The sequence below is a fragment of the Mya arenaria genome, chromosome 8 (assembly GCF_026914265.1).
Source record: "Mya arenaria isolate MELC-2E11 chromosome 8, ASM2691426v1".
Taxonomy (NCBI): domain Eukaryota; kingdom Metazoa; phylum Mollusca; class Bivalvia; order Myida; family Myidae; genus Mya; species Mya arenaria.
This window is the reverse complement of record NC_069129.1, coordinates 49,817,984-49,878,931: the sequence shown is the minus strand read 5'-3', so window position 1 is coordinate 49,878,931 and position 60,948 is coordinate 49,817,984. Positions and strand designations below refer to the sequence as shown.

Below are 60,948 nucleotides of genomic sequence, written 5' to 3'. Positions count from 1 at the left end.
TAATTATTATTGTTTTTATTATAATTATTATTATTATTATTATTATTATTATTATTATTATTATTATTATTATTATTATTTTTATTATTATTATTATAATCAGCAGCAACAGCAGCAGCAGCGGCAGTAGTAGTAGTAGTAGTAGTAGTAGTAGTAGTAGCAGTAGCAGTAGCAGTAGAAGTACGCTTCCATGTGGTAAATTGAGTTAAGATTAAGATTTGACTTAATGTATTAACGTGATATAGGTCAATTACTACAAGAATAAAATACAGTACTTTTGGCCTCTGTACTGCCATGAAAATAACATGTGTTTCAGTGTTCAATAGTAAACAATAATTTCCTACGAAGTACGATTTCTTTTTTCATCAAAACAGAACACCGATCGGGATGACAGTGTGAGAACGAACTATTTTTATAAGTTTATTAACACAACAACGATTAATTACAGACAATGATATTAAACAAGTTATAACAATACAATTGTACATGGAATAATACAAAAACAGGGGCGTAGCTTGGCAAAATAGGTCCGATAGGTAAGCTCGGGGATACTCACTTCGAAGATTAATTTCTAAATTAGTGCAATTTGGGAGCATTCCAAGATGAAAAACAAAAGGCGCAGTTAGATCCATTTTATATGCACATTACACAAACTTGAATATAAATGCAATGATTAAAATAAAATCAAGCAATACAATCAGCACATAGTTTAAATAAACACTAGACTTGCGTTTGTTATAAGAACGTCATATTATACAACTTTTAGTTTTTATTGAATTTTGGGGTTATTTAAATTTTGTCATTTTTCAAAAAAGTTGTAGGCCCAGGCCTATTAGGCCTTGACATGTTGTCATGCCACTGATGTATAACTTTTCAAATCAACGCAGGTTATCTTCATTTTTTTTTAAAGATATATAGCATTTGATCGGGGTAAAAGAGTGAAAAATCAATATTTCCTTGATTTTTTAAACAATGTCAATAATCGGATTAATCACAGATATGCTTTAGTGATATAAACTTGTCATAACTATGTACTCGTAATACTAAATAGAAAAACAAGTAAGGATGCTTCATCGGTGTATGAAATCATTCCGTCGTAAATTGAACTTATGTTAGGTCCATATCTCCTTATTTTGTCACGTATTGTTAAAAAGTGTGTGAATTGAATTCCAGCGAGTAACACTAAAAAACTACATTATGAACATGGAAAAATCAAGGTTTTGTCAGCTTTGATATCATATACAGGTTAACGACTTTTAAAGTTAAACATATAGCTTTGACAGTAATGGCATACATAAACAGTAGTAAAGTTCATAACATATGCGAGTATAAAAGCTGCACTCTCACAGATATACCATTTTTACCAAAAAAAATTATTTCTGATATAAAATTGCTGACATAATTCAGATCATAGATTTTCATATTTCCGTTCGAAAATTAATGTTTTATGGCTTAAACTGTTACTAACGGTTTAAAAAAATGCATAAAACATCAATGTTTGAACTTAAATATAGTAATCTGCGATCTATTTTTTTTGTCAGCAGTCTTATATAACTGATTTCTATGGATTTTCGCAAAAATTGGCTCGTTCAAAGACAAAAAAATAAAAAGGTTGTCAAATCATTCAACCTTAGAGAGTGCAGCTTTAAATTCAGCGAGTTTAGCGAATCACTAACATTAACAATACAGCATTTGCATTACATGCACGCATTCTTTTCTAACTTAATCAGTGTGTTTATACCACGAGATAAATTGCGTCATAAATGCTACGTCGGAAGGCAATATTTTGATTTGAAAAAATACTTTAAACAAAGATAACTTTACGATTTCTTCACCATTTTAAATGCAACTTAGCGCAGTCTACGCTGCTTACGGGGCCCTGTCTTGATGAAACTAATCACCTTATCAAATTTCGGTAATGAAACAAATGTGGGGCTCTTTAAGCGGCATAGACTGCCCTTTGTTTCATTTAAAATGGAGTTGTTAAAGAAAAGTTATCTTTGATTTAAGTCTTCATCTTAAGCAAAATGTTGCCTTCCGACGTAGCATATATACGACGTAATTTATCACCTGGTATACACATACTGTTAATTAGTAAGTAGATGTGATAGTTGGGAGCCCTTGTATAAAGTTTCAATGCAACACACCTAGTAGTTGGTGAGATATTGACTAATATGCACGCTTGCATGCAAAACCTTAACCAGAATTTTTAAGTCAATTAAAGAAGGGCAATTATTGCATTATATGCAAAATAGAGATATCTTTTTTGATTAATTGCGTAGGGTTGACAGATTTAAACACATGTCTAAAGTTTAAATGCAATATATTTGCAGATATATTGATCTAAATGTGGTAACATGCAAAGCCTGAACATGAATTTTAGAAAAGCCGATTAATAAAGGGCCATTTTATTTTGACTTTTATGCAAAATAGAGTTATCTTACTTGATTAATTAAGAAGGTTGGTTGGATAAAGAATGAATATAATACATCATGTAGTGAGCATGTAGTTGCAGAGATATTAGTTTGTGTGTGCTAACAAACAAAACCGTATCCAAAAATTATAAGTTGATTTATTTAGGTCTTATTTTGCATAATTCTACAGATAGAGTTATGCCACTTGATTCATTAAGTAGGTTGGATAACTGGGAACACTTATATCAAGTTCCAATGCAATACATGATATGAACTAAATGCGCTTACATGCAAAACCTTCACCAATGTGTGACGCCGACGGTGAAACCGACGGCGACGCTAGGGTTAGTAGTTTAGCTCTCATTATTCTTCGAACAATCGAGCTTAACATGTAAAAACATTTTATGTTCTATCTGCACAATTATCTTTTCACGGTTAAGACCATGAAAAATGAGCAGATGAGCATGACACAGCTAGGTATTTGTTGATGAGCGGCGGCCACTTCCAGGCAGTCCCGGGTGTCCACCGGAAGATTGTGCGCTGCTCTCGTATCCCGGATGTACTGTTTCACGAGTTTCTCCATGATGGAGAGGGGCATGGCGCCATTCTTGAGAATCACGCTGTGGAACTTCTTGATATCTAAGTGACCACCTAAAATAAAAATGGTCGTATGTATTGATGGTATGTATAACTAAGCTATATATTTTGATAGAGGAAATGGTAAAAAAAATATATTGACGCCTGGTGAGTGTACCTGTATGATGTTAGTCTCATTTAAAAATGAGTTGCTATGTGATTCTTGTATCGGAAATAAATAAAACTATTATAGTTAAAGTTATTGAGGTTTTCTATTCAAAGGTATTGATAACAACTTGTCCCAGGGTAAGAATGTACGTCACGCGCACTTGCTGAAATGATTCCACGCGGTTCATGAAAACGTCAACAAACCATGAGAACTACCTGGTTTGGTGACATTTTTATAAACCGCATAATTTCATTTCAGAAAGTGCGTGTGACGTACGTTTTTACCATTTCTGTCACTACAAATGCAGGACTTCATTCGGAACTCTTCGGTCATTTTTATCGAAAACAACCTCGGATGTATGCCGGTACATCAGTAGAAGTAGTCCGTGATTTAAAAAAAATAATAAATCATGAATTAAATGCAGTGTTTTAACTTGTATTTATTGATCTGAGTTTAAAGTGATTGCCAGTGAAGTGTATTATTGCAAACGTAATTAAAATATCCAAGAGTAAAGTAATTAAGTTTAATTGCTAGAATAAATTACTACGCGATCTACGTGCAGCGGACTTAAACATACCGATTTCTGAGTATGTAAGCCGTCCATATATATCCGAGGTTGTTTTCGATAAAATGACCGGGGAGGTCCGAATGGCAAGACTTGGGAAGTAAGATGTTCTATTACTTACATGTCTCGTTAGTGGCGTTCAGCCTCAGCTCAAGGATCTTGAGCTTGCCTATCATGTACGAGGTCGCCTGACCGGGCCACGTGCTGTACCGGTCTACTTCCCTCTCCAGGGTCTCGCGCGAGCCAGTTGTGTACTTCAACATGTAATTTACCGCCTGCTCCTTATTCCAACTGCAAAATAATTAAAGATTGTAATGTAACTTAAAAAACGCTCTCGGGAAAGTACGTCATTTCTTGACCTAGCGTTTTCATTTACAGTTGACTCTTTCCCTGGTCCTGTATTATTCATCGGTATTTCGAATAGCGTGAATATGATATATTAATACAAATGTTACTATATATAGTAACACATTTGTACAGGGATTTCGCGATTATTTGCATGACTCAGCGATTTTCAGTTTTGCGGCCCGGGCCGATTATCGATTATCATTTTGCGGCCTGTAGAACGTTCGCACGTGAATTCAATTTTCGCCTTAAAATGAATTTTAGCGACTGTGAAATAATGTCTTGACTAAATAATCAAAATTTATTGATCTGCTTGAACATATTTATTGTTAAAATCTTAAAGGGAGGCAAACGCGAACGCAGTTTAGGAAGATATGCTAGTGTTTGATAACCAGTGTTTTCATTCTGCGTTGACATTCAAAAAAACAAAACAAAGGGAGCGGCAAAATTGAATTTACTTGAAAAACAGCAACGAGGTATTGGTTTATCTAAGTACAAACAGTCGTTCTACTTGCAAGGTGTTCATGTTTATTGAATTGAATTCAGTTATTCAGACCATGAACAGAGATGTCAGTGATTCGTACAGAAAAATTCGGATAGACGTTGTGGACTGTTCAAAGTGATCAATTGAAATTGGAATGGGAACATAAAAGTGATAACAAAATGCTGTTTGCCTGTTTGGCTCCCTCACAAAAACGAAATAAAAGTAAATTTAATTTGAGAGTGAGTTAACTCATCGTTGTCAAGCGAGAGCAAAATAAGCACAATTGGATAGTCGGTAAACTTTAAATAGCAAAATGTAGACTTACAAATAAGAAAATAAGAAAAACATACATATGTTTTAAAGAGGTTAATACACGGCGTAGCCGGGCCGTTGAGTCACTCGGGCCAATTAACACTCAACGGCCCGGCTACGCCGTGTATTAACCTCTAAATAATAGCGACTCACCACCAAAATACTAAAACAGTCTTCGAGGAGGGACTGTACACGTGAATAATCGCCATGGTTACCAGGGGTATCTATTCACGGAATCATCCATTAATAATAATAAATAGTCCAGCTGTTGAGTACTGACCCCATGTTATGGATGCCTGTATCCACCACCAGCCGTGCCGCTCTTAATATCTCTAGACTCAACTGTCCAAGCCTGAAACAATACGAAAGGAAGACACAATTTCCGGCGTAAATCGTTAATGGTGTTTATCAAAAGTAGGTCACTAGATCAAATATTTCAGAAACCAATACCGCACTGTAAAGACCACATTTTCCACCGTAAACTTCTGAAACTTGGATAAGTTTCTTCCAAGAAAATGATATATACCGTCATTAAATGTTTTTTTTTAAAGTTGAAATCGTTCGATATCTGATCAAAAACATTATACTGGTATTTAAGTTAAGTTGCTCTATTGCTCGTACTTTTCTTTGTCGTTGTGGTACATGCCAAGTTTTTCACCGAGGTCTTCCGAGTAAAAACCCCACCCCTGTAATATAAGGCAGTATATGTTAAATAACAAACTCAGTGGCGGGAGGACATAAGTAGCTCTACTCAGTGTTATATTCTGTCAGTGAGCTAAGGCCTCAAACCTAACAAGTCTAATACGCCCACTGGTTCAGACGCCGGCGGCGTCTTAAAACAAACGTAGTTCCATCACCTATGATATGAAAGAAGTAAGAAAAAATCGTTTGCTACCGACTTGACATTTTATTTGATGATTATATATTTAAGTTAAAAAAGATGTTGCCACAAAACGGCTTTATTTCCAGTACTTGTTTTCAATAAATACATGAATATTGTCCCTAGTCACTGAAATCACTATCATTATTTGCACAACAAAAGCAACCAACCTCCATGTAAGCTGTGTAGAAGGGGAAGTGTAGTGGGACGGCGAAGTACTTGGTGAAGTCTGTAGCGCGGCGGAATATGGGAATGGACGGCGACGTTAGGGCATACGCGTCCTGCAAATGGTGTCCGGGATCCGTCTCGTGCGACAGCAGCGCCGGGATTTCCATCTTCAATCTGGTTTAAATTATTCATCGGTAATTGATTTTTAGCTTAAGATTTTAAATCATTTAAAAATAAAAAAATAAATATACATGCCATTCGATAATCGAATCGAATCGGACCAAGCATTTCGATTTACTATCGGACAATAATCGAAAGTTCATAGTATCAGTAAGCAATACATTCTTTATACATAGTATCATCATGATCATTTAAATGATTAAACCTGGAATCATTAAGTGTGATTTGCAACAGTAAGTAAATTTCCATAAACTTTTCTGTCTTTAATAACTTAACGAAAAAACATAGCAACACAACACATTCTTAGTAATTGCACATCAATTGCAAAATGATGCACATCGCATCAAGTAAGTTATCTTAGCATGTTGACCATGTAAGAACATATTAAATATTTGTGAACCAGCTTAACATTCAATTAACTGTTATATTTCATTAGAAAATCTTAATTGCATGAACTGTTCACAAATAAGTAAACTAGTTAATTACAAACGATACAAAAAAAGGTTTTAAAAACAGAATGCATCGAGCCGGGATCACCGGTATTTGCAGATGAGGCCGGACCCACTACATCATAGAAACAGGTTATTGAAGAAGGTTTTATCAAATATATAAACAAATAAAAACATCTTGTAATTTTGGGAGAGTTTGTAATTTTTAAGCAAAAGTATTTACATTCACCGCATTTGTGAATAAGAGAATAACAACCTCGGATGTATATGGATGGTTTACATACTCAGAAATCGGTATGTATTAGTCCGCTGCAAGTAGACCATGTAGTAATTTAATTTAGCAGTCTTTATGACTTAAATCTTGGGAATCTTAATTATGTTTGCAATAATTTACTTCACTGGGCAATCAATTTTAACTTGGATCAATAAATACAAGCTAAAACGCTGCATTTAATTAATGATATGATTGAAAAAATTACGAACTACTTCAACTGATGTACCGGCATACATCCGAGATTGTTTTCGAGAAAAATGACCGAGGAGTTCCGAATGTGGCATTAGTGTGATTGTATATGATCTAATTACCGAATAAAAATAAACAGTTGTGAAAACTGTTAAACTAAATTTATCCAATAATAATGCATGTACAAAGCACGGGAAATGTTGCCTTTTCCCGAAAAGCTTTTCTGAGCACCGTATTTCGCAATTCTATATTTCATCATTTCACGTACACTTTTTGGTTGACGTTGGCGTAAAAGACGCCTGGCCTTGACCCATCGGGGGCTCCGTTCTTGTAAATACCGAGGGGTCCATTATACGTCATTTTCTCTATCCTGAAATAAAATATCTCGGGCCATTATGAGTCACTCGGGCCAATTATCACTCAACGGCCCGGCTACGCCGTGTATTAACCTCTAACTAATATACCAAACAATAATGTCAACAAGAGCATGTTATCCGTCAGTAAAAGATTTGAGCTTTTAACCCTTCATAAACGAATATTATATAACAATATTTAATTGTGGGTGAGAGTGGTCTAGTGATATAAGTGTTCATGTCTCATCTTTAAGGCCGTGGATTCGATCCCCAACAGAGTGAGAGTGGTGTAGTGTTATAAGTTTTCAAGTCTCATCTTAGAGGCCGTGGATTCGATCCCCAACAGGGTGAGAGTGGTCTAGTGATAAAGGTGTTCAAGTCTCATCTTAGAGGTCGTGGATTCGACCCCCAACAGGGTGAGAGTGGTCTAGTGATAAAGGTGTTCGAGTCTCATCTTAGATGTCGTGGATTAGACCCCCAACATGGTGAGAGTGGTCTAGTGATAAAGGTGTTCGAGTCTCATCTTAGAGGCCGTGGATTCGACCCCAACAGGGTGAGAGTGGTCTAGTGATAAAGGTGTTCATGTCTCATCTTAGAGGCCGTGGATTCGACCCCCAACAGGGTGAGAGTGGTCTAGTGATAAAGGTGTTCGAGGCTCATCTTAGAGCTCGTGGATTCGACCCCCAACAGGGTGAGAGTGGTGTAGTGATATAGGTGTTCATGTCTCATCTTAGAGGTCGTGGATTCGACCCCCAACAGGGTGAGAGTGGTCTAGTGATATAGGTGGTGTTCATGTCTCATCTTAGAGGTCGTGGATTCGTACCCCAACGGGGTGAGAGTGGTCAAGTGATATAGGTGTTCATGTCTCATCTGAGAGGTCGTGGATTCGACCCCCAACAGGGTGAGAGTGGTCTTGTGATAAAGGTGTTCGAGTCTCATCTTAGAGGCCGTGGATTCGATCCCCACCAGGGTGAGAGTGGTCTAGTGGTATAGGTGTTCATATCTCATCTTAGAGGCCGTGGATTCGATCCCCACCAGGGTGTGAGTGGTCTAGTGATAAAGGTGTTCGTTCAAGTCTCATCTTAGAGGCCGTGGATTCGATCCCCACCAGGGTGAGAGTGGTCTAGTGATATAAGTGTTCGATTCTCATCCTAGAGGTCGCGGGTTCGATCCTCACCGGGATGAGAGTGGTCTAGTGATAAAGGTGTTTGATCTCATCCCAGAGGTCGTGGATTCGATCCGAACTAGGGTGAAAGTGGTCAATAGGTGTTATAGGTGTTATGGTGTTCGACTCTCACCCTAGAGGTTGTGGGCTCGATCCCAACCAGAAGAACGAGATTGCTTACGTGTGAGATTTGGTTCCCCGTTTACAGTGTATTCGCTACGGTATAACAGAGAAATACACACCAATTTGCTTTCGTGAGTGACGGTTAGCCTTAACTGAACGCAAGAAACAATGTTTGATTCGCAGTGACGGATCCCAGGGATGTTCAGAGGGTCGTTAGTTCAACATTTATCTTTAATCCTGAGTAACGACTTAATAACACTGAACATAAGAAGAGCGTACATCTGTATTCGATGGATTTGCTTACTTCTGACATCCTTTTAAGACAAGATACATCACTCGACAATTATCAAAGGCAAATTGGCCTTGCTGCGTCTTGTTTGTGGAAGCGAGTGTACCAAATTTCATTTGAATGTCTTTGACAGTTTTTGAGTTAGAAGGTTAAAGTTTTTGCACAACGACAAGTTGATACTAGTAGGAGACAACGGTTTTACCAGTTTAGGAGACAAAATGACGAGTGTTTACCAGCTTAGGAGGCAAAATGACGAGTGTTTACCAGTTTAGGAGACAAAAATGACGAGTGTTTTACCAGTTGCAACAATGTTACATCTAAATAGTTGAGTGTTTCGTTAATATATAAACCATATTAATTTTGGTATTATTCGCTGCTATGCACGACAGTAATGTCAAACAAGCAAGAACACAAGAACATCTGACCAATGACCCCAAATGTGACCATGACCTTTGATCCACGGTTAAGGGTCTCGAACGCCGGTCATCTTCAACCGCGGTACATATGTTCGAAACAGAATACGGGGATATTTGACAAATTACCTTTGATTGTAACGTTGCCATTTGGCCTACATAGATGTTGAACATTTTGTGTCTAGTTTTTTTAAACTTCTCCGTTGAATGGCCAAGTTACAGCCCGGGCAAGATTAGATACAAGGAATACCGATGACCTTATGAGTGCGACCTTGACCTATATAAACGCGACAAAACGTCTGTTTATGTTAAACATTTGTGCCAAGTTAGTTTAAAGTATCCAACTATCAAAGTCACAGCCCGAACGGGCAGACTACAAGGAGTTTTGACCGAAGACCTTACAAAACAGTTTCAAAGTAATACCAATCACTTAACAGCTGTCGTCACACTTGAGTTAGAATCGGTATAATCGGAACACCAACCTTGTACCCTTAAATTAGGAGAGTGGTCTAATAGACCAAGAGGTCATGGATTTTAAACAAAACAGGTAACCAGTATCCTGGCCCCTATATACATCCACCAGGGCTGGTTTCTACCAAGAACACTGACTAAAAAACGGTACCCATCACTTCATAGCTGTATTTACAACTAAAACACACTTCATATGTGTGATGTTGGGTGGTATGTCCTCGAATAAATTGTGCAGCACAGGATCCACTCTCTCCTTCTTTATGTCCTTGAACATCTGCAGTGCCCGATCCTGTAATGGAAGCCGCTCAATCGGAACACGTTTAGGCTATTCTTAGAATATAACCCATAATCCAGTGTGCGTATACCACGTGATAGATTACGGCATATATGCTACGTCGGAAGGCCACAATTTGCTTAAAATAAAGACTTTAATAAAAGATAACTTTTCGTTTACTCCACCATTTAAAATAAAACAAAGGGCAGTATATGCCCCTTAAATAGCCCCGCCTTCGTTTTATTACCGAAGTTTGATAAGGTGATTAGTTTCATCAAACAAACCTGTTTACAAAATGTTTTGACAGTGCTCAACCAGACGGCCGTATTGTGAAAGGGTTTGTCGAAGTGTTTTAAGAAACTAAACTCTCAATCAAACTCTGGTAAAAGACCGAAGGTGGGGCTCCGTAAGCGGCGTAGACTGCGCTATGTTTCATTTAAAATGGTGAAGAAATAGTGAAGGTATCCTTGTTTGTTTAAAGTCTTCATTAGAAGCAAAATATTGCCTTCCGACGTAGCATTTATGACGCAATTTATCACGTGATATACACACACTGATTATCCACTAATGGGCAAAAACAGACATTGCCGTGCTATGCCGTGTCATGCTGTGTATACAGCCAGATACAGTTCACTCACAGTAATTTGATGAGAATGAACTCCTGCTTTGGTGAAATTACTGCAGTTTAACAATGTCAGAAAATCTCGAAATGCATAAATATTTAGTCATTTCAAGATTTTCTGACATTATTAAACTGCAGTAAATCATAGTTATTTTATGCTAGATAGTATGTAGGAGTGCCGCCTTTGATAAATCTGAAGAAATTTTTTATATATCTTAGGTTAAATGTCACTAAATTGTGTACGGGTCAAATGTGACCAAAGCAGTTCTTTTCCATCAAATCACTGTGGGTTCGCTTATAGAAAGCGCCCATCCATATTTTAAACCAACATCTCCGATAAATTTAAAGTGAATTATAAATGTAATATGAAGTGTAAAAACATATTTTGCTGCTTCTTAAGGTATACGTGTATCTCTTACTCCTCAACACAACTACTAAAACGGGGACTTTTGACCCGGATAGTAGATCGTAAAATATTTGAAAAACAGTCATACACAAATCGTAACAACTCGGCCCTTTCCGGCAAGATTCGGGATAGATACTTATGATGGATAATGGTCAAGGTGTTCCGATTGAGTCATTCACGTGTGCGGGCATACGTGGACGGATCCAGAACAATGATAACAGTCTGAGTTCAGACTCATGTGGCAAAACCTCAAATCCTCGTTTCATTTTAATGCATCAGTCAATTGTAACCACGCCCCCCAGGTCCGGGGTATAGCCGGGGAAATGGGCCGTGGTTTTACCTTTCAGGTGACCCCGCGGTGCCGGGCGAATGGTTATGTCTTCGCTTTAAATATAGCGGGGAATTGGCCTTACCTAGGGTCCCTGGGGTGCGGAGGCATTTGGCGGGGATTAAACCATCTGTTTTAGCCGGGGTTGGCTGGAACGAAAGTCAAATTCCCCGCTATTCCCCGGACCTGGGGGGGGGGGGGGCGGCGGCGTGGTTACAATTGACTGGTGCATAACTTCACATCTTGTTTAGTATTGTAGATAAACTTGGCTGAATTTTATTACTATTTGATTTTTTTTCTATTATTTGCATGTATTTTAAAATTTGTGAAACGAATAGAATAAAGATGATTTTTTTGTTATAACATATAAGTGCTTTCCTTAGTCTGAGTTTATACTTTAAACACTATTATTCAGACATGAGTTTGGTTGAAATTATGTTTAGGTAAAAACCAAACTTACCGGGTCCCGTTCGTAGTTGGAGTCATCTGCCTTGATTTGTGCGAAGTATTCCTGCACCGTCCCATTAAAGCCAGCTTTTCTGGTTATCTGTAAAAGTCCAAATACAAAACATTTTTACAACAAACAACAACGAGTATCATGCGCTATAAATTATAGGCTTGTTGAATTTCTTCACTTACAACTGCACTCTCACAGATTTACCGTTTTGACAACTTTTTTTTCTTTTTTTTCGTCTTGAAATGAGCATAGTTATCTGAAAACCAGCGATTTAAGACTGCAGACAAAAGATCAGACTGCAGATTTTCATACTAACGTTCGAAAAATAATGATTTATGGCTAAAAATGTTACTAACGCTTATAAGAAAAAAAGCATAAAACATCATTTTTTTAACATAAATGTGAACACCTGTGATCTGGTTTTTTTTGTCAGCAGTCTTTCATCACTGGTTTCCTTGCATTTTCGCAAAAATTGGCTCGTTCCAAGACAAAAAAAATAATAAGTTGTCAAAACGTGCAGCTTTCAAAAAGTTTCACGTACAAATGAGATTTAATACCTTAATCACTGAGGTAAATGGCTGTCTTTAGTTGGAACTATTGAGGAAAGAAAATGTTTTGAAAAAATAATCAACGGTGCCATTCTGTATTACCTTCACATTAAAAGTTTCTTTTAGCAGTTAGAAGATATTGTATAATTCAAACCACTACCTACATTCTCCATTTCCATGTATGTGATATTGACCCGCTCAAGACCAAGGTCGTGTATCTCCTGAGGCGTTATGTCGGTGGAGAGCTGCCACTTGAGGCACGCCCGGTAGTACTCTTTACCCCTGGGAAGGCCTAGCACACCCAGGGTGGTTCGCACGTTCGGGATGTACGTCTGGGTATGGAGAAAACAAAACTATTGTATTTGGGGGACGGACTAGTGCCCTTTGTTAGTACTTTGTCAGTGTGTGAAAGTAATTGACCAGATTATATGTATGCAAAAAAGACTAAATAGATAAGCTACGTTTTCTTTTCCTTTCGAGTTTAGGTACCAGCATGTCAAAGCTTATATGGAATTTAACTACATGTAACTCATAAAACTTCATGCCTTATACACACAATATTTGCCATTATTTTGTGAAAAGAGTCAGAGCCCTAAGAATTTATTTTCAGAATAGCGACAAAATACCTCAAAGAGTATATTAAAAAAAGACAAGAAAAGCAAAAAAAAAACCACTATAAGATTGTATAAATTTAGGAGAAAAATACTGCCTTAATCATCTATGTACTAGCTTTTGTTGTTAAGTGCTGATTTTTTTTATTGCCACAGGATGTTTTTTCTCCCATACCAGGTACTTATTTTCTGTATGTTTATGTCCAGTGTTAACTATGAACTAAATATGATATCATGGTATTCAACTATGCTTCTGAGTAAACACTTATTAAGATACTTACACTACTTATAAAATCTTTAAGTGTCCGGACTTGACCAAGAAGATAACCGATATTCTGTTCGGCTTTTGCCCGGATCATGGCTCGCCTGAAGGAAAACAATCAAAACAGGAAAATAAAACGTCAGTGCATTTATTTTCGTCCAGAACAATCAGTAACTCAAAAGGTAATTGTATTAAGGACTTTTCAATTCCTAATGTTCCATATCATTATATAAATATTTAAGATGCAATGAGTAGAAAAAGGCTGTGTAAGGGGCTCATCGTGACGTCACACTGTTATCTATCAATGGGTCATGTATCTTTTTTCCGGTTGTTTTCAAGGTCAACTTTTGACAACATGATAGAAAAAAAAGACGATGAAAAATATAACAGTATGAAAAAATAACAATAAATAATATGTATATATAATTTAAGATACGATTTTTGCAGGATGTTAGCTGTCGGGAATGCCACCGTAGTTTGAATGTATTGCATGTATTTCAAAAAGTGAGCTTTTGAAAAAAATGTATATATAACATGAGTATCATTTCATCTATATATACATGTATATTAATCGAAAGGAATGAAATTATACATGTACTTTGAACTTGTAAAAACGAGTTTTTAATAACATTTTATGCATGTATGTTATCATTAATTATGGAGTTATAGTTATAAATAGCGACACCTACACTGTTGAACTGGGTTCCTTCTCGTCCAGTTTACTACGGAACGGCTCGTACATAGGGAAGCCGGTTATGTTCCCTTCAAACACCAACATTTTATCCAGGTCGGCCGGTACACTCGACTAGTTTACATGAAATAGATATGTATCAGACAAGGTTTAAACATTTGCATTTTTAAAATATGTAAGGGAATATGGTGAAAAGTTGACCAGCATAATCTTCTCCTGTTGGACATGATGCGTTAAGAAATTAAGAACTATGCAGGCGAAAAATTTACATGTTTGTCAAAGTTAAACACCTTTTTGTTCCGGGTTCTGCTCCTGTTTATACTTAATATATGCCGAGTCTGTGGCACATCCTAAACTGTTTTTGAGACTTTCCATATATCAAATACACCAACGATGTCAACGATAGCAATACCATAACGATACGAGACCAGTACAGCATTTATTTCACCTGGTGTATAAATTTATTACCATAAACTGGCGTTTTATATTTTACAAGGTTTATTGCTTACAATAGTGCCACGTATTGGTGTATTACTTACAACAGTGTCACATGACAGTGTATTACTTACAACAGTGTCACATGACAGTGTATTACTTACAATAGTGCCACATGACGGAGTATTACTTACAATAGTGCCACATGACGGAGTATTACTTACAACAGTGTCACATGTCAGTGTATTACTTACAATAGTGCCACATGACGGAGTATTACTTACAATAGTGCCACTTGACGGAGTATTACTTACAATAGTGCCACATGACGGTGTATTACCTACAATAGTGCCACATGACGGTGTATTACCTACCATAGTGTCACATGACGATGTATTACCTACCATAGTGCCACATGACGGTGTATTACCTACAATAGTGCCACATGACGGTGTATTACTTACATTAGTGTCACATGACGGTGTATTACCTACATTAGTGCCACATGATGGCGTATTACCTACATTAGTGCCACATGATGGCGTATTACCTACATTAGTGCCACACCGTCACCTACCATAGTGCCACATGATGGTGTATTACATACCATAGTGCCACATGACGGTGTATTACCTACAATAGTGTCACATGACTGTGTATTACCTACAATAGTGCCACATGACGGTGTATTACTTACAATAGTGCCACATGACGGTGTATTACTTACAATAGTGCCACATGACGGTGTATTACCTACAATAGTGCCACATGACGGTGTATTACCTACAATAGTGCCACATGACGGTGTATTACCTACAATAGTGCCACATGACGGTGTATTACCTACAATAGTGCCACATGACGGTGTATTACTTACAATAGTGCCACATGACGGTGTAATACTTACAATAGTGCCACATGACGGTGTATTACTTACAATAGTGCCACATGACGGTGTATTACTTACAATACAATAGTGCCACATGACGGTGTATTACTTACAATAGTGCCACATGATGGTGTATTACCTACAATAGTGCCACATGATGGTGTATTACCTACAATAGTGCCACATGACGGTGTATTACTTACAATAGTGCCACATGACGGTGTATTACTTACAATAGTGCCACATGACGGTGTATTACTTACAATAGTGCCACATGACGGTGTATTACCTACAATAGTGCCACATGACGGTGTATTACTTACAATAGTGCCACATGATGGCATATTACCTACAATAGTGCCACATGATGGCGTATTACTTACAATAGTGTCACATGACGGTGTATTACTTACAATAGTGCCACATGATGGCGTATTACCTACAATAGTGCCACATGATGGTGTATTACCTACAAAAGTGTCACATGATGGTGTATTACTTACAATAGCGCCTCATGATGGCATATTACCGACAATAGTGCCACATGGTGGCGTATTACCTACAATAGTGCCACATGACGGTGCATTACTTACAATAGTGCCACATGACGGTGTATTACTTACAATAGTGTCACATGATGGTGTATAACTTACAATAGTGCCACATGACGGTGTATTACCTACAATAGTGCCACATGATGGTGTATTACTTACAATAGTGCCACATGATGGCATATTACCTACAATAGTGCCACATGATGGTGTATTACTTACAATAGTGTCACATGACGGTGTATTACTTACAATAGTGCCACATGATGGCGTATTACCTACAATAGTGCCATGTGATGGTGTATTACCTACAATAGTGTCACATGATGGTGTATTACTTACAATAGCGCCACATGATGGCATATTACCTACAATAGTGCCACATGATGGCGTATTACCTACAATAGTGCCACATGACGGTGTATTACTTAGAATAGTGCCACATGATGGCATATTACCTACAATAGTGCCACATGATGGCGTATTACTTACAATAGTGTCACATGACGGTGTATTACTTACAATAGTGCCACATGATAGCGTATTACCTACAATAGTGCCACATGATGGCGTATTACCTACAATAGTGCCACATGATGGCGTATTACTTACAATAGTGCCACATGATGGTGTATTACCTACAATAGTGCCACATGACAGTGTATTACTTACAATAGTGCCACATGACGGTGTATTACTTACAATAGTGCCACATGACGGTGTATTACTTACAATAGTGCCACATGACGGTGTATTACTAACAATAGTGCCACATGATGGTGTATTACCTACAATAGTGCCACATGATGGTGTATTACCTACAATAGTGCCACATGATGGCGTATTACCTACAATAGTGTCACATGATGGTGTATTACTTACAATAGTGCCACATGATGGTGTATTACCTACAATAGTGCCACATGACGGTGTATTACTTACAATAGTGCCACATGACGGAGTATTACTTACAATAGTGCCACATGACGGTGTATTACCTACAATAGTGCCACATGACGGTGTATTACCTACAATAGTGCCACATGATGGCGTATTACCTACAATAGTGTCACATGATGGTGTATTACTTACAACAGTGTCACATGACAGTGTATTACTTACAATAGTGCCACATGATGGTGTATTACCTACAATAGTGCCACATGACGGTGTATTACTTACAATAGTGCCACATGACGGAGTATTACTTGCAATAGTGCCACATAATAGGGTCTTACTTACAATAGTGCCACATGATGGTTTATTACTTAAAATAGTGCTACATGATGGAATATTACTTACAATAGGGCCACATAATAGGGTCTTACTTACAAAAGTGCCACATGATGGAGTTTTACTTACAATAGTGCCACATGATGGAGTATTACTTATAATATTGCCACATAATAGGGTCTTACTTACAATAGTGCCACATGACGGTGTATTACCTACAATAGTGCCACATGATGGCGTATTACTTACAATAGTGCCACATGACGGTGTATTACTTACAATGGTGCCACATGACGGTGTATTACTTACAATAGTGCCACATGACGGTGTATTACTTACAATAGTGTCACATGACGGTGTATTACTTACAATAGTGTCACATGACGGTGTATTACCTACAATAGTGCCACACGACGGTGTATTACTTACAATAGTGCCACACGACGGTGTATTACTTACAATAGTGCCACACGACGGTGTATTACTTACAATAGTGCCACATGACGGTGTATTACCTACAATAGTGCCACATGACGGTGTATTACCTACAATAGTGCCACATGACGGTGTATTACCTACAATAGTGCCACATGACGGTGTATTACTTACAATAGTGCCACATGACGGTGTATTACTTACAATAGTGCCACATGACGGTGTGTTACCTACAATAGTGTCACATGACGGTGTATTACTTACAATAGCGCCACATGATGGCGTGTTACCTACAATAGTGCCACATGATGGCGTATTACCTACAATAGTGCCACATGACGGCGTATTACTTAGAATAGTGCCACATGATGGCATATTACCTACAATAGTGCCACATGATGGCGTATTACTTACAATAGTGTCACATGACGGTGTATTACTTACAATAGTGCCACATGATAGCGTATTACCTACAATAGTGCCACATGATGGCGTATTACCTACAATAGTGCCACATGATGGCGTATTACTTACAATAGTGCCACATGATGGTGTATTACCTACAATAGTGCCACATGACGGTGTATTACTTACAATAGTGCCACATGACGTAGTATTACTTACAATAGTGCCACATGACGGTGTATTATTTACAAAAGTGCCACATGACGGTGTATTACTAACAATAGTGCCACATGATGGTGTATTACCTACAATAGTGCCACATGATGGTGTATTACCTACAATAGTGCCACATGATGGCGTATTACCTAAAAAAGTGTCACATGATGGTGTATTACTTACAATAGTGCCACATGATGGTGTATTACCTACAATAGTGCCACATGACGGTGTATTACTTACAATAGTGCCACATGATGGTGTATTACCTACAATAGTGCCACATGACAGTGTATTACCTACAATAGTGCCACATGATGGCGTATTACCTACAATAGTGTCACATGATGGTGTATTACTTACAACAGTGTCACATGACAGTGTATTACTTACAATAGTGCCACATGATGGTGTATTACCTACAATAGTGCCACATGACGGTGTATTACTTACAATAGTGCCACATGACGGAGTATTACTTGCAATAGTGCCACATAATAGGGTCTTACTTACAATAGTGCCACATGATGGTTTATTACTTACAATAGTGCTACATGATGGAACATTACTTACAATAGGGCCACATAATAGGGTCTTACTTACAAAAGTGCCACATGATGGAGTTTTACTTACAATAGTGCCACATGATAAAGTATTACTTATAATATTGCCACATAATAGGGTCTAACTTACAATAGTGCCACATGACGGTGTATTACCTACAATAGTGCCACATGATGGTGTATTACTTACAATAGTGCCACATGACGGTGTATTACTTACAATAGTGCCACATGACGGTGTATTACTTACAATAGTGCCACATGATGGTGTATTACTTACAATAGTGCCACATGACGGTGTATTACTTACAATAGTGTCACATGACGGTGTATTACCTACAATAGTGCCACACGACGGTGTATTACTTACAATAGTGCCACACGACGGTGTATTACTTACAATAGTGCCACACGACGGTGTATTACTTACAATAGTGCCACATGACGGTGTATTACCTACAATAGTGCCACATGACGGTGTATTACCTACAATAGTGCCACATGACGGTGTATTACCTACAATAGTGCCACATGACGGTGTATTACTTACAATAGTGCCACATGACGGTGTATTATCTACAATAGTGCCACATGACGGTGTATTATCTACAATAGTGCCACATGACGGTGTATTATCTACAATATTGCCACAGTACCACATGACGGTGTATTACCTACAATAGTGCCACATGATGGTGTATTACCTACCATAGTGCCACATGATGGTGTATTACCTACAATAGTACCACATGACGGTGTATTACCTACAATAGTGCCACATGACGGTGTATTACTTACAATAGTGCCACATGATGGTGTATTACCTACAATAGTGCCACATGACTGTGTATTACCTACAATAGTGCCACATGATGGCGTATTACTTACAATAGTGCCACATGACGGAGTATTACTTACAATAGTGCCACATGATGGCGTATTACTTACAATAGTGCCACATGACGGTGTATTACTTACAATAGTGCCACATGACGGAGTATTACTTACAATAGTGCCACATGACGGAGTATTACTTACAACAGTGTCACATGTCAGTGTATTACTTACAATAGTGCCACATGACGGAGTATTACTTACAATAGTGCCACTTGACGGAGTATTACTTACAATAGTGCCACATGACGGTGTATTACCTACCATAGTGCCACATGACGGTGTATTACTTACATTAGTGTCACATGACGGTGTATTACCTACATTAGTGCCACATGATGGCGTGTTACCTACATTAGTGCCACATGATGGCGTATTACCTACATTAGTGCCACACCGTCACCTACCATAGTGCCACATGATGGTGTATTACATACCATAGTGCCACATGACGGTGTATTACCTACAATAGTGCCAAATGATGGTGTATTACCTACAATAGTGCCACATGATGGTGTTTTACCTACCATAGTGCCACATGATGGTGTATTACCTACCATAGTGCCACATGACGGTGTATTACTTACAATAGTGCCACATGACGGTGTATTACCTACATTAGTGCCACATGACGGTGTATTACCTACAATAGTGCCACATGACGGTGTATTACCTACCATAGTGCCACATGATGGTGTATTACTTTCAATAGTGCCACATGATGGTGTATTACCTACAATAGTGCCACATGACGGTGTATTACCTACAATAGTGCCACATGACGGTGTATTACCTACAATAGTGCCACATGATGGTGTATTACCTACAATAGTGCCACATGACGGTGTATTACCTACAATAGTGCCACATGATGGTGTATTACCTACCATAGTGCCACATGACGGTGTATTACTTACAATAGTGCCACATGATGGTGTATTACTTACAATAGTGCCGCATGACGGTGTATTACCTACAATAGTGCCAAATGACGGTGAATTACCTACGATAGTGCCGCATGATGGTGTATTACCTACAATAGTGTCACTTGTCGGTGTATTACTTACAATAGTGCCACATGACGGTGTATTACCTACCATAGTGTCACTTGATGGTGTATTACCTACCATAGTGCCACATGATGGTGTATTACCTACCATAGTGCCACATGATGGTGTATTACCTACAATAGTACCACATGATGGTGTATTACCTACAATAGTGCCACATGATGGTGTATTACCTACCATAGTGCCACATGATGGTGTATTACCTACAATAGTACCACATGACGGTGTATTACCTACAATAGTGTCACATGACAGTGTATTACTTACAATAGTGCCACATGATGGTGTATTACCTACAATAGTGCCACATGACGGTGTATTACCTACCATAGTGTCACATGACGGTGTATTACCTACCATAGTGCCACATGATGGTGTATTACCTACCATAGTGCCACATGACGGTGTGTTACCTACCATAGTGCCACATGACGGTGTGTTACCTACCATAGTGCCACATGACGGTGTATTACCTACCATAGTGCCACATGACGGTGTATTACCTACCATAGTGCCACATGACGGTGTATTACCTACCATAGTGCCACATGACGGTGTATTACCTACCATAGTGCCACATGACGGTGTATTACTTACCATAGTGCCACATGACGGTGTATTACTTACCATAGTGCCACATGACGGTGTATTACTTACAATAGTGCCACATGATGGTGTAATACCTACCCTAGTGCCACATGACGGTGTATTACTTACCATAGTGCCACATGACGGTGTATTACCTACAATAGTGTCACATGATGGTGTATTACCTACCACAGTGCCACATGACGGTGTATTACCTACCATAGTGCCACATGACGGTGTATTACCTACCATAGTGCCACATGACGGTGTATTACCTACCATAGTGCCACATGACGGTGTATTACCTACCATAGTGCCACATGACGGTGTATTACCTACCATAGTGCCACATGACGGTGTATTACCTACCATAGTGCCACATGACGGTGTATTACCTACCATAGTACCACATGACGGTGTATTACCTACCATAGTGCCACATGACGGTGTATTACCTACCATAGTGCCACATGACGGTGTATTACCTACAATAGTGCCACATGACGGTGTATTACCTACAATAGTGCCACATGACGGTGTATTACCTACAATAGTGCCACATGACGGTGTATTACCTACAATAGTGTCACATGACGGTGTATTACCTACAATAGTGCCACATGACGGTGTATTACCTACAATAGTGCCACATGACGGTGTATTACCTACCATAGTGCCCCATGACGGTGTATTACCTACCATAGTGTCACATGACGGTGTATTACCTACAATAGTGCCACATGACGGTGTATTACTTACAATAGTGCCACATGACGGTGTATTACCTACAATAGTGCCACATGATGGTGTATTACCTACAATAGTACCACATGACGGTGTATTACTTACAATAGCGCCACATGACGGTGTATTACCTACAATAGTACCACATGACGGTGTATTACTTACAATAGCGCCACTTGACGGTGTATTACTTACAATAGTGCCACATGACGGTGTATTACCTACAATAGTGCCACATGATGGTGTATTACTTACAATAGTGCCACATGACGGTGTATTTCTTACAATAGTGCCACATGACGGAGTATTACTTACAATACAATAGTGCCACATGATGGCGTATTACTTACAATAGTGCCACATAATGGCTTATTACCTACAATAGTGCCACATGATGGCGTATTACCTACAATAGTGCCACATGACGGAGTATCACTTACAATACAATAGTGCCACATGATGGCGTATTACTTACAATAGTGCCACATAATGGCTTATTACCTACAATAGTGACACATGATGGCGTATTACCTACAATAGTGCCACATGATGGCGTATTACCTACAATAGTGCCAAATGATGGCGTATTACCTACAATAGTGCCACACGATGGCGTATTACCTACAATAGTGCCACATGATTGCGTATTACCTACAATAGTGCCACATGATGGCGTATTATATACAATAGTGCCACATGATGGCTTATTACCTACAATAGTGCCACATGATAGCGTATTATATACAATAGTGCCACATGATGATGTATTACTTACAATAGTGCCACATGATGGCGTTATACTTACAATAGTGCAGCATGATGATGTATTACTTACAATAGTGCCACATGATGGTGTATTACTTACAATAGACACGGAATGATACGTCGTCTTCATCTCTAATGACTTTTTCATCCGTGTAATTATCTGGTCAATCTGCAAACATTTAAGATTCTCATATCATAATTCAATGTCTAGAAATTATGGTCAAAATCAAGAAACGCTCATTTTCAAGTGACAGGAACGTTACAAAGCATACAATTGTATTTGATAAGTTATAGTTGATATTTTTTTTGTTTCACTTAACCATTTAATCTGCTTTGACTGGCGAAACATTTTACAATAACGAACTTAAAGCTTCACTCTCACACATTGAACGTTTTGACAACTTTTTTATGTTTTGTCTTGGAACGAGCCATTGAAACAAGTGCTATAAGACTGTTGACTGCTGACAAAAAATAAATCGCAGATTTTTATATTGCAGTTCGAAAATTAATGTTTTATGCAGTTTTCTTAATTTAATTGTAAGTAACGGTTTAAACCATTTAACATTAATTTTCGAACGGAAATATGCAAATCTGCGATCTGATCTTTTGTCAGCAATCTTTTATCATTGGTGTGCAGGTATTTACGCAAATATTTTTGCCATTCAAAATTAATTTGAAACTTAACAGTCTGTCGAATAAAGTAGTGCTGTAAGAAGTACGCGGTTAATGGCCATAGTGCGGCTCTGCTCAATAAATTATACAATTAAAAAAAGCAAGTTCGTTTTGTTTTAAAACCAAAATTTAATAATATGAATGAATCACCCCAAAACAAGAGTTTTTCATGTAGATCAAAACGCTTGTCCGCTTGTTAAGGAGCACACGTCAATATATTATTGTGTCTAATAACTTATAATGAAATTATTTTTTTACAATGAAAATAGTATATATAGTCTTCAGAGTCATATTCAGTTATGGGATTAGTCATTAACTGTTTTTGATAATTGTTCAGCATCTATTTAACTCTATTTAAGAGGCGCACCTCTAATCATGCAGTTATGGTTAAACAAGATAATTATGCATTTCTAAATTTAGATGTGCACCTCTATTTTAAACATAACTTGGAAGCCAGCTATTGACCACGTCATAACTATGCACTTTAACGTCCTGGGTTTATCAGGTAAGGGGATAAAGCAATTCACTTCGTATATGTATAAGTACTTTAACTTGGTGCTACGCTACCCAAGTAATATCCATATCTACGTCCACAGTCTTTCTGGACAATGAGTGGATAGCGAAAGCAAATGTATCACCATACGGAGCTCCTCGGCCATTTTTATCGAAAACAACCTCGGATGTATTTGGACGGTTTACCTACTCAAAAAGTGGCATATTTTTAAGTCCGCTGCAAGTACATCGCGTAGTAATTTTATTTAGCAGTTAAACTTTATGGCTTAACTCTTGGGAACCTTAATGGTGTTTGCAGTAATTCACTTCTTTGGCAATCAATTTAAACTAAGACCAATACATACAATTCTAAAACATTACATTTAATTAATGATATAATTAAAAAAATCACGAACTACTTCAACCGATGTACCTGCATACATCCGAGGTTGTTTTCGATAAAAATGGCCAAAGAGTTCCGAATGACGTATCACATGATATATGACATCATAACGCAGGTGTTTCAGTGTAAAAAGCGATGGATCTCTGTGTTTGGTTTAAAATATATATCAAAAAGGCTATTCTAAACATAAACAATAAAGCGTTTCTCGAGTGCCATTTATGCCACCATCCGGATTAACCCGTCCAATTTCAATCGAAACAAGGCTCGTCGTATGGCGGAGATGACCGAGGTGTTCCGATTGTTATGCCACTTAATCTAAATAACTCTAAATTCACCTTAAAACAATAACTCAATATCTGCTTCTATTTGAACATGCAGCTGGTGGGTTATGTACCTAAGCAATCATGAATGTACCTGGTCACCATATGCCTTGATTCGTGTTGCAAACTTCTCAAATATTTCTGTCGACTCGAATTTCACTAGTTCTGCTCGCGACCCATAGGTTATCTGAATGCCCTCAAGGATGCTGATGGGGTTCATCGGTCCGTAACTGCAATATTAGTATTGTGATTTGTTAATTTGAATTGTATTGATATTGTGGCTGATTTAAACAAGGCTTTTGATACTTATTGCGTAAAATTGTAAGATGACTCCATTGACCAATATGGCAAATATGACTGCATTTACCTATGCGGGTAATATGACCCCATTGATCAATATGGGTAATATGACCCCATTAAACAATATGGGTAACATGACCTCATTGACCAATATGGGTAATATGACTCCATTGACCAATATGGGTAATATGACTCCATTGACCAATATGGGTATTATGACTGCATTGACCAATATGGGTATTATGACTCCATTGACCAATATGGGTATTATGACTCCATTGACCAATATGGGTATTATGACTGCATTGACCAATATGGGTATTATGACTCCATTGACCAATATGGGTATTATGACTCCATTGACCAATATGGGTATTATGACTCCATTGACCAATATGGGTAATATGACTCCATTGACCAATATGGGTAATATGACTGCATTGACCAATATGGGTATTATGACTCCATTGACCAATATGGGTATTATGACTCCATTGACCAATATGGGTATTATGACTCCATTGACAAATATGGGTAATATGACTCCATTGACCAATATGGGTAATATGACCTCATTGACCAATATGGGTAATATGACCTCATTGAACAATATGGGTAATATGATCCCATTGAACAATATGGGTAATATGACCCCATTGACCAATATGGGTAACGCGACACCATTGACCAATATGGGTAATATGACTCCATTGACCAATATGGGTTTTATGACTGCATTGACCAATATGGGTATTATGACTGCATTGACCAATATGGGTATTATGACTGCATTGACCAATATGGGTATTATGACTCCATTGACCAATATGTGTATTATGACTGCATTGACCAATATGGGTATTATGACTGCATTGACCAATATGGGTATTATGACTGCATTGACCAATATGGGTATTATGACTCCATTGGCCAATATGGGTATTACGACTCCATTGGCCAATATGGGTATAATGACTGCATTGACCAATATTGGTATTATGACTGCATTGACCAATATGGGTAAAATAACCCCATTGACTGATATGGGTATTATGACCCGATTGACCAAAATGTGTATCATGACTCCATTGACCAATATGTGTAATATGACTCCATTGACCAATATGTGTATTTTGACTCCATTGACCAATATGTGCAATATGACTCATTTGACCAATATGTGTAATATGACTCCATTGACCAATATGTGTATTATGACTCCATTGACCAATATGTGTATTATGCTTGCATTGACCAATATGGGTATTATGACTGCATTGACCAATATGGGTATTATGACTCCATTGACCAATATGGGTATTATGACTCCATTGACCAATATGGGTACTATGACTCCATTGACCAATATGGGTATTATGACTCCATTGACCAATATGGGTATTATGGCCCAATTGACCAATATGTGTATTATGACTCCATCGACCAATATGGGTAATACGACTGCATTGACCATTTGGGCTATTATGACTTCATTGACCAATATGGGTAATATGACTGCATTGGCCAATATGGGTATTATGACTGCATTGACCAATATAGGTATTATGACTGCATTGACCAAAATGTGTAATATGACTGCATTGACCAATATGTGTATTATGACTCCATTGACCAATATGGGTATTATGACTCCATTGACCAATATGGGTATTATGACTCCATTGACCAATATGTGTATTATGACTGCATTGACCAATATGTGTAATATGACTGCATTGACCAATATGGGTATTATGACTCCATTGACCAATATGGGTATTATGACTCCATTGACCAATATTGGTAATATGACTCCATTGACCAATATGGGTATTATGACTCCATTGACCAATATGGGTAATATGACTCCATTGACCAATATGGGTATTATGACTCCATTGACCAATATGGGTATTATGACTCCATTGACCAATATGGGTAATATGACTCCATTGACCAATATGGGTATTATGACTGCATTGACCAATATGGGTAATATGACTGCATTGACCAATATGGGTAATATGACTCCATTGACCAATATGGGTATTATGACTGCATTGACCAATATGGGTTTTATGACTCCATTGACCAATATGGGTAATATGACTGCATTGACCAATATGGGTATTATGACTCCATTGACCAATATGTGTAATATGACTGCATTGACCAATATGTGTAATATGACTGCATTGACCAATATGGGTAATATGACTGCATTGACCAATATTGGTAATATGACTCCATTGACCAATATGGGTAATATGACTCCATTGACCAATATTGGTAATATGACTCCATTGACCAATATGGGTAATATGACTCCATTGACCAATATGGGTAATATGACTCCATTGACCAATATGGGTATTATGACTCCATTGACCAATATGGGTATTATGACTCCATTGACCAATATTGATAATATGACTCCATTGACCAATATGGGTATTATGACTCCATTGACCAATATGGGTAATATGACTCCATTGACCAATATGGGTAATATGACTGCATTGACCAATATGGGTATTATGACTCCATTGACCAATATGTGTAATATGACTGCATTGACCAATATGGGTATTATGACTGCATTGACCAATATGGGTATTATGACTCCATTGACCAATATGGGTATTATCACTGCATTGACCAATATGTGTATTATGACTCCATTGACCAATATGGGTTTTATGACTCCATTGACCAATATGGGTAATATGACCTCATTGACTAATATGGGTAATATGACTCCATTGACCAATATGGGTATTATGACTCCATTGACCAATATGGGTAATATGACTCCATTGACCAATATGGGTATTATGACTCCATTGACCAATATGGGTAATATGACTCCATTGACCAATATGGGTAATATGACTCCATTGACCAATATGTGTATAATGACTGCATTGACCAATATGGGTAATATGACTGCATTGACCAATATGGGTAATATGACTCCATTGACCAATATTGGTAATATGACTCCATTGACCAATATGGGTATAATGACTGCATTGACCAATATGGGTATTATGACTGCATTGACCAATATGGGAAACATTACCATTGACCAATATGGGTAATATGAATCTATTGGCCAATTTTGGATCAAAATATTCTAGTCTACCTTATAAACAACTTCTTGTGGCTATCAAGGCACGTGTATTTAACATTTCTGCGAATTAGTTTAAAGGCATATGCATATGAAAAATGACTATGAATTTGCTAAACTAAGGCATATGTGTAAATTGAAACTGCCAGTTTTAAACAACGTACATCTATACATTATGACAAACTTATTATTCCATAAGATTAAACAAATCTTCCTAACTATCTCCACTCGTAACCATCCAGCCATGATTGAATAGTGTCCACAAGTACGTCATACGTGACGCTATCCCCTGCGTCAAGCGAGTTCCGCTGTACGGAGGATTTCACCCTGGTCAGAAAATCCTCAAGCCACTCCTGCAAAACAATGGCAGGTAGTGAGAAAATGTACGAGACGTTATATTAAGTCGTAACTAAATTGGTTATATAAAGTGGTTTATTGGGCGGTGTGCGCATGCTAGCAAGCATTTAACTATCATTCCGCCTAATTGAATTTCATAATCTAAGAAAGGTGTATAGACCATTACTGCCGTCAAATGTTATTGTTTGGGCGTGGCTTACCTTTCGCGTGTCGATAGCCGCGATGCTGTAGTCCTCAAGAAGATCAGTGTAGTTGCTGTTGCCAACGTTACTCGCGAACTCAGGGTTATTGCGCATGCGCCACTGCCAAAACTCGTCCAAAAGATTATCAAACACGTTACCTTTACACACCACTGAAGAGTAAAGCAGTTATAAATTATAGAGTCTGTGGTAAGAATCAAACCAAACCGATAGCATAGTGCCGATGGAAAAACGTAAGATTCGGGTGCGGAGTGTCAGGGCTTTATTCCACGGCGGAGTCATACCGAAATACATGAAAAAGCTTGTACCAGTAGCTTGCCTGGCGCCATATATGACATTAAAAGAGTATAACTGGGAAATTTGGAGTACTCAGTATACTGGTTTCAATCAAGGAATGTTTTATCCCGTTTTTAGGTGCTTTAACTCTCAAAATAACTGTGATTGGGAACTAAGTTACAGTTTTCTCGTGGCACTCATGACATTTAAATCGTGGCTGAGACGTGCCGTTGGAAAGCCATATTTGGCGCGGACAGTCCCTCATAAAGACAAACAAACAAACAACGTGGTCAGATTTAAAATGTGGCGGAACCATGGTCTAGTGGTAATACACTTGACTGTCAACTTAGAGTTGTGATTCGTGGTCTAGTGGTAATACACTTGACTGTCAACCTAGGGTCGTGATCCGTGGTCAAATGTAAGTGGTAAGACACTTGTTTGACAAACTATGGTCGCGATCTGTGGTCTAGCGGTAAGACACGTGTAAGTCAGCCTAGAGTCATGACTCGTGGTCTACTGGTAAGACACTTGTTGGTCTGCCTTAAGTCATGACTCGTGGTCAAGCGGTTAGACACTTGTTGGTCTGCTTTGAGTCATGACTCGTGGTCTAGCGGTAAGACACATGTTGGTCAGCCACGGTCATGACTCGTGTTATATTGGGAAGACACTTGTTGGTCAGCCTTGAGTCATGACTCGTGGTCAAGTGGTAAGATACTTGATTGTCAGCCTAGAGTCATGACGCGTGGTCAAGCGGTACGACACTGGATTGTCAGCCTATAGTCATGACTCGTGTTCAAGCGGTAAGATACTTGATTGTCAGCCTAGAGTCATGGCTCATGGTCAAGTGGTAATACACTTGATTGTCAGCCTTGATTCATGACTCGTTGTCAAGTGGTAAGAAACTTGATTGTTAGCCTAGAGTCATGACTCGTGGTCTAGTGGTAAGGCACTTATTGGTCTACCTTGAGTCATGACTCGTCATGACTCATGTTTTAGCGGTAAGACACTTGAACGTCAGCCTAGAGTCATGACTCGTGGTCTAGCGGTGAGACACTTGTTTGTCAGCCTTGAGTCATGACTCGTGGTCAAGCGGTAACGCACTTGACCGTCAGCCTTGAGTCATGACTCGTGGTCTAGTGGTAGGACACTTGTTGGTCAGCCTTAAGTCATGACTCGTGGTCTAGTTGTGAGACACGTGTTGGTCTTCCTAGAGTCATGACTCGTGGTCTAGTGGTAAGACACGTGTTGGTCTTCCTAGAGTCATGACTCGTGGTCAATCGGTACAACACTTGATTGTCAGCCTAGAGTCATGACTCGTGGTCTAGTGGTAAGACACGTGTTGGTCTTCCTAGTGTCATGGCACGTGGTCAAGCGGTACGACACTTGATTGTCAGCCTAAGGTCATGACTCGTGGTCAAGCGGTACGACACTTGATTGTCAGCCTAAGGTCATGACTCATGGTCAGACGGTACGACACTTGATTGTCAGCCTTGAGTCATGACTCGTGGTCTAGTGGTAAGACACGTGTTGGTCTTCCTAGTGTCATGGCTTGTGGTCAAGCGGTACGACACTTGATTGTCAGCCGAAGGTCATGACTCGTGGTCAAGCGGTACGACACTTGATTGTCAGCCTAAGGTCATGACTCGTGGTCAAGCGGTACGACATTTGATTGTCAGCCTAAGGTCATGACTCGTGGTCTAGTGGTAAGACACTTGTTTGTCAGCCTTGAGTCATGACTCGTGGTCTAGTGTTAAGACACATGATTGTCAACCTAGAGTCATGACTCGTGGCCTAGTGGTTAGACACTTGATTGTCATTCTTGAGTCATGACTCGTGGTCTAGAGGTAAGACACTTGATTGTCAGCCTAGAGTCATGATTCGTGGTCTAGTGGTAAGGCACTTGATTGTCAGCCTAAGGTCATGACTCGTGGTCTATTGGTAAGACACTTGTTTGTCAGCCTTGAGTCATGACTCGGGGTCTAGTGGTAAGACACTTGTTTGTCGGCCTTGAGCCATGGCTCATGATCTAGTGTTAAGACACTTGTTTGTCGGCATTGAGTCATGACTCGTGGTCTAGTGTTAAGACACTTGTTTGTCGGCATTGAGTCATGACTCGTGGTCTAGTGTTAAGACACTTGTTTGTCTGCATTGAGTCATTACTCGTGGTCTAGTGTTAAGACACTTGTTTGTCGGCATTGAGTCATGACTCGTGGTCTAGTGTTAAGACACTTGTTTGTCGGCATTGAGTAATGACTCGGGGTCTAGTGGTAAGACACTTGTTTGTCGGCCTTGAGCCATGACTCGTGGTCTAGTGGTAAGACACTTGTTTGTCGGCATTGAGCCATGACTCGTGGTCTAGTGGTAAGACACTTGTTTGTCGGCATTGAGTCATGACTCGTGGTCTAGTGGTAAGACACTTGTTTGTCAGCCTTGAGTCATGACTCGTGGTCTAGTGGTAAGACACTTGTTTGTCAGCCTAGAGTCATGACTCGTGGTCTAGTGGTAAGACACTTGTTTGTCGGCATTGAGTCATGACTCGTAGTCTAGTGGTAAGACACTTGTTTGTCGACCTTGAGTCATGACATGTGGTCTAGTGGTAAGACACTTGTTTGTCAGCCTAGAGTCATGACTCGTGGTCTAGTGGTAAGACACTTGTTTGTTGGCATTGAGTCATGACTCGTGGTCTAGTGGTAAGACACTTGTTTGTCGACCTTGAGTCATGACTCGTGGTCTAGTGGTAAGACACTTGATTGTCAGCCTTGAGTCATGACTCGTGGTCTAGTGGTAAGACACTTGATTGTCAGCTTAGAGTCGAGCTCCGTGGTTTTATGTAAGTTGGTAGACACCACGGGGGCAGGTTGCGTTGTTTTGACACACCACGCCCCTGTCCGTTTATTTTTGTTATTTTTATTTTTTTATCATTTTTTATCATTTTTTAGTAAGAATATGATGTGGTGACTGTAACTTGTGATAATTGGCAAAACTTCCATCTCACCTGTATCGTGATATATATATATATATATATATATATATATATATATATATATATATATATATATATATATATATATATATATATATATATATATATATATATATATATTGTTTCTCTTGGGTACACGTGTTGAATTGATAATGCCATAGCGTAATAATGCATTTTAGTCTGGAAAATTTCGGTGAAATTAGCGGGTAGTTGGTTCGTCGAGTAACATGTTTTAGGAAATTCGGGTTTGAAATATGGACATAATAAAATGATATTTGCACATAATATAATAAAGTATGGACATAATATAATAAAGTATGCACATAACGTAATATAATGTCTACATGATATAAAGATGTATCCGCATAATATAATAAAAACTGTCATAATATAATTACAAAACCACAACATATAAAGATAAACTGACATAACATAACTATGTTTGTACACCATGTAAAACACTTGGTACATAATGTAATAAGAAACAAACGCAATAATAAAGTTTTTGGACTACGAAAGACAGTGCCGGCGTTCCATACATATTACTGCTTTTTTTGCCTAAAAATGCATTGTGGTAGCTGTCAGCCATCATGATTATTATGGCATCACTTTTATCGGATGGTGTCAGGATGATCAATATCATTTTATGTGCAACCTCATTCCCTCTATATATCTATTAAACCATTATCTTTTTGTTGACAAAACTTTGATACGTTAAGGGGTCAGAATGCTACGAGAAATCACTACAGACAATCTGGTAAACAATAATTTTCCGGGGAAGTACTTGTGTACACATCACAAACCTTCTTGCTACGCCCCTGTTAGTAAACCAAGAGTCGCGATCCGTGGTCTAGTTATAAGTCAATTGTTGGTCAGCCTAGAGTCGTGATCCGTGGTCGAGTGGTTAGACACGTGTTTGTCAACCAATAGTCGCGATCCGTGGTCTAATGTAAGTGGTAAGATACTTGTTGGTCAGCCTAGAGTCGCGATGCGTGGTCTAGTTGTAAGACACTTGTTGGTCAACCTAGAGTCGCGATCCGTGGTCTAGTGATAAGACACTTGATTGCCAGCTTAGAGTCGCGATCCGTGGTCTAATGTAAGTTGTTAGACACTTGATTGCCAGCTTAGAGTCGCGATCCGTGGTCTAATGTAAGTTGTTAGACACTTGATTGCCAGCTTAGAGTCGCGATCCGTGGTCTAATGTAAGTTGTTAGACACCTGATTGCCAGCTTAGAGTCGCGATCCGTGGTCTAATGTAAGTTGTTAGACACTTGATTGCCAGCTAAGAGTCGCGATCCGTGGTCTAATGTAAGTTGTTAGACACCTGATTGCTAGTCTAGAGTCGCGATCCGTGGTCTAATGTAAGTTGTTAGACACTTGATTGTCAGCTTAGAGTCGCGATCCGTGGTCTAATGTAAGTTGTTAGACACTTGATTGCCAGTCTAGAGTTGCGATCCGTGGTCTAATGTAAGTGGTAAGACACTTGTTTGTCAGCCCAGTGTGGTGATCCGTGGTCTAGTGGCTAGACAAGTATTTGTCAGTCTTGTGTCGTGATCCGTGGTATAGCGGTAATACATTTGTTTGTCAGCCTAGAAACGCGAGCCGTGGTCTAGTGTTTGTTGTTAGGCACGTGTTTGTCAGTCCAGTACGCGATCCGTGGTAATAAATATTATATACGACCAAATGTCATTTAATTTGTAGAATACACTTCTCAAATTGTCCAGGTAGTTATATTGTGCGCATTAAAGGCTCTAAATTGAAGAAAGTTATATTTATATTCATTATGGATTCATATTTATGTAATAGTTGGATGACATGAAGTAAATTCTTAATGGATAATGATGCCATCTAACTATTTCTTATTAACTTAAAATTGTTAAAATTTGTACTTAAATGTCTTGAAGTTTGGATGATCATTTACTATGAAACATCACATACATGTATACGGCTGTTTTATTGCTTGTGTATGCATGGGCGTATTGCCTTAAGTATTTTAAATCAACTCTAAAACTCTATTCAATATAAAAACAACTAAAATACAACCCCTATCATATTCCTTGATAATGTTTTTAAGTTTACGAGTAAATAAATTATAATTTCACTAAAATATATTTACAGTCGAACCCCATTGGCTCGAACTCGCTTGGCTCGATTTCCTCGTTGACTCAAACTTGCTGTAAAGTACCGACTTCTTTCTACTGAAGGTAAGCATCACCGTTTGGCTCGAATTTTCCGAGGTTCGAGGTATTTTCGCCGATCCATGGAAGTTCGAGCGAACCGGGTTCGACTGTACATCTTAGGCCATAGTAATTGAACTTATTATACCTCACTATTGTCTACAACCATGGTAAAATCCCATTTGCGGAAAAAGAGATATTTTGAGTATCAGAAACATTTGCAACATTTTTGATGCTAACGCCTTGGGTGACATTCTGCTCTCGGGTTGACAATATCAATGTCACACATGCTGCCATATGATATTTATATAATGGTGGTTGATGTAAAAACAAATTAATGCATTGTTATTTTAACTCATTTCACTTTTATGATCAAAACAAAAACAAAAAACATTGATTTTTGTACAGATAAAACATTTTTCCCACCTCAGATAAGTAGATCCGAAAATTTAACCATGCTAGAAATTCTTATCTTGCCCACGGGCGAAGATAAAATGCCCGTATGGAACTTCTTTTAATGGTCACCACATTGTAATTACCTCCCTTGTTGAAGACTGTCGTCTGTAGCGCATCATGGAAACCTTGTCTTGTGACAATATTTAGAACGCTAGTTAATTATTTCTCGCTTCAAATGTCACCAGAAAACAGTTTTCACGCACCTTTCAAGAAATAATGCTTCACTCTTCTTAGAACTATTTAAAGACCGATCAGACAATTTACATACTCTGAATCACTGCGCGAATATCCATGACAACCACGGATTATCGCATATCTATACGCAATTATTTTCACTAAGCACAAAACAGTTCCAGCAAAAAAAATACATTTTTTCTTAATTTTGTTTAACTGAGGTGGGAGAAAAAGCATCTACCACAGCAGCTCGTGTAAGATAGGTTCATCCCGACCCCTTGCGCAGGGTGTTTTGCGGAAACTCGGTAAACCTCGATTACACCCTACGCTCGGGTCGGAATGAACCTATCTTACACTCTCGGCCATGGAAGATACTTATAGTCTTCTTTTCAATAAATAGTTATGTGGCCAGAAATTCCCTAGTGTTAAAAGCGCAGAATTATCGCTAATTCTGTTTAATCTGCGCACAAATCATTTGCCTTTGTTTTTGTTTTGTCCGATCAAGTCAAATGAGTTAAACACAATAATGCATTTCTTTTGGCATCAGCCTATATTGTGCACCTTTAAGGAAAGATTGAATCTGACCTGAGTTTTTTTTTTATATATATATCATTTAGAACTCGATACTTCATTGTATCTGCGGTGTTGGCATTGCAGGTATGTATATAAACTTCATGACTTAAAGATGCCCTTAAGTAACATCGGAAAGACCGTTAAATAACAACAAATGAGTGATTTTCAAATATTTTTCCTTATATGAATCACATTATCATTCAATCACATTATGACTCAATTCTAATTTTTCTGCCTTTATCCATGTCTTTATTTTTTACAGATTTTAAAATTAGACGTTTGGTAACTCTATTATGCATTATTTTAAAACGAAATACTCTGTATTACAAACCCGATTGATCATTTTTTATTTAGAAAAAAAAGATAAAGTAAGAAATATGGCTTAATAAAATCTTAAAGTTTTATTGCTTATATTTATTTATCCTTTATTTTTTTTCTGCCTGTATTCAGCGTTATCTAATTTAATAACACCAGTGTAAATATGCATCAATAGAAAGCGTTTCCATGTTGAAATAGATTTAATTCTTCTTTTAACCTTTTCCGCCCGTTTCGCCGTTTGGCAACACACTAATCACCACCACAACCTTCACAACAACAGCAGCAATAACATAAAAAACGCCAACAAAAACATGCAAAAATGATAGAACTAAGCATATAAAACGGCAATATGATGTTTTCCCCCAATTTTAATGATAGCTGATATATTGTCCATGTCCTTTTTGTATACAGACTTTAAATAATTGAATAATTTATTTTAGTTTTAGTAATTCGTTAACTGAATGAATTCGAAACTTCTATTCTATATTCGAATAAATTGAAATAATAAAAAAAGATATATAAACAAAATGAATTGCATATGTACCTATAATGCAGCACCAAGATATCATTAACTTGAACATATTTTCCTTCTTTTATGTCCAACTATTGAAATACATTGAACAAAGATTTCAATGTGAATACAGACTGACTTGACAAGAGTGCGTGCGCAATTCCAAGCTATTCACGTAAGTATATAGGTAAAAGGCCACACAGGCAGCGGATTAGTTGGTTTATTCAACTTTTAAGTCAATGAACAAACGGAACACCTCGGCCATTTCCCATCGAAAACAACCTCGGATGTATATGGACGGTTTACAATGTCAGAATTCTTTACATTTTACTACGCTTAATGTAGATCGCGTTGTTATTTCCATTTAGTAGTTAAACCTAAGAACTTTGCTCTTAGGAATCTTAATTTTATCTTTGCAATAATAGACTTCAATGGAAATCAATTTGAACTAAGAATAAACAATACACATGAAAATTATTATTTTTTCGAACTACTTCTACTCATGCAACCATCCGAGGTTATTTTCGATGGCAAATGGCCGAGGTGTTCCGAATGGAGTTTCATTAGAATCCCACTAAATGAATTCATTTGAGTGGACAAAATTTAACCATTTTATAGTTAAAACTTTCTTCAAAACTTCTACACTTCAGTATAGGTCGGTTTGGTGGTTTGGTAGAGAATCCCTGTTCTAAAAAGGAACAAACATAGTTATACCTACCTAACCTATTATATTTCGAGATGTGAGTGGAAACAATTATTTATTTATTTTCGGCCTCATTAAGAAAATACCAGTTGTAAAAATTATAGAAACAAGTCATCATGAATATATTTAAAGTATCTGTTCCATTCTTAAACTGTGGTTAGCAGGAATTTGACGAATTGTTTACGCGTTTTCAAATATATTACTGGTATTGGCAAAAGCATGACGCTAAAGGCTATTTATATTTTTTTGCGGACGAATTTTGTGTCTTTTCATGGTATTGGTAAAAGATATGACGGTCATGGCTATTTATAATTTTCTCTTTGTATGTTTTTGCGTCCGGGTGCATATTAAATATCCTCATATAGTTCGAAGATAGATTTCCTGTTCGTAGAATTTCACTTTATTCCGTATAACTTGGTATAATGTATTTGTTTTCCCATCTTTATATCGACTACCGTCTGTATATCTACTACCATCGATATATCTACTACCATCTGTAAATCGACTATTATCTGTACATCTACTACCATCGATACATCTACTACTATCATCAATATATCTACTACCATCGATACATCTACTACTATCAATATATCTACTACCATCGATACATCTACTACTATCAATATATCTACTACCATCGATACATCTACTACTATCAATATATCTACTACCATCGATACATCTACTACCATCGATACATCTACTACCATCTGTAAATCGACTACCATATGAATATCTACTTCCGTATGTATATCGACTACCATCTGTATATCGACTACCATCTGTATATAGACTACCATCTGTATATCTACTACCATCTGTAAATCTACTACCATATGTATATCGACTACCATATGTAAATCGACTACCATATGTATATCAACTTCATCTGTATATCGACTACCATCTGTATATCGGCTACCATCTGTATATCTAATAGCATAAGTATATCTACTACCATATATGTATATTGACTTCCATATGTATATCGACTCCCATCTTTATATCGACTACCATTTGTATATCGACTTCCATTTGTATATCGCCTACCATCTGTATATCGACTACTATCTGTATATCTACTACCATCTGATTATCTACTACCATATGTATATCGACTACCATATGTAAATCGACTACCATCTGTTTATCGACTTCCATCTGTATATCGACTACCATCTGTATATCGACTACCATCTGTATATCTACTACCATCTGTATATCGACTACCATCTGTAAATCGACTACCATATGAATATCTACTACCATCTGTATATCGACTACCATCTGTTTATCGACTTCCATCTGTATATCGACTACCATCTGTATATCGACTACCATCTGTATATCGACTACCATCTGTTTATCGACTACCATCTGTATATCGACTACCATCTGTTTATCGACTTCCATCTGTATATCGACTACCATATGTTTATCGACTTCCATCTGTATATCGACTACCATCTGTATATCGACTACCATCTGTATATCTACTACCATCTGTATATCGACTACCATCTGTATATCTACTACCATCTGTATATCGACTACCATCGGTATATCTACTACCATCTGTATATCGACTTCCATCTGTTTATCGACTACCATCTGTATATCGACTTCCATCTGTTTATCGACTACCATCTGTATATCGACTACCATCTGTATATCTACTTCCATCTGTTTATCGACTACCATCTGTATATCTACTTCCATCTGTTTATCGACTACCATCTGTATATCGACTTCCATCTGTATATCGACTTCCATCTGTATATCGACTACCATCTGTATATCGACTACCATCTGTATATCGACTACCATCTGTATATCGACTACTATCTGTATATCTACTACCATCTGTATATCTACTACCATATGTATATCTACTACCATCTGTATATCGACTACCATCTGTATATCTACTACCATCTGTATATCGACTTCCATCTGTTTATCGACTACCATCTGTATATCGACTTCCATCTGTTTATCGACTACCATCTGTATATCGACTACCATCTGTATATCGACTTCCATCTGTTTATCGACTACCATCTGTATATCGACTTCCATCTGTATATCGACTTCCATCTGTATATCGACTACCATCTGTATATCTACTTCCATCTGTTTATCGACTACCATCTGTATATCGACTTCCATCTGTATATCGACTTCCATCTGTATATCGACTACCATCTGTATATCGACTACCATCTGTATATCGACTACTATCTGTATATCCACTACCATCTGTATATCTACTACCATATGTATATCGACTACCATCTGTATATCGACTACCATCTGTATATCGACTACCATCTGTATATCTACTTCCATCTGTTTATCGACTACCATCTGTATATCGACTACCATCTGTTTATCGACTACCATCTGTATATCGACTACCATCTGTATATCGACTTCCATCTGTTTATCGACTACCATCTGTATATCTACTTCCATCTGTTTATCGACTACCATCTGTATATCGACTTCCATCTGTATATCGACTTCCATCTGTTTATCGACTACCATCTGTATATCGACTACCATCTGTATATCGACTACCATCTGTATATCGACTACTATCTATATATCTCCTTCCATCTGTATATCTACTACCATATGTATATCTACTACCATCTGTATATCGACTACCATCTGTATATCTACTACCATCTGTATATCTACTTCCATCTGTTTATCGACTACCATCTGTATATCGACTTCCATCTGTATATCTACTACCATCTGTATATCGACTTCCATCTGTATATCTACTACCATCTGTATATCGACTACCATCTGTATATCTACTACCATCTGTATATCGACTTCCATCTGTATATCTACTACCATCTGTATATCGACTTCCCTCTGTTTATCGATTTATGGATGTTTAAACAGTATACATTTCACAACTTTTCTGAAGAAAGTTATGACAACACGATGTTGTGCGAGAGTGTGGTGTTGTGTTGTGGGGAAAACCGGAGTGCCCGGAGAAAACTCGGAGAAAACCCACTTGTCTGTCTTGGTGACCACTAACCAAACTCACATGCGCCCAGGCCGGAAATCAAAACCTGGTCGCCTTTGTGAGAAGCGAGTGCGCTAACTGGACAGTATTATATTGCTATCATTTGAAAGTGTGTTATGAGTAGAAAAAAAGTGTGCAAAACTCTTAGCTATATAATGCTATAGACTTTATTTGACCTTGAAATGGTGCAAAATAGTTGATGTGAGGTTTGATTTCAGTTGAAATTAAGAATAAAAATACAAAAAAAGGTTTTTCTTTGATATTTTTCAGAAATTTCTATATCAGTATTATAAAGCAGATAGCAAAATAATATGTTGTCACCTGGCACCGAAGTTAACTTTCTTACATTTTTAACATTCACCTACGCAAAGGTATATAAATAACCACGTTAAATCTTATTCTGTCATATTAATTTTCCTTATCTTATTCTAAAAACTGCATTATAATATACTTCCTTGATAGAGTTATATACATTAGTATTTATACTATATCTATTCTCTTCTTATGCTTTATTTGATGTGTTGTATTTTAAAAATAACTTATTACTATCAAGTTTTGTACTTAACAATTTGATATTTGAATGAGCATTGACTATGAAATGTGATATACAGTAGAACCCCGTTGGCTCGAAGTCCTAGGGACCGGCTACATAACCTCGAGCCTCGGAAATTTCGAGCCAAGCGGGAATGTTTACATTTAGTATATAGGAATCGGTCCCTTACATCAAGATCGAGCAAACGATGAATTCGAGCCAAGCGAGTTCGAGCCAACGGGGTTCGACTGTATATATGTTTTACTGTTTGCATTGGAATATTGCCTAAATAATGTATTTAAAATGATACCTTAAACTCTACATTATACTTTAGGGCGTTAGCTTATTCGCTATTTAGGTAATTGCTATATTTTTTATTTATCTTATGACTTTTCTAAAAATAAAAGTTGTGCAATGTTTGAAAATATAATTATAGAAGTTTTTATTAAAATCATAAAAAATGAATATATTACTAGCTGGTGAACTAATTTTGAATATTTTTTATGATGAATATGGAATAATTAAACAGACAATTTATAAAAGTATACCGTTCAGTTTTGAAGACAATATACATTTTGTCATGTAACCAGACGTAGCTTATAAATTACTAAATCTTTTTAAATTGGGTAAAGCTTAATTGGATTTTCTCATAAAGTGTTCTCTTTAAAATAAATGCATTTAAAGTTACAGTCGAAAGTCGCTATGTCGAACTCTTTAATTTCAAGGTTCCAGATATGTCGATTTTTTTGAAAGAAATGGGGTAGGAAAGACATGTTAGGTATTTCGGTTATATCGAATGTTCGTTATCTCGAGGTTCTCAGGATTTCGACATAGCGAGTGTTCAATATACAAACTCAGAATGCATGAATTTAAATAAAATCAGTGTAAGTATAACTTAAGTATGTAAAAAAGAAAAATGAAGCACAATGTAACACTTGAAGTTTGGTCTACCTCAACGCGTTAAAGCTGCACTCTCACAGATTGAACGTTTTGACAACTTTTCCAATTTTTGTCTTTGAACGAACCAATTTTTGCGAAAATCCATGGAAACCAGTGATACAAGACTGCTGACAAAAAAATTAGGTCGCAGATCTTTATATATAAATTTAAAAAAAAATGTATTATGCATTTTTCTAAGACCGCCATAAAACATTCATTTTCGTACGGAAATCTGCAAATCTGCGATCTGATCTTTTGTCAGCAATCTTTTATCATTTGTTTGAAGATATTTACGCAAAAAATTGCTCTTTCAAAGATAAAAAATAAAAAAAGTTGTACAAACGGCAAATCTGTGAGAGTGCAGCTTTAATACTTGAAAAATAAGATGATATCTAATCAATGCTGAGTCAACTTATGCTGACTAGGTTTCTGTTTCAGAGATTTGTTTTTCTGGTGAAATTCCAAGAAAAGGTCTTACCATTTTTTATCATTAAATCGGCTAACAGTTCAAGTAGTGCGCAAAAGCCCTACATAAACGCAAAAAATGCACACCTTATTAATAATATTAGTAATAAAATCATGTAGTTGTACATTATACACAATGTACTTCATCCAGATGTCTACTTTAATATTAATCATTTTCTAGAAGATTCCTCAGACAAGCAATCCAGGATTGAAAACATGTGCCTCAGATTCTGATTACTTTATATAAATAACTCACAATATAATGCACCAGTCAATTGTAACCACGGCCCCTCCAGGTCCGGGGAATAGCGAGGACTTTGACTTTCGGTGAAGCCAAGCCCGGGTAAAACTCCCGCCCTGCGGGGACGAACTGATGGTGTAATCCCCGCAAAATGCCCTCGCACCCCAGGGACCCTAAGTAAGGCACATTCCTCGCTAAATGTGTCGCGAATACAAAACCACCGCATTCACTCGGCACTGCGGGGCCACCGGGAAGGTTAAAACACGGCTCATTTCCCCGGCTTTCCCCGCTTTATCCCCCGGACCTGGGGGCCGCGGTTACACTTGACTAGTGCATAATATACTGTATGGAAAATGTGGTTTTGATTTACCACACTTATTAGTCAACATGGTCATAAAAATATGCTTGAATGTACTAAACTTGACTGTAAAATATTATAACATTTCTTTGTATTTTCATTGAACACACACAATGGTTTATTTTAACTTCTAAAGACCTGCACAAAATGTCGTGATGACGTTTTGGTTTTCCATTTAATACGATTACGGTCAGCTATTTAAAGAAACACAACTAACTAATATTAAACAGCTTTACTGAAGTTTGTACTTGGATAGATTCCAAAACAAAGGCAATTTTCGATTTCAGTTGAGATTTTTTAGCTTAAAATAATTTATATGAGGTCAACGATGTTGCGAAAAAAATAAGTCAATGGATAAGGCTAGCCTTATAAGTTTGATATTTACACCTTAACTTTCATTCCCTAAATGAACTGCCTTTCGGCAATTGCGTTTATCAATCGATGAACGCAACATCTTCGGATATGTTCGGATCGCAATGCATCGCATAACAATATACATGGACGTTTTTGATCTTGTTATTGTTTGTTTTGTGTCAGTGTTTCAATTTTACGTTTAAAGGTGATTACAAGTTGTTGATATTTTCCCGCGTTATCGTGACGTCATTTGATAAAACCTTTTCCGGTTACAGTCGGGTCGTTCTATTTACAGAATGGGTAAGAAAGTAATACTGAAAGGTTTTCTTAAATGAAATAAAGCATTTCTTTAACAATTCTTGAATGTAATAATGCACTATTTGTGTCAATATAAGTAATGAATTGCGGGTTTGATGTCATTGTCGGGCATATGAACGCAATTTGGCTGGTCAATGTACGCGTGGAGTCCTTTGGACTCCACACACTTTGACCAGCGCAACTGTGTTCATACCCCGAAAATAACATCAAACCCGCAATTTATTCCTTAATATTTACACCTCAACTTCCATTCCTTAAATGAACTGCCTTTCGGCAATTGCGTTCATCAGTCGATGAACGCAACATCTTCGGATATGTTCGGATCGTAATTCATTGCATAACAATATACATGAAAGCTATTGATCTTGTTATTGGTTGTATTGTGTCTGCAGGTCCCGTAAAATATAGATCAACATTTTTAAAAGTGTTAGTTTATTATATTTTAAATATATTGGTACCAGAAGTGTTTTAATTTTACGTTTTAAAGTGATTTCAAGTGGTTGATCTTTTCCCGCGTTATTGTGACGTCATTTGAAAACAACGTTTCCGGTTATAGTCGGGTCGTTCTATTTACAGAATGGGTAAGAACGGATTACTGAAAGGTTTTCTTAAATGAAATGAAGTATTTTTTTAAACAATTCTTGAATGAAATAATGAACTTTTGGCGTAAATATAAGGAATGAATTGCGGTGTTGATATCATCATCGGGGATATGAACGCAATTGGGTTGGTCAAATTACACGTGGAGTCCTTCGGACTCCACACACATTGACCAACCCAATTGCGTTCATACCCCGATAATGACATCAACCCCGCAATTCATTCCTTAAACCCTTTCACTGCCAACGCTGAAATTACCAAATGACGTCGCCTGTGCCAAACGTGTAATTTAGCGCATTTCAAGAACGTCGCAAATTAGGAAATACACATATAAGTATGACATACACTCAGTAAAGATTAAATTTAATGGAAAAATTGATAAAGTATATGACGTATTTTAACGTGGTTCACGGTTAACTCGACGATCATTTAATTATTCAATACTTTTCAACGCTTTGAAATTGCTGTAGAGGTGTTTTATTATTAGTATTATTTATTAATCTACAACTTAACTCGTATGTGAATTGATGCAAATTGCTTCCAATAAAGGCAACCTTCAACCAGCTTACAAGCAAAAAACAATGGAACTGACTTAAACAATGTCATAATTTGTACTGTTAGTACTTATCAGTCATCAGTTCATCAAAAGGTGTTCTTCGTTTAGCATAGCTCTTACTCTCACGATTTTGGTAAAGTTCGTCCCGAAAATCATGACATTGGGACAATGACCATCTCGACGATTTATGGCACTGTCTTTAAGGCTTGCCATTACGTTTCTACACGCGCTAAATGCCGTTTGGATACGCCGTTGCCACGTACGACGATGTCCGAAACTTTGTTAAAGAAATAAGCAAGGATGGACACTCTTGGTTTCTAAATTGTATGCGTGTGGTGCATCTTGCTGCAATCCTCAGTATCGTAGTGTATTCATAAAGGTAGCCTAAGATAACCGTACCGTAAATCGTAACATAAATCGTAAAAAAATCAAAACAGAATCAGACAGTTTGTTCTGACAGATGATTCTTTTCCTTTTTAGTATATGTATATTAGGAATATAAAATGATAGCAAATTGTAGTTTCTATCTCTAATGGCCAAAGGCAAGTCTTGCTATCGTTATCATGTCAATCTTTTTTATTTGCATGGCCTTCACTAAAATGGTTATATTGGCACTGTTCGACTATTTACAACTTATTTATTACCTTTATTGCAAATATAGTCTGTAAATATAACGTATCGATGTAACACGCATCATTGAATTCTGCATTTTATACGACTATATACATACCCACAGCAGAGCTATTGAAAAAGTGTCTTCTCACACTTGTATTAAAGCGGATCGTGCACGAGAATTTCGAGAAATCCCACTAGCCATTACGTTGTTTTTAGAAAGGCTATACTAATAATCTAATGTTTATCATTTGGGAAAATATTTCTATCTGTCAATTTATGAATCTCTATTTATTCATTAAAGCATTTATTTCCTCAATAATATATGCAATTCCCTTATCATCGTATAAGTCAGATACAGTTACTCGTTTGTTCGTTATTTCGTGGTGAAAATTCATACTGTATGTTTAATGTTATTTACTATACATGTTGTTTATTTTAAATGTCCATGTAAGTGCATTCCTTACTGAAATAAATCTATTACTTAGACCCCTCTCGAGACGAGGAAGATCACAAGTCTTCATCAAAATAAGGGCAGAACGTAAATGTAAATTATGTCCACAGAATTCTTTTGAGTCAGAATTTCAGTCCCTGCTGTTGTTCCACTTAGAGTGATATACGTAGAAAACATGGAATTAAATCAAACTGGCCTAGCTTAGTGAAAATCAATAAATTAAATCAGATGTGATGAAGTTTTTTGCTCCTGCACGTTTGTGACTTGGCCATATCAATATCTATTTTGCGTAATCGGCCAAAGGCAAAATGCTGATTGGCCAATAAAAAATTGTGACCTGTTTTAAATAAATAAATGCATACTTTAAATTCGCCACACCAGGACACGCTATATAAACATGATTTATCTAATCAGTGCCAGGACAGCAACCACTCTAAAATTTAAATATCCAAACAAAAGAGACTGTGGAAGGATTATGTATTCAAACAATGTATTCTAGCCCCTGGACATGTGTACAATTAGGTTTGAGTGAACGGAGTCATATGTGATCAACCTTGCATATTAATACCTGTGTAAGCTTAACCTTGGTCAGTTGAAGCAGGAAAGCAAACAAAAAAGAATTTTTTATAGTGGCTGCCATGAGGAAAATCTTGTCTGTTTCCAGGTATGTTTTTGGGTTGTGCTTAGATTCATTATTGTGTTGGATTATTGTGTTGGATTATGCGGAACTGTTTCCATTGCGTTTTCTTTTACTTGCTGGTTGTGAAACAAATCTTTCAGGATATTGGATTATTCAAAGGGTACCATATCTCAAAATATCGAAATATTTACAAGAATGTCAGCTTTATCTACATTTTTCTGTCGAACGATTCTATATATATGAGTGCTCAGTCCGGAAGTATTTAAAATCAGTTTTATATCGTTCAAATAGTCGCTGACGTCTCTCCACGATTCATTGACGCACACCCACGACGTATTTACCTTCGCCCCATGCAGTTGCCATAGAAACACCAACGAAAGGCAAGTTTTAAATTTTTAAATTGCCCTTGCTTGTGTATTAGAATGAGTTTAAACCAAAATCATCTCTTTTACATTTTAGTTATGACACTATCTGCACTATTAGGATCATTTCCCATGAAATGTCAAGTTTAAAACTGTTTTCTCTAATAGGTCAGATTATATTTCAAAAGCTTATCATTTATGAACTACAATAAAATGGGAAAACATGAATTAAGGACTCTTATGTTCATTATGAAATCAATAATTCTTTGGGAGATAAAGTCTTACAGGCTTTTTCTGTTGAAGAAATACATCAAGAAAAACATTTAGATTATACTATTTGTTTTAGTAAACTTTTTATTGAATAAGTGGTTCAACACTTTCAGCGTCTATGGTACCGGAAGTGTCCAATTATCCAACCGGAAGTGATGCCCCTTTCAGCTGAGTTGGCTAGGTCACCAGGTGGCTATGGGCGACAACTCATTGGTGATGACTGGGCTGTACCAGGTGAGCAGTGTATCATCGATGAGGTTTATAAATCGCTTAAAATAATCACATAGAATTTGCACATTGTTTTATACTTTTTTGGTATCTTGACCATTCATAACGATCTGTACATTTGCATTGATGTTTTAAGAAATGCACTTGTAATTTGGATGTGTTAATTTTATTTCTTTGGTTGAATAAAGGAGCCTTTATTTCCTCGTTTTGTAAAATATCATTCTGGAAAAAAAACTAAGTTACGTTTTAATTATATTTAATTAATCCACAAACTCACTTGTTCAGATTCATTCGCGTTGTTCTTCATGTACTAATTTTTAAGACCTAAACACAAATTTAATCAACAACACTGGCCTCATCTTAATTACCTTACAACTTTGTGCACGTGTCACCAGTCACAATGTTCACATGAATAGAAAAAGCTCATTTATTTGATTGTAAATTATATTTGTAACTATTGAAAAGAGTTACTGCATCTGTTCAATGTTACAGCTTCCACGGTACTAACCCTTAACCTTTCCCAAGATTTCTTTAACCGAACTCGAGTAGCAGAATATGTTTATTTCATTTTCGTGTATGTCAAAATATAATATATTTAAATAAGATGTTTTACATTGGAGGGGCTTCATTTGTATAAGTCTAAAAGTGGTTAATAATTTACCTGGTAGGAAAGGCTCATGAAATGAGAGTGCACAACAATATAAAACTGATTTAGTTTATATATCAAAAATTGTTTCATGAACATAGTTTAATTAATTTCAAATTATATAAGTTTATAACTATTTAACTCACATGTTTATTAATTGTTTATTAATTGTGATACTTTCTTAATATATATATATAAACTTCTTATTGAAATAATTTACTGCATCGATTTTTCTTATAAATGGTCATGTTACAGCGTCCACGGTACCTGAAGTGGCCAACCATTCAACCGGAAGAGATGCCCTTTGCAGTGGAGTTGGCGAAGAGGCGTATTGCGGCTACAGTTGGAGTCAGGTTTGCGTAAGGTTATGTGGACAACTTCATGAACAAAGATATGTATTATTTTGCTCAATTTTTATATAAGTTTATGTATGCACTATTAGGATCAGCATTGTTTTTTTTTTAAATTATTCATCATAAAGTTAAGTTAAAAGAATGTATTTACTAAGTTGGTCACTTTATATTTCATAGCCTTATGATGAATTAGTTTAAGTATATGGACAACATTTTTAAAGATTCTTATTAAATCAATTATTTATTAAACATATCAATGATTCTTCGAATTAATATTCTTTTTTACTAAATACATGAAATTTGAAAACGCATTTTCTGTTGGTTTTAGAAATCTTACAGTGAAAATGCTAAAAGGTGCCAGCATCCTTTCCCAAGATCTCTTTAACCGAACCCAAGTAGCAGAAAATGGGTTTTCATTTTCGTGTATGGAAAATATAATTTCTTTAAGTGAAATGTTTTACATTGGGGGTGGGGGTCTTCATTTGTATAAGTCTATACGTGATTTATAATAAACCTGTAGGAAAGGCTCATGAGATCAGAGTGCAAAACAATATAAAACTGATTTTATTCATATGCTTATATTTGTTAAAATAACATGATTTAATTGATTTCGTATGATATTAGTTTATACCTACTTTAATTCACATGTTCAATAATTGTTTATTTAATTATGATACTTGCTTATTTTATGTATAAACTTCTTATTGAAATAATTTACCTGCATCGATTTTTCTTATAAATGGTCATGTTACAGCGTCCACGGTACCTGAAGTGGCCAAACCATCCAACCCATAGAGATGCCCTTTGCAGTGGAGTTGGCGAAGAGGCGTAATGCGGCTACAGTTGGAGTCAGGTTTGCGTAAGGTTATGTGGACAACTTCATCAACAAAGATATGTATTATTTTGCTTAATTTTTGTATAAGTTTATGTATGCACTTTTAGGATCAGCATTTCTTTTTTAAATTATCCATCGTAAAGTTAAAATAATCCATCTTTAAGTTAAAAGAATGTTTTTACTAAGTTGGTCACTTTATATTTCATAGCCTTATGATGAATTAGTTTAAGTATATGGACAACATTATTAAAGGTTCTTATTAAATCAATTATTTTATTAAAAATATCAATGATTCTTCGAATTAATATTCTTTTTTACTAAATACATGAAATTTGAAAACGCATTTTCTGTTGGTTTTAGAAATCTTACAGTGAAAATGCTAAAAGGTGCCAGCATTCCTTTCCCAAGATTTCTTTAACCGAACCCAAGTAGCAAAAAATGGGTTTTCATTTTCGTGTATGGAAAATATAATTTCTTTAAGTGAAATGTTTTACATTGGGGGTGGGGGTCTTCATTTGTATAATTCTATACGTGATTTATAATAAACCTGTAGGAAAGGCTCATGAAATGAGAGTGCAAAACAATATGAAACTGATTTTATTCATATGCTTATATTTGTTAAAATAACATGATTTAATTGATTTCGTATGATATTAGTTTATACCTACTTTAATTCACATGTTCAATAATTGTTTATTTAATTATGATACTTGCTTATTTTATATATAAACTTCTTATTGAAATAATTTACCGCATATTTTTTCTGATAAATATCAATGTTACAGCGTCCACGGTACCTGAAGTGGCCAAACCATCCAACCCGAAGAGATGCCCTTTGCAGTGGAGTTGGCGAAGAGGCGTAATGCGGCTACAGTTGGAGTCAGGTTTGCGTAAGGTTATGTGGACAACTTCATCAACAAAGATATGTATTATTTTGCTCAATTTTTGTATAAGTTTATGTATGCACTATTAGGATCAGCATTTCTTTTTTAAATTATCCATCGTAAAGTTAAAATAATCCATCTTTAAGTTAAAAGAATGTTTTCACTAAGTTGGTCACTTTATATTTCATAGCCTTATGATGAATTAGTTTAAGTATATGGACAACATTTTTAATGATTCTTATTAAATCAATTATTTTATTAAACATGCCAATGATTCTTCGAATTAATGTTCTTTTTTTACTAAATACATGAAATTTGAAAACCCATTTTCTGTTGGTTTTAGAAATCTTACAGTGAAAATGCTAAAAGGTGCCAGCATCCTTTCCCAAGATTTCTTTAACCGAACCCAAGTAGCAGAAAATGGGTTTTCATTTTCGTGTATGGAAAATATAATTTCTTTAAGTGAAATGTTTTACATTGGGGGTGGGGGTCTTCATTTGTATAAGTCTATAGGTGATTTATAATAAACCTGTAGGAAAGGCTCATGAGATCAGAGTGCAAAACAATATAAAACTGATTTTATTCATATGCTTATATTTGTTAAAATAACATGATTTAATTGATTTCGTATGATATTAGTTTATACCTACTTTAATTCACATGTTCAATAATTGTTTATTTAATTATGATACTTGCTTATTTTATGTATAAACTTCTTATTGAAATAATTTACCGCATCTTTTTTTCTGATAAATATCAATGTTACAGCGTCCACGGTACCTGAAGTGGCCAAACCATCCAACCCGAAGAGATGCCCTTTGCAGTGGAGTTGGCGAAGAGGCGTAATGCGGCTACAGTTGGAGTAAGGTTTGCGTAAGGTTATGTGGACAACTTCATCAACAAAGATATGTATTATTTTGCTCATTTTTTGTATAAGTTTTAGTATGCACTATTAGAATCAGCATTGGTTTTTTTTATATTATCCATCCTAAAGTTAAAATAATCCATTTTTAAGTTAAAAGAATGTTTCAATAAGTTGGTCACTTTATATTTCAAAGCCTTATGATGATTTAGTTTTAAGCATAATGGACAACATTTTTAAAGGTTCCTATTAAATCAATTATTTATTAAACATATCAATGATTCTTCTAATTTATATTTATTTTTTACTAAATACATGAAATTTAAAAACGCATTTTCCGTTGGTTTTAGAAATCTTACAGTGAAAATGCTAAAAGGTGCCAGCATCCTTTACCAAGATTTCTTTAACCGAACCCAAGTAGCAGAAAATGAGTTTTCATTTTCGTGTATGAAAATATAATATCTTTAAGTGAAATGTTTTACGGGTGTGGGGGGGGAGGGGCTTCTTTGTATAAGTCTATACGTGATTTATAATAAACCTGTAGGAAAGGCTCATGAAATGAGAGTGCAAAACACTATAAAACTGCTTTTATTCATATGCTTATATTTGTTGAAATTACATGACTTCATTGATTTCGAATGATATAAATGTGTAACTACTATAATTTACATGTTTAACTTTTTTTTATTTAATTATGATATTTGCTTATTTTATGTATAAACTACTTATTGAAATAATTTACCGCATCGATTTTGCTTATAAATATCAATGTTATAGCGTCCACGGTACCTGAAGTGGCCAAACCATCCAACCCGAAGAGATGCCCTTTGCAGTGGAGTTGGCGAAGAGGCATAATGCGACTACCTTTGGAGTCAGGTTTGCGTAAGGTTATGTGGACAACTTCATCAACAAAGTTATGTATTATTTTGCTCACATCTTATATAAGTTTGTGTTTGCACTGTTTGCCTCAGCACTTTTTTTTAAACAATTCATCTGAAAAGAATGTTTTCACTAAGTATGTCACTTTATATTTCATAGCCTTATGGTGAATTAATTAAACTTTATGGACAACTTTTTTTAAAGGTTCTTATTAAACATATCAATTATTCTTCAAATTCATGATTCTTTTTTCCAACTACACGAAATTGAAGAAGCATTTTCTGTTGGTTTTAGAAATCTTACAGTGAAAATGCTAAAAGGTGCCAGCATCCTTTCCCAAGATCTCTTTAACCGAACTCGAGTAGCAGAATATGCTTATTTCATTTTCGTGTATGTCAAAATATAAAATATTTAAATAAGATTTTTCACATTGGCGGGGCTTCATTTGTATAAGTCTAAACGTGGTTAATAATTTAACTGGTAGGAAAGGCTCATGAAATGAGAGTGCGCAACAATATAAAACTGATTTAGTTTATATATCAAAAACTGTTTCATGAACATAGTTTAATTAATTTCAAATTATATAAGTTTATAACTACTTAACTCACATGTTTAACAATTGCTTATTTAAATAAGTTAGGATACTTGTTTATTATATATATAAAAACTACTTATTGAAATAATTTACTGCATCTGTTTTTCTTATAAATATTAATGTAACAGCGTCCACGGTACCTGAAGTGGCCAACCATTCAACCGGAAGAGATGCCCTTTGCAGTGGAGTTGGCGAAGAGGCGTAATGCGGCTACAGTTGGAGTCAGGTTTGCGTAAGGTTATGTGGACAACTTCATCAACAAAGATATGTATTATTTTGCTCAATTTTTGTATAAGTTTATGTATGCACTATTAGGATCAGCATTGTTTTGTTTTAAATTATCCATCGTAAAGTTAAAATAATCCATCTTTAAGTTAAAAGAATGTTTTCACTAAGTTGGTCACTTTATATTTCATAGCCTTATGATGAATTAGTTTAAGTATATGGACAACAATTTTAAAGATTCTTATTAAATCAATCAATTATTAAAAATATCAATGATTCTTCGAATTAATATTCTTTTTTACTAAATACATGAAATTTGAAAACGCATTTTCTGTTGGTTTTAGAAATCTTACAGTGAAAATGCTAAAAGGTGCCAGCATCCTTTCCCAAGATTTCTTTAACCGAACCCAAGTAGCAGAAAATGGGTTTTCATTTTTGTGTATGGAAAATATAATTTCTTTAAGTGAAATGTTTTACATTGGGGGTGGGGGGGTCTTCATTTGTATAAGTCTATACGTGATTTATAATAAACCTGTAGGAAAGGCTCATGAAATGAGAGTGCAAAACAATATAAAACTGATTTTATTCATATGCTTATATTTGTTAAAATAACATGATTTAATTGATTTCGTATGATATTAGTTTATACCTACTTTAATTCACATGTTCAATAATTGTTTATTTAATTATGATACTTGCTTATTTTATGTATAAACTTCTTATTGAAATAATTTACCGCATCTTTTTTCTGATAAATATCAATGTTACAGCGTCCACGGTACCTGAAGTGGCCAAACCATCCAACCCGAAGAAATGCCCTTTGCAGTGGAGTTGGCGAAGAGGCGTAATGCGGCTACAGTTGGAGTCAGGTTTGCGTAAGGTTATGTGGACAACTTCATGAACAAAGATATGTATTATTTTGCTCAATTTTTGTATAAGTTTATGTATGCACTATTAGGATCAGCATTTCTTTTTTAAATTATCCATCGTAAAGTTAAAATAATCCATCTTTAAGTTAAAAGAATGTTTTCACTAAGTTGGTCACTTTATATTTCATAGCCTTATGATGAATTAGTTTAAGTATATGGACAACAATTTTAAAGATTCTTATTAAATCAATTATTTTATTAAACATATCAATGATTCTTCGAATTAATATTCTTTTTTTACTAAATACATGAAATTTGAAAACGCATTTTCTGTTGGTTTTAGAAATCTTACAGTGAAAATGCTAAAAGGTGCCAGCATCCTTTCCCAAGATCTCTTTAACCGAACCCAAGTAGCAGAAAATGGGTTTTCATTTTCGTGTATGAAAAATATAATTTCTTTAAGTGAAATGTTTTACATGGGGGGTGGGGGTCTTCATTTGTATAAGTCTATACGTGATTTATAATAAACCTGTAGGAAAGGCTCATGAAATGAGAGTGCAAAACAATATAAAACTGATTTTATTCATATGCTTATATTTGTTAAAATAACATGATTTAATTGATTTCGTATGATATTAGTTTATACCTACTTTAATTCACATGTTCAATAATTGTTTATTTAATTATGATACTTGCTTATTTTATGTATTAACTTCTTATTGAAATAATTTACCGCATCTTTTTTCTGATAAATATCAATGTTACAGCGTCCACGGTACCTGAAGTGGCCAAACCATCCAACCCGAAGAGATGCCCTTTGCAGTGGAGTTGGCGAAGAGGCGTAATGCGGCTACAGTTGGAGTCAGGTTTGCGTAAGGTTATGTGGACAACTTCATGAACAAAGATATGTATTATTTTGCTCAATTTTGTATAAGTTTATGTATGCACTATTAGGATCAGCATTTCTTTTTTAAATTATCCATCGTAAAGTTAAAATAATCCATCTTTAAGTTAAAAGAATGTTTTCACTAAGTTGGTCATGTCAAGTGGTAAGAAACTGATTGTGTGCCATAGGAGGCATGACTCGTGGTCTAGTGGTAAGGCATTATTGGCTACCTGAGTCATGACTCGTCAATGACTCATGGTTTAGCGGTAAGACACTTGAACGTCAGCCTAGAGTTTTTCATGACTCGTGGTCTAGCGGTGAGACCATTGTTTGTCAGCTTGGAGTCATGACTCGGGTAAGCGGTAACGCACTAACGGTAGGCCTTGAGTCATGACTCGTGTCTAGTGGTAGGACACTTGTTGGTCAGCATTAAGTCATGGACGTGGTCTAGTTGTGAGACACGTGTTGGTCTTCCTAGGTCATGACTCGTGGTCTTAGTGGTAAGAAACGTTGTGGTTTCTAGAGTCATGATCTGGTCAATCGTAAAACACTTGATTGTCAGCCTAGAGTCAGTGACTCGTGTCTAGTGGTAAGAACGTGTTGGTCTTCCTAGGTGTCATGGCACGTGTCAAGCGGTACGACACTGATTGCAGCCGAAGGTCATGACTCGTGGTCAAGCGTACGACATCTGATTGCAGCATAAGGTCATGAACTCATGGTCAGACGTTACGAACACTTGATTGTCAGCCCTTAGTCATGACCTCGTGGTCTAGGGTAAGACCACGTTGTTAGGTCTTCCTAGTGTCATGGCTGGTGGTCAAGCGGGTACGACACTTGATGTCAGCGAAGGTCATGACTCGTGGTCAAGCGGTACGACACGTTGTATTGTAGCCTTAAGGTCATTGACTCGTGGTCAGCGGTGACGACTTTGATTGTCAGCCTAAGGTCATGACTCGTGGTCTAGTGGTAAGGACACTTGTTTGTCAGCCTTGATCATGCTCGTGGTCTAGTGTTAAGACACATGATTGTCAACTAGAGTCATGGAATCGTGGCCTAGTGGGTAGGACACTTGATTGTATTCTTGAGTCATGGACTCGTGGTCTTAGAGGTAAGACACTTGATTGCAGCCTAGAGTCAGTGATTCGTGGTCTTAGGGTAAGGCATTGATTGTCAGCCTAAGGTCATTGACTCGTGGTCTATTGGTTAAGACATGTTTGTCAGCCTGAGTCATGACTCGGGGTCTAGTGGTAAGACATTGTTTGTCGGCCTTGAGCCATTGACTCATGATCTAGTGTTAAGACACTTGTTTGTCGGCAATTGAGTCATGACTCAGTGGTCTAGTGTTTAAGACACTTGTTGTCGGCATTGAGTCATGACTTCGTGGTTCTAGTGTTAAGACACGTATTTTGTCTGCCATTGAGTCCTATACTCCGTGGTCTAGGTGTTAAGACACTTGTTTGTCGGCATGAGTCATGACTCGGGTCTAGTGTTAAGGACACTTGTTTGTCGGCATTGAGTAATGACTCGGGGTCTATGGTTAAGGCACTTGTTTGTCGGCATTGAGCCAGACATCGTGGTCTAGTGGTAATGCCCCACTGTTTGCGGCATCATTGAGCCATGACTCGGGGTCTGATGTAAAGACACTTGTTTGTCGGCATTGGAGTCATGACTTCGTTGGTCTAGTGGAAGACGACTGTGTCTTGTCAGCCTTGAGTCATGACTCGTGGTCTAGTGGTAAGACACTTGTTGTCAGCTAGAGTCATGACTCGGGTGCTAGGGTAAGACATTGTTTGTCGGCATGAGTCATGACTCTAGGTCAGTGGTAAGACACTTGTTGTCGACCTTTGCAGTCATGACATGTGGTCTAGTCGGTAAGACACTGTTTGTCAGCCTAGAGTCATCGGACTCGTGGTCTAGGTGTAAGACACTTGTTTGTTGGCATTGAGTCATGAGCTCGTTGTCTAGTGGTAAGAACTTGTTTGTCGACTTGAGTCATGACTCGTGGTCTAGTGGTAAGCACTGGATTGTCAGCCTTGAGTCATGACTCGTCTATATGGGTAAGACACTGATTGTAAGCTTAGGGTCGAGCTCGTGAGTTTTATTTTAAGTTGGTAGACCTCCACGGGGCGGTTGCGTTGTTGTGAACACACGCCCTGTCCGGTTTATTTGTTGTATTTTTATTTTTTATCATTTTTTCATCATTTTTTAGTAAGAATCTGATGTGGTGACTGTAACTTGTGATAATTGGCAAACTTCCATCTCACCGTATGTCGGTAATTATCTAGATATATATATATATATATATATAGTAAAGTAGACTTATATTATATATATATATATATTATATATATATATATATTATATATATATATATTGTTTCTCTTGGGTACAATGTGTTGAATGTGATAATGGCCAGTAGCGTAATAATGCATTTTAGTCTGGAAAATTTCGGTGAAATTACGCGGTTAGTTGGTCGTCGAGTAAACAGTTTTAGGAAATTCGGTTTGAAATATGGGACATATAAAATGATATTTGCACAAATATAAAAAGTATGGACATAATATAATAAACGTATGCCACATAACGTAATATAATGGTCTATATAGATATAAAGATGTATCCCCATAAATAATAATAAAAACTGTCATAATATAATTACAAAACCACAACATATAGATAAACTGACATAAACATAACTATGTTTGTACACCATGTAAACACACTTGGTAATAAGTAATAGAAAAAACGCAATAATAAGTTTTTGGATACGAAAGACAGTGCGGCGTGTCCATACATTTATTACTGATCTTTTTTGCCTTAAAAAGCATGTGGTAGCGCTGCAGCCATCATGATTATTATGGCATCACTTTTAATGGATGGTGTCACGGATGATCAATATCATTATGTGCAACACTCATCCCTCTATATATTATTAAACCATTATTTTTGTTGACAAAACTTTGATACGTTAAGGGTCAGAATTGCCTTCACGAGAAATCATGACAGACAATCTGGTAAACAATTAATGTGTCTACCTCGGGGAATGTACTTGTGTACAAATCACAAACCTTCTTGCACGCCCCTGTTAGTAAACAAGAGTCGCGACGTGTCTAGTGATATAGTCAATTGTGGTCAGCCTAGAGTCGTGATCAGTGGTCGAGTGGTTAGACACAGTGTTTGTCAACCAATAGTCGCGATCCGTGGTCTAATGTAAGTGGTAGGATACTGTTGTCAGCCTAGAGTCGCGATGCGTGGTCTAGTTGTAAGAACATTGTTGGAACCTAGAGGTCGCGATCGTGGTTCTATGATAAGACACTTGATGCCAGCTTAGAGTCGCGTCTCCGTGGCTAATGTAAGTGTTAGACACTTGATTGCAGTTAGAGTCGCGTCCGTGGTCTAATGTAAAGTTGTTAGACACGATTAGCCAGCTAGAGTCGCGATCCGTGGTCTAATGTAATGTTTGTTAGAACCGATTGCAGATGTAGAGTCGCGATCCGTGGTCTAATGTAAGTTGGTTAGACACTTGATTGCCAGCTAAGGAGTCGCGATCCGGGTAATGTAAGTTTTTAGACACCTGCTGCCTAGTGTCTAGAGTCGCGATCCGTGGTCTAATGTAGTTGTAGACCACTTGATTGTCAGCTTAGAGTCGCGATCCGGGCTACATGTAAGTGTTAGACACTTGATTGCACAGTCTAGAGTTGCGATCCGTGGTCTAATGTAAGTGGTAAGAACACTTGGTTGTCAAGGCCCAGTGTGCGTGATTCCGTGGTCTAGTGGCATAGACAAGTATTGTCGTACTGGTGTGGGTGATCCGTCGGTATAGCGGTAATACAATTGTTGTCAGCCTAGAAACGCGAGCCGTGCGTCTAGTGTTAGTGTTCAGGCACTGTTGGTCAGTCAGTACCGATCCGTGGTAATAAAATTATATACGACCAAATGTATTTAATTTGTAGAATACACTTCTAAATGTCCAGGTGTTATATTGTGCGCATTAAAGGCTTAAATTGAGATAGAAAGTTATATTTATATCATTATGATTATATTTATGTAATAGTTGGATGACATGAAGTAAATTCTTAATGGATAAGATGCCATCATAAACTATTTCTTATTAAACTTAAAATTGTTAAAATTTGTACTTAAGATGTCTGAAGTTGGGAGGATCATTTACTATGAAACATCCACATACATGTATACGGCTGTTTTATTTGCTGTGTAAGCGATCGCGTATTGCCTTAAGTATTTTTAAAATAACTCATAAAACTCTATTCAATATAAAAAACAACTAAAATCAACCCCTATCATATTCCTTGATAATGTTGTTTTAAGTTTACGAGTAAATAAATTATATGTCACTAAAATATATTACAGCGAACCCATGCGCTCGAACTCGCTGGCTCGATTCCTCGTTGACTCAAAACTTGCCTGTAAAGTTACCGACTTCTTTCTACTGAAGGTAAGCATCACCGTTTGCTCGAATTTCGAGGTTCGAGGTATTTTCGGCCGATCCAGGAAGTTCGAGCGAACCGGGTTCGACTAGGACATCTTAGGGCCATAGTAATTGAACTTATTATACCTCACTATTGTCACAACCATGGTAAAATCCCATTTGCGAAAAAGAGTATTTTGAGGTTCGAAACATTTGCAACATTTTTGCGATAAACGCCTTGGGTGACATCTTGCTCTCGGTGTGACAATATCAATGTGCACACATGCTGCCATATGCATATTTATATAAAATGAGTGGTTGATGTATAAAACAAATTAATGCATGTATTTTAACTCATTTTCACTTTTATGATCAAAACAAGAACAAAAAACATTGATTTTTGTACACGATAAAACTTTTTCCCACCTCAGACAAGTAGATCCGAAAATTGAACAATGCATAGAAATTCTATCTTGCCCACGGGCGAAGATAAAACTGCCCGTAGGAACTTTTTAATGGTCACCACATGTAATTCCCTCCCTTGTTGAAGACTGTCGTCTGTAGCGCATCATGGAAACCTTGTCTTGTGACAATATTTTAGAACGCTAGTTAATATTTCTCGCTTCAAATGTCACCAGAAAAACAGTTTTCAGCACCTTTCAAGAAATTAATGCTCACTCTTCTTAGAGACATTTAAAGACCGATCAGACAATTAATACTGCTGAATCACTGCGCGAATCCATGACAACCACGGATTATCGCTATCTATACGCAATTATTTTCACTAAGAAAAAAAAAAAAAAACCACAAAAAAAAAAAAAAAAACCAGGTTCCAGCAAAAAAAATACATTTTTTACTTAATTTTGTTTAACTGAGGTGGGAGAAAAAGGCATCTACACAGCAGCTCGTGTATAGATAGGTTCATCCCGACCCCTTTGGCGAAGGGTGTTTTGCGGAAACTCGGTAAACTCGATTACACCCTACGCTCGGGTCGGAATGAACCTATCTACACTCTCGGCCATGGAAGATATGTTAGTCTTTTTTCAATAAATAGTTATGTGGGCCAGAAATTCCCTAGTGTTAAAAGCGCAGAATGATCGCTAATCTGTTTAATCTGCGACAAAATCATTTGCCTTTGTTTTGTTTTGTCCGATCAGTCAAATGAGTGTAAACACAATAATGCATTTCTTTTGCATCAGGCTATATGCGCACCTTTAAGGAAAGATTGAATCTGACCTGAGTTTTTTTTTATATAATATCATTTAGAACTCGATACTTATTGTATTGCGGTCGTTGTGCATTGCAGGTATGTATATATAAATTCATGACTTAACCTTAGAGCCCTTAAGTAACATCGGGAAAGACCGTTAAATAACAACAAAATGAGTGATTTTAAATATTTTTCCTTATAGAATCACATTATCATTCAATCCACATTATGACTCATTCTAATTTTCTGCCTTTATCATGTCTTCTATTTTTACAGATTTTTAAAATAGACGTTGGTAACTCTAATGAATTATTTTAAACAAGAAATACTCGCTATTACAAAAGATTGATCATTCTTATTAGAAAAAAAAGATAAAGTAAGAGAAATATGGCTATATAAAATCTTAAAGTTTATTGCTTAATTTATTTATCCTCTTATTTTTTTCTGCCTGTATTCAGGCGTTAGCTAATTTAATAAAACCACGTGAAAATATGCATCAATAGAAAGCGTTTCCATGTTGAATAGATTTAATTCTTCTTTTAACCTTTCCGCCCGTTTCCCAGTTTGTCAAACAACTTATCACCACCACAACCTTACAAAACAGCAGCAAATAACAAAACAACGCCAACAAAAACATGCAAAAATGATTAGAAAACTAAGCAATAAACGGCAATATGATGTTTTCCCCCAATTTTAATTGATAGGCTGATATATTGTCCAGTCATTTTGTAATACAGAACTTTAAATAATGGAATTAATTTATTTATTGTTTTAGTAATTCGTATAACTGAATGAAGTTCGAAAACTTCTATTTATATTCGAATAAATGTGATAATATGAAAAAGATATATAACAAAATGAATTGCATATGTACCTATAATGCAGCACCAAGATATCATTAACTCCGAACATATTTTCCTTCTTTATCTGTCCAAACTTATTGAAAATACATTGAACAAAGGTTTCAATGTGAATACAGGACTGGACTTGACAAGACGTTGCGTGCGGCCCCCCAATTCCAAGCTATATACGAAGTATATAGGTAAAAGGCCCACAGGCAAGCGGTATTGTTGGTTTTATTCAACTTTTAAAGTCAATGAAACAAACGGAACACCTCGGCCATTTCCCATCGAAAACAACCTGGATGTATAGGACGGTTACAAGTCAGACTTCTTACATTTTATTACGCTTATGTAGATCGCGTTGTTGATTTGCATTTAGTAGTTAAACCTAAGAACTTTGCTCTTAGAATCTTAACTTTTACTTTGCCATAATAGACTCAATGGGAAATCAATTTGAACTAAAGATAAACAATACACATGACAAATTATGATTTTTCGAACTACTCTACTCATGCAACAATCCGAGGTTATTTTCGATGGAAATGGCCGAGGTGTTCCGGAATGGAGTTTCATTAGAATCCCACTAAATGAAATTCATTTGAGT

At 36.7% G+C, this 60,948-nt stretch overlaps 1 protein-coding gene across 1 annotated transcript; it reads right to left on the bottom strand.

Moving 5' to 3' along the window:
- Nucleotides 1–407: 407 nt before the first annotated feature.
- On the bottom strand, nucleotides 408–36,315 carry LOC128244847 (uncharacterized). Its single transcript, XM_052962950.1, has 16 exons — nucleotides 36,182–36,315; nucleotides 28,681–28,832; nucleotides 28,343–28,476; nucleotides 24,788–24,923; nucleotides 22,907–22,975; nucleotides 14,017–14,132; nucleotides 13,347–13,431; nucleotides 12,619–12,786; nucleotides 11,910–11,996; nucleotides 10,008–10,108; nucleotides 7,274–7,375; nucleotides 5,916–6,087; nucleotides 5,487–5,551; nucleotides 5,146–5,217; nucleotides 3,846–4,015; nucleotides 408–3,065 (listed from the first exon to the last, which is right to left on the bottom strand). The coding sequence occupies exons 1-16, from the start codon at nucleotides 36,216–36,218 to the stop codon at nucleotides 2,836–2,838; spliced, it is 1,896 nt and encodes a 631-aa protein (XP_052818910.1). The 5' UTR covers nucleotides 36,219–36,315; the 3' UTR covers nucleotides 408–2,835.
- Between the last annotated feature and the right edge of the window lie 24,633 nt (nucleotides 36,316–60,948).

Bases quoted from the DNA above. Each gene is read 5' to 3' on its own strand.
- LOC128244847 (XM_052962950.1), bottom strand. From the start codon at position 36,218: ATGTTCAAGTTAATGATATCTTGGTGCTGCATTATAG. The intron at 24,924-28,342 runs GTTAGGAAGATT...CTAATATTGCAG, and splicing joins GATGGTTACGAGTGGAGATA to TTACGGACCGATGAACCCCA. The intron at 10,109-11,909 runs GTAAGTTTGGTT...CTTCCATTACAG, and splicing joins CCAACTACGAACGGGACCCG to GATCGGGCACTGCAGATGTT.